Consider the following 65,000-nt stretch of genomic DNA (forward strand, 5'->3'; position numbering starts at 1 on the left):
AAACACTATTTTGGTTAAAGTACATGTACCAACTCAACTCAACTCAACTCACCTCAAATTTTTATTGGCTTCAATTTTCATAGAAGAATTGTCTTGCGCTTGGGAGAAAGTAAGAGTATACCATATAAAAACAGCATTCATATCACATTTCATGTATCACACACAGTAATCACTAGTATAAGCCTACAATTATCACATTTGTACCTGTATCATACATGCAAATAAATAGTATCACATTTCACGTATCACACACAATTATACATTCATAACATACAGCAAGCTTCCATCCCCGTCCCCGCTGCCCGCCCCCCCCTCTTCCCACCATACTCTGTACCTCCGCACGTGGCGTCGACTCCATACAAATGGACATCATCAGTCCATTAGCTAAAATGCACAATGACTAGTAGTGGGTACATGATACTTAATACGTGCTCAACTAGACCTGCTAACTAAAATAATAACAGAACAAAAACAAGGACTGGGCACAACATTTACACGTGTGTGACCTACTTACATCAAGTGCCGTGATCTATAAATAACAATGATTGCGTTTAAAGTAAAACATGAATAATGCCGATGTTTGCTAACAATGTAGAACATAATACTAAGATAAGAATGTATGTGCTTTCATAATATGATTATTTTATAAAACACAGTGGAAATTTGGAAAATAAATTTTTATACGAAACTGCGCACATCGAGTCGAGCTCTGTGGCGTGTGTGTTCGGAGGCAGGAGACCACATGGCTGTGGATATTAATGTTCGGTGGATTAAAAAGGATACCCCGCTTCGGCAGGGCAGAAGGAGGTACAAGACGGTGTGCTGTATTGCTGTGTGTGAGTGTGCTGTGGCAGACCTTCTGTGTTATGTGCATGTTCTATTCTAGTCTGTCCGTAGGCTTCATCTGAGGGCCTATTGTGTACAAGGGAGGTCACTTCCGCCTTATAAACAACACATGTGGAGACCCACAGAAATACCATAGCATCGTAATGAAAGAGGGCAAAAATACTGATACAGCAAGGTAAGACGGTCTAGGACATTATTTTCTAGGACTGACTAAGCAAAGGAACAACATCATGATCTTCATAAGCAAATGATAGTGAGAACAAAACAGAATTCTTACTCTTCTGACTGCTCCCAGTGATTGACATTCAAAACAGACTGTTCTATTCTAAATAGTTGTAAAAAAACTTCATAAGAATAATATTAAACATACATACTTGATTTGTTTAAACATAATTCTAGTGTAAAAGTATACTTTATAAGTTGTGGAGATAATTTTAAAACATTAAGATTAAGATAAAAACACAACAATAACATGACAACATTAGTGTACAATGCATTCCTAGCTAGCTCTGAGAAAACTCCATTGTACATTTTTCAGTTTCACATGCATGCACTAAGTGGTATCATTGAGAACTGAGATGGCGGATGGAATAAACGACTTCCGCATGCGAAGGTTCTACACTTTGCAGCTCTGTATCTACGCCTAGATGGCATGAGTGCAAACTGATCATGCAGGGGGTGCGATTCATCTTCAACGACCTTTCGTGCTTTTGTGGCTGTTCTCTTATGCACCAGTTCATCCAAGCTTGGGAACTGAACCCCAACCACCTTTTCTGCCTGTCTGATCACCTCTTGCCAGATGGCTCTTGTCCTCTACAGTAGCCCCATAGTACCATACCATGAGGTTGAAGGTCAAAAACACTTTCAATGCTGGCTCTGTAGAACATTGCCAGTATTTCAGGGCAGACCTTGAAACTGCTTGAGTTTCCTCAGAAAGTACAATCTTGAATTGCACTTGCTAACTACCTTGGCTATGTGTTTTGACCACGAGAGATCTGAACTGATGATGCAGCCCAAGTATTTGTACTCTTGTACTTGTTCTACCTTCTTCTCCCCTATCACTAGTGGCTCTGTTTCCTTTTCCCCTCTCCTAAAGTCTGTGATCATCTCTTTTGTTTTGCCCACATTGAGGTCTAGGCTGTTCTGGTCACACCACTCTACTAGTTTGTCCACCTCCTGTTTGTACACTGTGTCATCATCATTCTGTATCAGGCCTACCAGAGCTGAGTCATCAGCAAACTTCGAAAGTTTGCCATTGGTGGCTCTACAGTCGTTGGTGTACAGGGTGAAGATTGTCGGAGACAAACAGCAGCCTTGTGGACTCCCTGTACTGATCTCGAGGCTGTCTGAGATGACCCCGTCTACTGCCACGTACTGAGATCGACCCACCAGGAAGTCGATAATCCACTTGATGATCTGCGGACTGACTGACAGTGGGCTAGGTAATATTTCATGGTGGGGCTGATTTTTCAGAGAAATCAGAAAACATGGTTCGCTGTTGTTCTTTTTTGTCAAATTAAGCTATAGGGCCTCAGAGATTCCAACATTAGTTAGTATATGTGGATTTGTTAGCCAGGTATTATGTTGGTGTGTGACAGTTCAGAGAACCATGATGTAATTTCCTGTTTGGTCTGTTTGTCATAAATGTATTTGAGCCTCAGAGATTCCAAACTCGTTTGGTGGGGGTACTGGGTGCCAGGATTTGAGTTTGACACAGAAAACACAATTGTTTGAAGTACTTTGGGCCAGATTTTAATCAATTTCTTTGGTTTGTATTTCAGACTCCCAAAATCTGGTGACAACTTCAGAAGTATGGGATATTAAACACCTTTTACAGGCTGAACAGTGAAGGAGTTGTTAACTCCTGCAAGGAGCAGGCAAGTTCAAGGCTTATGTGTAATTCTCAGTAATCTGACAAATAAGGCTGTGTTCACATATCCTGTTTTTTATGCACAGGAATATGCCTCCCAGGAGGGCAGCGTCAAGGCGGGTAGCCGAAGTGACCCGAGCCGCTGCAGGTCGGCCGAGGGCCAGCAACCAGACAGCCTCGCAGCGACAATCCGGTGGGTTTGAGTCAGCCACAGCAGGAGGGGAAGAAAGCGCCACTGCTTTGGCCGCGGTATTGGCAGAACTACGCAGGCTGGGGGAGCGGCAAGAGACCTGCCAAGTGGCCATTGTCTCGCTCCAGAAAGACAACCAATGTCTGCAAGAAGCTGTTTCGGGTGATCGTGAGGCCATCGCCTCAACATCGGGATCGATGACAACCGGTACCAGCAATTCTACCCTGTCTGGCTCGGTTGCCAACCTGGTCAACACAATCACAGGTGAGGCGGCCACCCAATTGGTGCCTGTTGTTTTGTTCGTCGAGGATAAAGTTAAACGCAGGATCTGGGGCCCGGGGCGTCAATCCACAATGACAACTGAAAAGTTTCAAATGGAAGCGTGTCAATGTTAATTGTAATTCAATCTGACAATGATCTCTTTCCTGCGTTCATGCGGTTGCAAACAGACCAGAATTGGTTCTGTTCTGTTCACATAGTACTTTGAGTTCACTTACATGCAAGGGTGATGCACAGTATTCCTATGGAGAGAACTTCATCTTTAAGTGTACTTCGATTAACTGAAGATATTCAATTGTTTACTTCAATGTGGGAGGTGTGCAATGTGTAAATACTCATCAACTCAGTCAGTAAGATTTATGTGCAGGTGTATGATGCAGAGCTGTCAGCCCCTATGAAGCTTCATGTGTAGCAATCTTGAATTTATAGTGTAGCAAATGGTGTTTATCTTTAAGTATTGCATCATCTTATAATCCACTGCACCTACATGTTTATATGTCAAGACACAAATGTTGCAATAACTGTGTTCAGACAAGAAAACAGCAGCAGGAACAAATGAACATTGTAGAGTGTCTGTATAACGAAGTAGCATTTTCTGTTTTACAAGTAGCATGCTACATCGAAAGCGTAATAGTCTGCAGCTCTAATTGGGCCACTAATGCGGCATGGTGCTTTTGGATTCCACAAGTTATTTTGCATGTTGTTTTTAAGGCAAATATGTCAGAAGCTCCTAAAGAACTTTAGTGGGTAAGCCTGTGACATTGTTGTCCACATAGAGAATACTATATGGTTTCCTATGAAATACCAGTTTTACACAAGTTGTGCTTTTAAATATTAAACTGCGAACAATATTTCAAAACACTAGTGTAAAACTGGTATCAAACAGGAAGCCATGTAGTATTCTGTTTATCCTACATACAGGGTTCGTACAGGTCATGGAAAGTCATGGAATTTGATTTTAATTTTCCAGGCCTGGAAAGTCATGGAATTTCAATTCAAGTCATGGAATTTAACATAAATAGAAAGAAAAAAAATTAACCTTTAGCACGCCAGCTTTCTTTCGAGTTGTTTCTTGACAACAAAAAGTATGCGGAATTGGAACGAATTACCAAGGAAGATCTTCGCAATGAACTGTGTATCGCGGTGAAAAAAATGACAGTTCGTCAAGTCACAGTGTTAGTGACGGTTATGAAACGGAATTTACGAAAGTGCAGATGGATACAAACAGTGGCTGGTCCAGTTTAGTGAAATGACAGGACCAGCAAACATTACCGATAATCTGACTGCGTAGCAAATGCTTGACTTGCTTGTCAAAGAGACACTGCGTAGAAACTGACTCAAATTCAGTGCAAAGCAAGCCAGTGTCAAAACTGGCAGTGACAAGATGTAAAAAGTTTGCGTGTTCGAAAATGGCGACCTGTGGATCTAGTCATGGAAAATGTTATTGAGGCTCATGGAAAAGTCATGGAATTTTGTTTCTAAAAACCAGTGGGGACCCTGTACATACTGTTGCATGTTCATTGCTGTAAATGTCCCTTTGTCGAAGCGCCCAGATTGAAGAAGCTTAAAAATTGAACCTGGATCTCTCCGAATGCCTCGTGTAATCTTTTATGTCAAAGCAAGGAAATGTCACTGGTGTGGTGTTTACGTTCTTAAAATTCTTCCGAGTGTTCAAAGAAGGACGCTTGTTTCGGTATTGGAGGCAGTGAAAAATCAGGTCCTTGTCAGACAAGACCTCTTTACACATGCAATGTAGAGTGAATGGTATTGTTATGACATGAGTGGTATGTCACGTTAGTGTAATAAGTTGTATTCTTACACGCTCCACAAAGGCACAGAGTACGGGGAGCCATCCAGCGGGTTGATCCTGGTGGAGTAGCTGTCAGAGCTTTGGCGTTGAGGCCCACGAGACGTCGTCTGTACCAAGTATCAGGACCAAACGCTCTCTGGCATCTAGACGGATACCACAAGTTGATATCGTGAGTACAGCTACAAATACATACACTGGGCACAAAAAAAATCCTTTTTCAAAATTTGGTGAATGTTGAGTGTGTCCGGTGGTGGGGAGGATGTTGGGGGTTGTGCCAGTTTGAACATGGAATTTGAGTGGATTGATACAGGTGGCATAAGGAATTCTCTTAAACATTATTTTATGACGCTGGAATCTTTCTTTTAAGACCTACATAACCCTGAGATAATAAGGTCTTATAATGGGGGTAAACTTACAGAGGTTATGAGCAGAATATCTTAGAGAACAGCATACCTGCCAATTGCTACGATTTTGGCGCAGCATGCTCCGATTTTGCAGGAATTGCTACGCTGCTACTCTAAGCCCTGAGCTGCTACGCTAAAAAAAAAAAAAAAAATGACAAGCGTGCAAAATGTTCACTTATTGCTTGACAATCAACAATGAACATTGCATAACTAGTCGAGTACCGATGGCTGGGAACCACTCCGTTATGACTCGATATTGTCCACGTGACTTGCTTAGCAAATCGTGAATTTTATTGCAAGCATTCGCATTTCCGGTGACTCTATGCGCCAATTGTGAATTTGATTAGAATATGCAATGCACTTGTTAAGTTGTAAGCTGTGCACAGTGACGGTGTTAGAAGTGGAAACTGGAGGGAGACAGGATAAAAACGGGGAAACGTAAGGGTGGTGAAGATTATGGTGCAAGTTCCACGCCGATGCGGGCAAATCATTTTCAACGATTTTTGCCGAAGAATTCGACAGACTTTGCGTGTATAGGTAATAATACCTGCTATTCCGACTTGGTTGTGTGACAGACGTTTTCTTCCACACGAGATTACGTTGATTGTCTAAATCTACTTTTTGACGGAAGTGACCGAACAACTGTGAATGACGTCTCGTTATATGGGAATGACGTCACAGTCATCGTCACAGTCTGTATCTTTTGAAGCATCGCATTCTTCATGACGTCTTTCTGTGTCTGCATCCGCAAAATGTTTGTTCATTCCGGAATCTTTGTCATCTATGTTCAGAACTCTGTCCTTATAGTGTCAGACAAACAGGCCTCCTAAGCGAACCACTTTCCAAGGGAAGTTAAATTCGCGTATGGAAACAGTACTGTCGTCTAGGGTGCCGTTTTCAGTATTCTGAGCGTTGAAGAATCTGTAAAGAGAAGAAACGATAACAGCAGGAGAAATAAAAGTCGTGTGTGCATTTTATGTTTTTTTTGAGTGACGATTTTGAGTTTGAATCCGTTCTTGCCATGCTCCTAAAGCGTGTAACATACAATCTTGCATACGTTTGCTTTAGTAGTGGCAAAGAAGGAAAGCGTGTGACATTGAACTATGTTTAGACGGTTGTAATGTCGTAGAGCTCTCAGAATCTTACAAACGTTTTTGATGGCATTTTAAATGCGGGCTTGCGATTCAAATTTAAGATTATGCGAGTGCTACGCTTATAAACACCAATTGCAACTCTGACATTGGGTGAAAGTTCCAAAATGCTACTCTTTGGGCTTCACAGGGGTTGGCAGCTATGAAACAGGGTCTTGAAAATGTCTTGTTTGGGATCGTAAAAGGAAGGGCGTCTTCTAAGGGGTAGGTGGGTAACGAAGGTGAGTCGTGTGCAAGTATTTGCTTTTCTTTTCTTTTTATTTTGTCATTTTCTGGATATGTAATGAAAGACTGGTCCATTGATGATTTCCCCACGGAATACAAAACATATTCTGGTTATACCTTACCATTTCTACTGGGTGGTTATTTAAATTTGGTTGCTTGGTGGTTTTTTGACTCACATGCGAAGCAAAAGTGAGTCTATGTACTCACCCGAGTCGTCCGTCCGTCCGTCCGTCCGTCCGTCCGGAAAACTTTAACGTTGGATATTTCTTGGACACTATTCAGTCTATCAGTACCAAATTTGGCAAGATGGTGTATGATGACAAGGCCCCCAAAAAACATACATAGCATCTTGACCTTGCTTCAAGGTCAAGGTCGCAGGGGCCATAAATGTTGCCTAAAAAACAGCTATTTTTCATATTTTTCCCATTTTCTCTGAAGTTTTTGAGATTCAATACCTCACCTATATATGATATATAGGACAAAGTAAGACCCATCTTTTGATACCAGTTTGGTTTACCTTGCTTCAGGTCAAGGTCACAGGAGCTCTTCAAAGTTGGATTGTATACATATTTTGAAGTGACCTTGACCCTGAACTATGGAAGATAACTGTTTCAAACTTAAAAATTATGTGGGGCACATGTTATGCTTTCATCATGAGACACATTCGGTCACATATGATCAAGGTCAAGGTCACTTTGACCCTTATGAAATGTGACCAAAATAAGGTAGTGAACCACTAAAAGTGACCATATCTCATGGTAGAAAGAGCCAATAAGCACCATTGTACTTCCTATGTCTTGAATTAACAGCTTTGTGTTGCATGACCTTGGATGACCTTGACCTTGGGTCAAGGTCACATGTATTTTGGTAGGAAAAATGTGTAAAGCATGTGAGTCGTATGGGCTTTGCCCTTCTTGTTAAACAATAAACACCCCTTCAAGTTAACAGAGAAATAAGCAGAGGGGGGAATACTTTTCGGTGAATACCAAGCTACCTAGTCCTAACAAATAACCACCCAGCAACCAGTCTGAATCCTCGATAGCTCATAGGTTGAGAAACCACACTGTGTGGTCACTGCTTGGTGACTGAAAAGTTCTGAATGCTCAAATATTCGAAAGAGGAAAGAGCTCATACATACTGCATTTACACTATTCATTTCAGGTTTCAACACACAGAATCCAATATAAGATCCATAAGTTTGGTTGTTTTCTAAATCAAAATCTACGTTGTACCAGACACAAGGTCTCAAGGCAAGTAACTCTCATATTTTGTGTAGAAAATAGAGTTGTTCCCATTTTGCATTTGTACAAATAACAAGAAGAGCAAACGCTCGATCGAGTCACTTTCGCAGTTCTGAATATTATATGAGGCATCAGATGGACAGGAAAAAATTGCTATTCACAACACAATGAGTCACGTTCACATAAAATTTGAGCCCGGTCACTTTTATAGTTTCTGAGAAAAGCCCAACGTTAAGTTGTGTGTTGCCGAACAGAAAAGGCTAGTTATCTCCCTTGTTTTTCTGATAACGTTCGTAAAAGGCTACAGATGTAAATACTTTGATGTAAAGAATAATCCTACAAAGTTTCAATCACATCCGATGAACTTTGTCAAAGATATAAAATGTCTAATTTTTCCTTTGACGCTGACCTGTGACCTTGAAAAAGGTCAACGGTCAACGAAACCATCGTTAAAGTGTAGAGGTCATTGGAGGTCACGACTAAACAAAATATGAGCCCGATCGCTTTGATAGTTTCCGAGAAAAGTCCAACGTTAAGGTGGTGTCTACGGACGGCCGGCCGACGGCCGGCCGGACAGACTAACACTGACCGATTACATAGAGTCACTTTTTCTCAAGTGACTCAAAAAGACAGTAATCTGTAGGTCAATTATATTTCACTTCATAAATAGAACTTTTTTTCCCGAGATACTTAAACATGAAAAGAACGCAAAAATATTTGCCTTATCGTCTTAGCAGAACAACTATGTACTTTATTTTATTCGAAATTAAATTAACTGCTATAAAGAGTTTGCAGAATTGGCTATTTTCACAGAACTCTTCAACCATGGATTAATCACATGCTTGTGCAGGTAGACTGGCTGAGTGAATAATACTTGATCAAAATAATTATGTGTGCTGTGGGCAGGCTGTCTGTCTGTCCAAGGACAAAAAATGTAACGTTGAGCTGTTATCTCAGAAGTTTATACAGCTAGACCTCTGAAACTTTGCACACTTTTAGGGTTTGATGATTTCACGAAGTGACCCCAGTTTCGTTGACCCTCATCAAATTTTGGGGTCACAGCGGGGTCATGTTCGTTTAATAAAAACTTAACGTTGATGTTATCTCAGATGTGTTTTTAGCTAGAGCTTTAATAGTACGCACACTTCTAGGTTTTGATAATCTACCAACTTGACATAAGATTGTGGGCGGGGATGTAGCTCAGTCGGTAGCGCGCTAGATTTGTATCCAGTTGCCTGCTGTCAGCGTGAGTTCGTCCCCACGTTCGGCGGGAGATTTATTTCTCGGAGTCAACTTTGTGTGCAGACTCTCCTCGGTGTCCGAACACCCCCGTGTGTACACACAAGCACAAGACCAAGTGCGCACGAAAAAGATCCTGTAATCCATGTCAGAGTTCGGTGGGTTATAGAAACAAGAAAATACCCAGCATGCTTCCTCCGAAAGCGGCGTATGGCTGCCTAAATGGTGGGGTAAAAACGGTCATACACGTAAAATTCCACTCGTGCAAACCACGAGTGCATAAGAAGAAGAAGACGACATAAGGTTGATTGACCTTCGTCACAGCCCACTTCGTCAACATCACGGGCCAAAGAATCTAGACACAGCCATCGTCGAACGCTGAAGAAGAAGAAGATTGACCTTCGTCAAGTTTTGGGGTCACAGGGGGTCATGTTCGAATCAAAATATCTTAACATTGATGTTATCTCAGGTGTTTTTGAAGCTTGAGCTTTGAAACTTTGAACACTTGAAGGATTTGATCATCTACCTACGTGACCCTAGTTTGGTTGATCCCTGTCACATTTTGGGGTCACAGTGGGGTCAAGTTTGTAAAAGCTTTACATTGCGGTTTTCTCAGTTATTTTTATTAAATTTCACTGAATTGTATGTGTTATTAACCAGCTGACATTACCAAAATTTTGCTTATTTTTATCAAATTTTAGAGTCCCAGCAGTTAGTGGAATCCTCCTTTTAAGACCTACAAGACCCTTAAGGCTTATGGACATGACGAAGAAAAGTCATATAAAGCAATTGCTTTTCTTGATTTATTTCTTTGCAAAATTGAAGAAAGGTGGATTAAATGGGTTACACACCTTTTCTCAATGATATATATTAAAAATAATGGTCTTGATTCTCGGTCATGAAAAAGCACTTTGACCATTACTTTTTAATATTTACTGAGCATGTTACCTGTACTTATTTCCCAATAACTCTTTAATCAGAATTTGTGTGGTGAAATCACATATGGAAACGGATCTCTGTTTGTTATATTGCAGGTGGAAAATGGTGATTCATGGGGCAATCGATGGCTTTAGCCGGGCCACTACCTTCCTCCATGCCACCGAAACAACAGGTCAGAGACCGTTCGGGATCTGTTTTTGGGTGGAACCCAACGCTTTGGACTCCGCATGGACCATGGTGGCGAGAATCTGGATGTCGTCGCCCTCATGAATGAACACAGGGGAGAAGGGAGAGGCAGTGCGATGCAAGGCCGCAGTGACCATAACCAAAGGATCGAGCGTCTCTGGCTCGACGTCTGGAAAGATGTGGTGAACCCTTACCATGACCTGTTTACTGCAATGAGAACACCACAGGCAGAAGGTGGTCTGGGGATACTGAACATGGACAATCCCATTCACTTGTGGGCCCTCCACTATGTTTTTCTGCCCAGGCTGAACCGGTCCCTACAGTGGATTGTGGAACAGAAGAACCACCAACCCCTGAGGACAGAGCGCAACAGAACTCCCCTGCAGCTCTTCTTCAGGGGGATGCTGGAGAGACGAGCCAGCACATCCACAGCAGTACAGGACTTCTGGAAAGGGAGAAGCCTTCAATCGATAATCGAGGACCATCCTTTGCCAGACAGTCGTTAGGATGTGCCTGCCACGGCTTGCCCCCTCTCTGAGGAACAGCTCGTGCAACTAACGGAGCGCATTGACCCTCGGAGTGGGCCACCCACCAATCAACATGGTCAGATGTTGTTCTCCAGTTCGTTGCCAACATGCTCGAGTAAAAAAAAAGTTAGCTTGTGGACACCCCAAACCTGAAGTGTATAGCAGACCTGTGAACCCATACGATTTTGCCATATTTTGTACGCTTGATTGTCCAGACTACAAGCAGATTGGTCAGTGGAATCACAAGAAAAATTCATTGTCTACTTTTATTTACAAGCGCATTCCAAAGCCGATCCAGTGTTTTGACACGTGATTACTGCTTTTGTCAATGAAAGAAGCATTCGTTTTAAATTGTAAACTTATTAGGCTACTTGCCCTATCCGCTCCAGCCACGTAATCGTGCAATAAATCTGCAATATCTTGCATGGCGTTGGGAGGTGTGCCTCAATTTGCGGGTTTGCTTTGAGACCTCAGAGTAAGGATGTGTCTGGGTGCAGACACTTCGCCTTCAAAAAAGTTAATTTGCACTGAGCAGCATTGGGCTGCAACAATGAAAGCCTCAAAAACAATCATAAAGTTTGTTCAAAGTACCAAGCATGGTAGAAGGTATAAGCAACTGTTTTTTTCAAATTGGTTTAAATCTGCGCTCTAATTCTAAACCAATCTTTGTAAAGTGGAAAGTCATTCAAATAAAGCGAAATTATGTCCGCTGTGTATTTTATTATTTTTAAACACAGGTACTGCACCACGAAAACAATATTGCTAAAAAAAAAAAAAAAAAAAATATGTACACTTTGTGAAAGAAAGTTGTAAAGAAAGTTTTACACAATGATTTGCCATTAGGTTACCTGTTTAATTGCACCAAACAGACATGGGATTCTTCCGTAAAATTACGGAATTCCGTAAATTTTTAGGCTCCAGGGATCATTCTTGAGATTCGTGCAAATCCGCTGAGAAAATGTTGGGATATATGTAGGTAAAGACCCAAGTTTTTCGGCCGGTCCGCTGATCGCGACGCTCCATTCCATACTATTCTTGAACGGTTGGTTCCTAAAACGGTCAGACTGTTGCTGGTCGATCCGTATGGGAACGCGCTCTGTGTCTTTGTCTCCTACAGTCACCGTTTCAACGTAGCTATCGGGGATTCAGTATAAGCTAAAGCATACCGTATGAGAATGATTCGGCGCCATTTTTACATCGCTTCGAGCCACTTGCCAAAATGATGAGGAAGCTAAAGCGAGACGAAACCGTTCTATCCCGGGAAATTGACCAGCAGAAGTACAAGAAAAATCTCTGGAGATTCGACTGGCTCGATGAAGTTGTATCATTGAGCTGGAAATACGAGAAAGGCCAGAAGACACAAGACGTGAAACTGAAAGTTGGCGATGCTTTTGCTAAAATCAACTTGCCGGGAAAAGCTTAGTGCACTTTGTGCAACGATGTTAATGTTATCAACTACGGTTCGAATGGAAAGACTGCCCTCAAAAGCCACTTGAAAAGCAACAAGCACCTGACTATCCTGAAAACCCAGTCGTGTAATCAGTCACTGGAGTCGTTTGGCACCGACAAGGTAAGAACATTGAAACCACACCGTCACACGCCACCCCCCCCCCCCCCCCCCCCCCCGCCTCTCTCTCTCTCTCTCTCTCTCTCCTCCTTATTTTGAGTCTTAGCGTAAAATTAATTTGAGAAACATGGGAAGGAAGAGAAAGGGGGGGGGGGGGTGGGGGGGGGGGGGGGGCTATGATTAAGCTGAAATATGCATTTCAGGGCCATTTTTGTGTGTCTAAAATACTAAAAACCTTCAGCTTCTGGGGGCGAAGCCCCCAGACCCCGACCAGGGGCGTTGCCCCTGGACCCTACTGGGGGCCTTCTGCGGCCCCCAGACCCCCACTTTTTTTCCCCTTAATTATCACTTTTTCTGAATCCCATGTCTGACCAAATTTCTTTTGATGTATCTATAGTATAGATTTATAAGGTTGAAAATTGCTGAAAGTTTTTAAAACAGACTATTGTTTTTGAAAAAGACCTTAGTGTATTTTTAGGTTTATTGATGCTAGATATATTTATATATATATATATATATATATATATATATATATATATATGGCTTGCCCAATCCAACGTATAAAGGAACTCATTGTTATTCAGCCATTAACCTTCGCCGGCACTCGTTATCGACTACACACGGACGCATTCGTGGGGCCGTGCAGACCCATGCTTCTCAAAGAAGGAAAAATGTGCATATCCTTTCGTGGGGCCGTGCAGACCCATGCTTCTCAAAGAAAGAAAAATATGCATATCCTTCCGTGGCACTCGTGGGTCCGTGCGGACACAGAAGGGTGTTTGATGCAAATATCTCTTAAACGAGTTGGAATTTTTTAATGAGCTTTTAGAAATGCCTCAGACACCTAAAAAGCTATCATCTCCTAAAAGCTCATTAAATTTCAGTGATAATTAATTAATTAATTAATGGTCAAATTTAGACTGCACACGGTATTTGGTAAAATATTATGGGTCTGCATGGCCCCACGAGTGCCACGGAAGGGTTTGCACAATTGTCCTTCTTTGAGAAGTATGGGTCCGCATGGACCCACGAGTGCCTCGGAAGGGTATACACGCTTTTCCTTCTTTGAGAAGTATGGGTCCGCACGTCCCCATGAATGCTTCCGTGTGTAGTCTAAATTTGACCATTAATTAATTAATTAATTAATTAATTATCACTGAAATTTAATGAGCTTTTAGGAGATGAAAGCTTTGTAGGTGTCTGAGGCATTTCTAAAAGCTCATTAAAAAATTCCAACTCGTTTAAGAGATATTTGAGACAATGACAAAAGGTGACGTTTTCATGTCAGTATGTCCCAAATGACATCACCAGTACATTTTTCATTCTATCTAATCTGTTTTCGTTCTATTTTTTCTAATAACATGCGTTAACAATTGATTGCCAACTGGAATGGAAGAGCACAAAAAGTGTAACTTGATATGTAGTTTCTCTAGAGGGAAAAACATCTTCCACTTTCATGTCAGTGTGTCCCATGCAACATACATTTGCCAAACAGCTATGTGTTAGTAGATTATTTGTTAGTGGTATAGAAAATACTGATCAACAATCAAAGTCAGTTTTCACATTCATTTTCTACCTATTTCTTATTTGTTTATTCTTTTGGCAATGGTGAAATGTCAGCAATCGTGTGTCATTCGGGACAGTAGACATGACACCTGACCTTTTGTCACTGTCTCATTTGCAATCAAACACCCTTCTGGGTCCGCACGGACCCACGAGTGCCTCGGAAGGGTATACACGCTTTTCCTTCTTTGAGAAGTATGGGTCCGCACGTCCCCACAAATGCTTCCGTGTGTAGTCTAAATTTGACCATTAATTAATTAATTATCACTGAAATTTAATGAGCTTTTAGGAGATGATAGCTTGTTAGGTGTCTGAGGCATTTCTAAAAGCTCATTAAAAAATTCCAACTCGTTTAAAAGATATTTGCAATCAAACACCCTTCTGGGTCCGCACGGACCCACGAGTGCCGGCGAAGGTTAAAGACATTTTCCGAATTACAATGGTTTAATAGCCAACTTGCACAATACCCCTTTTGAACAGCTCTCTGGTGCGAAAGATAAGGAAGGTTCACTTCCCTACGGGCAAACGTTTTGCTCTCACAAGCACTGGTGTTCTCTGGCTTGTGTAAAAAAACCAAAATAAAATCTCAATCGCCTTACTTTTGTATACAGGACATGCTTGGGTACTTTGAACGAACTAAAGGATTATTCTTGCGGCTATTATTGCCGCAGCCAATAAACCTTTAACGACTTTGTGTGTGTCGGTGTGTGAATGCTCTGATTTGTTTTGCTATTGTGTATTGCCGTGAGCTCTGGCGAGAAGGGGTGATTAATTTATGTTCATTATTATTAGGCCAAAAAAAAAAATTGTCTGTTTAGGGTAACATGACCAAAAAAAGTAGGGTCGGTAGGTAGGTAAAGTTTTTTTTTTTTTTTTTTGTTTTTTTTGTGTAAATGCTATGTTGGCTGAACATTCACTTCTTATATTTGATGAATACATGTTTCAAAACTAACGTATAAATAAAACAGAGAGAAAGGGAGAGAAAGAAACGCCAAATGTCTCTTTTTAGCATTTTTACCTCTTTTTTTTTTTTTTTTTTTTTGAAATCAAAAAAAAGTTTTTGGGTCGGCGCCAAATCGATAGGGTCGGTCGGGTTACCCTAAACAGACAATTTTTTTTTTTTGGCCTTATGTCTCCCTGTGTTTTCACAGCTGTACAGAACAGTGAAAGGGATACTCGTTCAAACTTTGGTATGATGCCATGAGCGCCATAGTTTAACTAGAGTCAAATCAGTTATTTTTCTTTTTATATTCAATGGTGCCTCATTCACCCATATTCATCAGAACATAAGCTTTTTGCAACGTTCATTGAAGGTCAAGGTCCCTTTAAGTTATCTATCAAACCTCATAGTGGTGTTTATTGTTTATGGTTAGTGTTTTCCCCTGGAGCAATTTTTTGATTAGTGCTTTTGTGAACAAGAAACAATTAACAAGTGGCTCTATCCCATCTCCCCCCCCCCCCCCCCCCCCCCCCCCCCCCCTTCCACGTGGCGATATAACCTTCGTGGTTGAAAACACCAAATAAAGAAAGAAAGTGTTTTAAACATTTTCAGTTCTCCATTTAGTTTGGTGAAGTAGTGTAGAGCATTTTTTGAACATCAATAATCATGTATGAATTTATTGCATGTTTGTTGCTAGAATATTAATCATTCTTCTGCTGAAGAACTTTGTGCCTGATGAAAGTAAACATTGTGGTCAGTCGCATAGGTACCCCCCGCGGGTTTGGGGGAAGAATTTACCCGATGCTCCCCAGCATGTCGTAAGAGGCGACTAACTGATTCTGTTTCTCCTTTTACCCTTGTTAAGTGTTTCTTGTGCAGAATATAGTCAATTTTTGTAAAGATTTTACTCAAGCAGTATGTAAGAAATGTTATGTCCTTTGTACTGGAAACTTGCATTCTCCCAGTAAGGTAATATATTGTACTACGTTGCAAGCCCCTGGAGCAAATTTTTGATTAAGTGCTTTTGTGAACAAGAAACAATTGACAAGTGGCTCTATCCCATCTCCCCCCTTCCCCCGTCGCGATATAACCTTCGTGGTTGAAAACAATGTTAAACACCAAATAAAGAAAGAATAGGCACCCCCTAAAATCAAAGGTGAGTTTTAGATACTAAAATGTGCCAACAATTTTAACAGCACACCCGAGTCCCCTTTTTACTTTAGTTGCAAGATCAGTACATGTTCTATCACGGAATTTTGTTTTGTTTTTGTAATTATGTGTATTTAGAGATTTTTCAAACCAAACTATTAATCTTTGAGCTCAGATGTCCTACTTTTTGACGTATTGGTATGTTTATTCAAGGTAAGCTAGACGAATCATTTGTATCAGGAAACTAAAATAAATGAAATTCTGATTTTATGTGAAAAATTGAATCAGTATCACAACAATTTCAAAAATTATTCATATTATGTGCTGGTTAATGACTATTAAATTTGCAAGCCAAAGCTCTGTTTGCATTCTGAATTTTGCATGTAAATGTCCCATTTCAAAGATCACCTATATATTTAGGTGTGTGTGTAGTCTTTTTAAGAACATCAATTATATACATTTATTGGATCTTGATTGCTTGAATGTGTATGACACATAATTCTTGTGTATGAATAAATGTGTATGACAAGTTTGAATATTGGATAATACAAATTGTTTGTATGGATTTTGATTCCTGTATGGTGAGGCAATGAACATGTGCGAGTGAGATGTCTATGATGGACAGCAAAATGTAGTTATGGATTCATGGCTGCTAGTCTCATTTCCAGTCATATTAAAAAAAACAAGTTGTTTTTACAAAAACACAAAACACAACTCAAGTTGTCTGCCACAAATACAATTAATTTTAATCAAACAAGTGTCATGCAGAAAATCCACTTTAAATAAGGAAAATCATCACAAAATGGAATGCATACTTTATGTTTATCACATCACAAGACACACTGGTAATACTTGGCAGGTGAGAGTTAACCCATCACACAATGGAATGAATATTTTTATCACATCATTAGACTGGTATTACTTGGCAGTTGAGAGTTAACCTATCACAAAATGGAATGAATACTTAATTTTTATCCCATCATAAGACTGGTAATACTTGGCAGTTGCGAGTTCATCCATCACAAAGTGGAATGAATACTTTAATTTTATCACATCATAAAGAATACATCGGTTCTACTTGGCAGGTGACAGCTGAACAGTTAGCAAAACAGTCACTATTTAATACTGGTTACAGAGACGAGGAATTGAGGCTGAAATTTATAAACTAAACAAGAAAGCTGAAATTGTGTGAGCCGTTTGTTCGTTCATGGGCTGAAACTCCCACGGCTTTTACGTGTATGACCATTTTTACCCCGCCATTTAGGCAGCCATACGCCGCTTTCGGAGGAAGCATGCTGGGTATTTTCGTGTTTCTATAACCCACCGAACTCTGACATGGATTACAGGATCTTTTTCGTGCGCACTTGGTCTTGTGCTTGCGTGTACACACGGGGGTGTTCGGACACCGAGGAGAGTCTGCACACAAAGTTGACAGCAATAATAAATCTCTCGCCGAACGTGGGGACGAACTCGCGCTGACAGCGGCCAACAGGACTGAGCTACATTCCCGCCCTTGTGTGAGCAGTGACCTTCACTACAGAGGAGTGTAAAACTATAAAAGGAAAAGCAGTAGACAACGCCAGTTTTGGTTAATTTGGTAAAACATAAAAACAGACTATCGTTACACAGGGCACGAATATCACATTATCATAACTGTTACAAACGCTTTTGAGTTTATTAATTTGTATACCATTATGAGACAGTATAACAAAGTTGTTAGCGTGCAATTGATTTGTTTGTATCCGGTTTATGGTGTATATTGCCAAGTTTTGTATGGGACACTGTAACGCTAGTCCGAGTGCTTTTGATATTTTGCTGGCAACGTGTTATTCGTGTAGTAGGGGGGTTGAACCATTTATTCTGTACATTAGGTAACTGATACCTGATATGATGTGAAGTGCTTAGTTTACTTGATCAATAGTCGAGAGAAATACAATGCTTTACATGTTTTCCATGGACAGCGTTACACGGAACACGAAAAGCAGGCAACATAATGACAAACAGTGGTGCAAAAAAACAAATAAGAACAGAACACACTCTTGAAACACAACGGCAATTTAAATAATGCAAAACACAAACATCAAATCTTCGAAAGTCTCTCTCTTGCATTTAATAGCAAGTAAGAAATGATGTACGGTACAGGCACCCAAAATAAAGCTTATTTTACTGAGAAAAAAAACCCACACACACCTTGTCTTAATAATTTTAAGATTTCAAAGTTCAACGTTAAACACCCCCCCCCCCCCCTGCAAAAAGCAAAGAAAACAATCAAAACAAAAACAAGGTATGTAAAGGAGTATAGGAAACCGGTTAAATCAGGGTCATGTTTTTTTTTTCCTTTGCAGCATGACCTCAAATAATTCAGTTTGAATACATTTGTGAATTCTCTTCAAAATTGCAGAACAAACATTTTTTCGCAGGGTGTGTACAGAAAGAAACACCAACACCTACGGCTACCAAGCAAAAATAATGCGAAACACAAACATCAAATCTTCGAAAGTCTCTCTCTTGCATTTAATAGCAAGTAAGAAATGATGTACGGTACAGGCACCTAAAATAAAGCTTATTTTACGGAGGGAAAAAACCACACACACCTTGTCTTAATAATTTTAAGATTTCAAAGTTCAACGTTAACACCCCCCCCCCCCCCCCCCCAGGGTGTGTACAGATAGAAACACCAACAGCTACGGCTACCAAGCAGAAACTAAACGCACCATTGAAGGAAAGTTTTTACAATAAATAAAATCCACCCCCTTCAAGAACAGCCTGGGACAGCTTCTGCCTCAGTTCTTGACGTGTCGGGCAGACACCTGCATTCTGAGGGCACAAGTTGACACTCTGGGGAGTGGCTTTTCGGGTGTGTCCACAAACACCACGGTCAGAGGACTCTGGTACCCTCCTGGTACTGTGGACCGGCTCCCAGACATGAAAAACATGAAATCTGAGATGGTGGTTTCTCCGCACTTTCCATCTGAAACAAGACAAAAAAAGAAATTCTGAAATAAAGGAAACATCATCCCGCTTTCTTTATAAGCATACAAGTACCAGGACTCAAAAGAGAGGGAATTATTGCATGCTTGTGTTCATTTGTAGAAGCGTAGAAATGTTAAGCATGCTTTGCGACACAGAATGAAATGCTATTTTGAAAGCGTAACTTTTCTTGAGACTTTTTTTGAGCTGCTTGACGTTCAGTTTGATATGTGAAGGCAAACGAGATTCATTTTCCCAAATCTTTGGAGCTTTCAGGGGTAAAACCATGTGTTTATCATTTGCTGCTTTACATACAAGTTATTCTCCTGGGCCGTTTCCCATTTTGTGACATGTATTTTCAGTCCTTAAAACATGTATTAAATGGCAACTTGAATGTATACTCTCCCAAAAAAGAAACTTGACACAGGTAAACATTGATGTTTTTCAAATATATAATATATGTTAGAGGAAAGCACCAAAATTCTGTTTGAAGTTTGTCGGTTACATTGTTGCTAACAACTAACCCATAAAAAGAACATAATTGAACCAAGACTTTACTGGGTGGTCGCCCTTTTATTGAATTGCAAAAATTCTCGTCTGCACAAAAATCATGTGCATGGAGAGTATCGAGAGTATACATATTTTCTTTAGTAATAATTTTTTTTCCAGTAATACTCCAGGTTGTTAATGATGCAGACTTGCAACAAAACAACATAGAATATATATATATTATTTTCTTGGTAGTGTTAGCAGTATTCAAATTCATGTCACAACTTCCGGTTTCCATGTTATGAAGGTGCTTTACTTTAAAACCTTTGTATATTTACTGAACACTAAGACAAACAAAATGTGCAAGTATTTGTTATTCTATCTCTGCAGGCCAAGGATATTTATGAAACTAGTATTTGTGAATGAAATTAATTTGTACAGCTTAAATGTCTCAAGTTAAATTTAATAAAAAGTCTACTTTATAACATGGTTTTCCCTGGTACACAGCTCTGGAGATTAAAGCTGTGGTCTATTTATGACTTTCCTGGGCTACGAGGTTGAAAAATAGGGATACAATCATGTACAGAATTCTGTACAGCAAACGCTACCCGAAACCCCACCTATACGGCGTGTATGACCTTGAGAGCTTCAGTCAACGCTTGAATTTTTCAGGGATAACAGCCGGTTTGCTCTCTCAAGACTGATCATATTTTATCTTCAAGAGAGATCAAGGGGAAAAAATAAACGCCCCGGCGAAGATTCGAACTCTCGACTTCGTGTCTCATGTCCTAACCACTAGGCTACTGCGCCAATTGAGAAAATGAAGGAAAAACATTGATATGAATTCATGTTATGTTATTCTTGAAGCAGCATGATTTATATCTCTATCCGCCCATTGTTCAGAAGTTTGTTTGTTTGTTTGTTTGTTTGCTTAACGCCCAGCCGACCACGAAGGGCCATATCAGGGCGGAGCTGCTTTGACATATAACGTGCGCCACACACAAGACAGAAGTCGCAGCACAGGCTTCATGTCTCACCCAGTCACATTATTCTGACACCGGACCAACCAGTCCTAGCATTAACCCCATAATGCCAGACGCCAGGCGGAGCAACCACTAGATTGCCAATTTTAAAGTCTTAGGTATGACCCGGCCGGGGTTCGAACCCACGACCTCCCGATCACGGGGCGGACGCCTTACCACTAGGCCAACCGTGCCGGTTGTTCAGAAGTGAATACATGTATAACTATTTCTTAGATGTCTGGTTTCAACTGGCTTTGGAGAGATTCAATTACTGTTCTTGTCATTTTCTTGCATGTTGTAAATAGAGATATCGCAGCTATTTGCATGGCGCGAATGTCGTGTAGCATGACGGTGTAAACATGTACTGCGATTCTGTAAAACATGTTTGCAAATAAAGGCAAATTTTAATGTCAATTTTTACGTTTTTGCAACGCATAAATGATAATTCAAGCGTAGAATGATATAAAATTATCAATTTTTTATCTTTGACAATACTGGTGAAGTGGCCTAGCGGTTAAGACATCGGCCCCGACATTTCGAGGCCCCGATGCCTTGAGTTCGAATCCCTGCCAAGTCGTTTATTTTTTCTGCTCGATCCTTCTTGACAACAAATATGCTCAGCTCTGCGAGAGCAAACCAGATGTTACCACTGCAAAATTCAAGCGTTGACTGAAGCTCTCAAGGTCATACACGCCGTATAGGTGGGGTTTCGGGTAGTGTTTGCTGTACAGAAATCTGTACATGATTTTGTCCCTATTTTTCAACCTCGTAGCCCCGGAAAGTCATAAATAGACCACAGCTTTAACCCATATCAATCAAGGTTTGTTATGAGCCAAACGGCTTTCCATATGAGATTATATACGTACCACTGCCGCCGCCACCAAATAATCATAATATACACTTTACAACGGATTACACACACACACACACACAGATAACAAGGTAATCTTGAACTTTAGCGTGACGAAAATGCACCGAAAATGGTGTACGTTGTCAACCATGGGACATCATCTACACGAAAGAGTTGTCTCCCTTGTCTGGTCACACGGATAATTCCTTCTTTGATGGGTCAAATGCATTCGTACAGTTCATCATCGGAGTTCATTCCGTAACTTCAAAGGGATCTAAAATGACTTGTTATGATTACAAGTACAGGTTCTACAAATTTGGAGACTTAAATGCCTCTGAATTAAGAGCTATGAATTTAACACGCTAAAGTTCAAGATTACCGATAACACGATATAGCAGCTAGTCTCTCGCACCGAATTCCAATATTTTGCATCTTTGGTCAAAAACGCGTACAGGCCTCCCTTCAAGTTCAACTTCTGGATGTGGATGCCCCACTGACTCGGTGTAGATCGTCACAAGAACCGAATTCGTCTGATAAAACAATTAACTTACCCTGCTGTGCGAGCCTGGGCAACAGCGTTAATTAAAACTGCACTCGCAAACCTTCCAAAACATCAGGGACATTTGCCACCCCCGCCATCTTGAGCTGTTCAGTCTGTCAAAAGGCGGCAAAGCGAGGCGATGAAGACGCGTATAAGCTTAGTGTTTTTCATGTGGATTCCCAGTCCAAGTTTTTAAGTCGCTTAACCACGTGACTAATAACTGATTAATACAGGTGTATTTATTATTAAATACAGGTGTATTTAATTTTAAATACAGGTGTATTTATTTTTAAATACAGGTGTAATTATTTTTAAATACAGGTGTATTTATTTTTAAATACAGGTGTATTTATTATTAAATACAGGTGTATTTATTTTTAAATACAGGTGTATTTATTTTTAAATACAGGTGTATTTATCATTAATTACACCTGTATTTTATAATAAATACAGGTGTATTTAATAATAAATGCACCTGTATTTAATAATAAATACACCTGTATTTAAAAATAAATACACCTGTATTTAATAATAATTACACCTGTATTTAAAAATAAATACACCTGTAATTTATAATAAATACACCTGTATTTAATAAAAAAAATACACCTGTAATTAATAAAAAAAAATACACCTGTAATTAATAATGATACTTATTGTATACGTTTAAGAAATAAATACAGCTGTATTTATCATTAAATACAGGTGTATTTATTTTAAATTACAGCTGTAATAGTTATGAGCCAAACGGCTTTCCATACCTGCGTGCGTGCCGCCGGCGTGAGCGTGGGTTCGTCTGTGTCCGCGGTTTTTTCTTTAAGTGTATGATTGCGTGCTAACCAACACGAGACATTTGTTTGAGAAGAACATGTCGGTTTTGGGGTGACTGCAAGGGGTGGAGGTTGGGGGTGGAGGGGGGTTGTGGGTGGGTGGGTGGGGGGGTTGTTGGGGAGGGGGGGTGAGATAAGGGGATCATGTGTGTGTGCGTGGGGGGTATAGGGGATGGGGGGGGGGGGGGGGACAAGCCAGCTTATCTCTCGCTTTGTGATTTTCCTTCGATTTCACTGTTACCTTCACACGCCATGTACTCCGACTGAAGGGATCGAGTTATTCCACCGTTATCATGTGTGTAATGCCCCCAAAATGCGACGACTGAAACACAATCGCTTTTTCACACTTCCTCAATCCTAAAGATCTTCGGGTCGGAGATATCAGGCAGCGGCAAAGCTCATTTCAGCAAATCACTTGTATTAACTGAGTTGACACCGGGCAGGCCTATTCGGCAGTGAAACGAGTATTTGACTCACCAGTGCACAAGGAAATAAGAAGATAGCAAATCAATGTTCATCCTTTTGGTTCTATAAACTGTCACGGTAGTTTCATCGGTAATACATAGTATATATAGTATACACATACACCGGATGAAATGGGACGACACACATTCAGTTTCTGCTTCCTGTTGGCATGCTTTGGTAAGTATGTAAAAAGGAACAACAAACGATCCTTGTGTTTGTTTTTTTTAAACTGTACATACAGTGTGTCATTTGGATTTCTTTTGGCCAAGCGAGTGGGCTGGTAGGTTACTACTTGCATTTGTGTGTGTGTGTGTATGTGTGTGTGTGTATGTGTGTGTGTGTGTGTGTGTGTGCTTCGTTGGTGCATCATATCAAAATACTTGTTTACAATTTGATAATTCTGTCTAATATAATTATTTTGCAGTGCATTATATCTGATACATAATTCATCCGGCTTCAGTACAGGATAACATAGAGAAATCAAGACAAGAATAATAATAATAATAATAATAATAATAATAATAATAATAATAATAATAATAATAATAATAATAATAATAATAATAATAATAAATGAGCATTTATATAGTGTAACATCATAACTTTACAATTATGCTCTTTGCGCTTGACACATTTAAAATTTAAAACACAATTATACAAGCATTTACATCTACATTCATAGTCAACAATGCTTAATTAAAAGCATACACCATCAAACATACATTACACAAAATTCTTCCACTAACTAAGTAATAAAAACATGAATGTGTGTGTGTGTGTGTGTGTGTGTGTGTGTGTGTGTGTGTGTGTTTGTGTGTGTGTTTGTGTGTGTGTGTGTGTGTGTGTGTGTGTGTGTGTGTGTGTGTGTGTGTGTGTGTGTGTGTGTGTGTGTATGCATTTGGGTGAGCACTTAGTATTATTTTGTAGTTAAATATGTTGAATGTCCTCAATATGTTGATCCTTGAATTATTTAATGTTGATCCTTGAATTATTTAAAGATGTAAAGCGCAACTAAAAAAGCACCCAATAAAATGGTCATGATAGCAAGAATACCACATAGGATACAAACTATAAGCTGGTGTATGTTCTAGCCAAATCACAATTAATTATAAATGTATTCATCGACATGAACAATAGCCGGTATGTTTCGCTGTGAAAGTTAAACTGTGCCATGACCGATGACCTCTGTTGTAGAGAATGCCTCGTTCAGCAAATCTGATCACATACATAATTTCTAACAAAATGTTTTTCTAAAGGGGAAATAATCAATGGAAACCACGCAGTTTATCATGTGATCGTAGTTTTGGTGCTTATCTCATCAGGTTTGGGGAGGGGTACACAGCCGGTGTTTTCTTTCCTTTTCCTTGTCAATGGTTTGCTTGATAACTTGCAATATTTGCTGCTTAGGTGTGTTCACATTTCCTTCCTTCTCCTATACCAAACTCTGTGTGTGTGTGTGTGTGTGTGTGTGTGTGTGTGTGTGTGTGTGTGTGTGCTTGTGTGTGTGTGAGTGTGTGTGTGTGTGTGTGTGTGTGTGTGTGTGTGTGTGTGTGTGTGTGTGTGTGTGTGTGTGAGTGTGTGTGTGTGCGTGCGTCCGTGTGCGTGCGTGCGTGCGTGCGTGCGTGCGTGCATGCGTGCGTGCGTGCTTGTGTGTGTGTCTCGAGTTAATACAATGTTAACCCCACTGGCAATATGGGGGTTGTGTCGAGACTTAATACAATGTTATCTGCAATGGCAATTTCGTAAAAAAAAGATTTTTGATATTACTCATTGGCTTTACTGTGACATTGGTCATCGACTTTATTTTCTTCTTGACACTTTGTAGCGTATACAGTGAAGGAAAACAGCTATACAGCGAAACAAAAACAAGCGTTACGACTACTTGAAAGTGCTTTGACGGGTTCCTGCTGCTAAATTTGTAAGTGCATTGTGTTGAAGTTTACTCAAAAGATGTGCTGAGAGCTCTTACAGTACGTAGTAGCCTACACTCGAACTAGGAATGCCCTCCTTCGGCAACGGCAGTAACTAAATGGGAAGGTGCAAGGTGGGTTTTTTTCAGATCAAGATATCCAAGTAAGAAAGCGAAGTAACGGCTCTAAGTATAGACAACAGCTAGTAAGCGTGAGTTATGCGAGCCAGTCTCCTGGCACTTGATTAAATAAGAAACTTTGAAATAATTGTATCCTGTTTTAACATCAGGTGCAGACATATGTTAAGATGTACAGTGGTCGAATTATAATCACATTACAATAAGAACAGTGCAAACTGAAAGTTGCAAAAAGAAACCAAAAGTCATCTTTATTCTCAGTACACGTGTACGTGAAGATTCAACGTTTTGGCCAAGCTTTAAATTGAAGATTTATCGTTGACACACGCATCATTTAACTACATTAGTTCAGCTAAAAAAAAAAGTTTAAAAAAATCAGCTTTAACGGCAACCTGATTGTAAATATGTGCATGTATATCCTATCAGAAGGCGGCTTTTCAGCGAAATAAAGCCTGGACGGATCTTTGATTTGTGTTATGATTGCTTACACTGGAAAAAAGTTATCTTATAAAAGTGAAACTGAATGGTTAAGGAAATATAAATCTAACTAATCAAGGAAGCTATATTGTGAAGTGGAATAATAATTATGGAACGTTGAAATGCACATTTTAGATCGCAGTTTTATAGTTTACTACCTGAATCATACTTCGTGTGTGTGTGTGTGTGTGTGTGTGTGTGTGTGTGTGTGTGTGTGTGTGTGTGTGTTAGTCAGTGTGAGTTCGTGTGTGTGTGTGTGTGTGTGTGTGTTTGTAGGCTTACATGCGTGCGTGAGTGAGCGTGTGTGTGTGCGTGCGTGCGTGCGTGTTGCGTGTGCGTTTATTTTGACTACTGTTTATAAATATGTCTCTGTGTCTAGGCGGATCTGTATAATATTTTAGGGCTGGGGAGTTAAGTGGATAACGCTCGCGCCTGGTAAATAAAGCATTTGAATCTTATACCTTAATGAGCGCAAGACCTATTTCAATATTTAGAGAGCAACTGTATGAACAACAACAACAACAACAACAACAACAACAACAACAACAACAACAACAACAACAACAACAACAACAACAACAACAACAACAGACACACCTACAACTGAGGTGAGACCTATGCACCACACGCAGGTGTGCTGAAGTTGAGCTAAATGAATATCTTATAGCCTAGTCCATTTTACTGTTGTAATCCAACAGTAATATGAGTTCGTACACCCATGCAATGTGTTTTTCAGAATCACTCACGTTGCGTGTCGCTATCCTGCCAACGGCCGTTGTGTTCTTGGCGTCATTTCAGCCTACGTCATCATCTACCGTACCGACAGAAATCAGTACTCCGTCATCGGACATTACGTCATCGCAGGCAACATACGCCCCAGCCACATCCTCGAATGCTAACCCCTTTCCTCCTCTGACAGGGGATACCAGCAGTTCTTCGCTGTCACAGCAAAGCACTTATTCCGAGAGTACCAGTAACCCAACGTCAAAGGAAGCTAGTAACCCGACTTCAAAGACTACTGGTAACCTGACTTCAGAGACAACCAGTAACCCGACGTCAGAGACAACTAGCAGCCCGACGTCAGAGACCACTAGTAACCCGACGTCAGAGACAACTAGTAACCCGACGTCAGAGACAACTAGTAACCCGACGTCAGAGACAACTAGTAACCCAACATCAGAGACAACTTATAACCCGACGTCTGAGACAACTAGTAACCCGACATCAGAGACAACTAGTAACCCGACATCAGAGACCTCAGCCCAGACGTCAGCACAGCAGACACTGACAGACAGCAGCCCGATTTCGACGACGCAGCTAGCCGTTGCAAACAGCAGCAGTAGTAGCCCGACATCAGCGGACCAAACAACCTACGTGGGCACCTCCGCTGTGAACAACCCGACTACAGCATTTGTTGATAGCCAAAGTAGGCAGACGTCAACAATACAGACGGCATTTGCGGACACTACTGGTAATCTAAAGTCGACAACACAGTCAACATCTTTGAACACAAGCAATAACTCCGCAACAACAAGACAGTCAACATCTTTGAACACAAGCAATAACTCCGCAACAACAAGACAGTCGATTTCTTCAGACACCGCCTCTCACCCGACACCAAGTACACAGACACCACCCGCACAAATCACTGGGGTGCCGACGTGGATAGGAGAAGTAACTAACTCTGGAAGCACTGGCAATGTGACGCCAGTGGAACAGACATCTCCAGCTACAAGCACAGCAAGTTCCGTATCATTGAAGCAGACCAACCTCACTGAGTATAACAGTACTTCAGCACCATCAACAGGATCTCAATCTTCACCAAGCTCCGCGTTGACACTTTCAACAGCTACGACAGCCACCAGTTCTGCAAGTCAGACAGCGTTGACTTCATCCGTCTCAAGCCAGTCCATGACAATTTTGCAGACATCCTCAACAGAAGCTCTTCGGACAACACAACAGCCTGTGTCGATATCCACACCTGACTCCGACTCAACAGCAGGTACAATGTCATCCACAGGTGTTACATCAAGGGCCTCAACTTCTAGGACCTCAACGTCAACAACAGACAACCCAACTAATGTCACCTCCACGCCCAGACCGCAGATGACTGCCAGTACCTCAACGACGACAAAATCAACCTCAAGAACGACCATGGGATCCTCAACAGTTAAGTCGACACAAGATCCCGGAGGCATCACCGATACTACTCCTGGTATGTCCAGTACTAGACCCACTGCTGTTACGACACAGCCCACTAAAACATCTTCCCGGTCAACACAGTCCAGCTCAACAACGACATCGGCCACATCACCGACGAGCACAAGCACACCTGCGACTACTACAACTCTCGCCGCTACCTCGACATTTACCACTACCATCGCAACGTTGGGAACCACCTTATTGCCGTCAAGTACACCACCAACCACAACAATGGTGCCAGATACTACGAGCCTAATTTCCACTACCCTGGGATCCAGAACGGAAAACGATTTGGTTGAAGGTAAGAACACTCTGACGGTTGGGTACAGCAATAGCGTTAAATGAGGCATTTTTTTTTCTTCTTCTAACGTGTTTCTTCAAGATTTGCCAGTCGTGTTGCATTGCACTTCACTTGAACTGACTGAGTCAACAGTCAAGTGACTTGCAAGACGACTGGCAACTCCAGATAATGACACGGCTTTAAAGCACGAGCTACCTTTATGGTCGTGTTCCCAAGGAACAAGAAAGTTACCACGTGCAGAACTCTCAGCACGAAACATATCACTAAAATAAAACTTTTCCATAATCATGCGAAATCTTAGAGCTTGAAGTCATCGCATGCTTGTAAAACGTACATGTATCATAGTCACTGATAAGTTCCTTTTGACGTTTCCGCGCCTGGTAAATTTCTTGTTATATGGTAACACGGCAACAAGGGAGGTCGAGTTTTAAAGAACGGCTTAAAACAAATGTTTTACATTTGAATACATGCGTCATTGCCATGATGTTTGATTCTAAAGCTTTTGTAGCTCGTCCACAACCCTGGCAGTAGTGCTGCTAATTCTGAATCGAGTCAATGTTTGACTGGCATTATAATCGATGTTTTCATTTTTGGCTCAACGCTTTTTCATTAAGTACCTGCTTGGATTTCAAATCTTTGTTTTTTAATCACCCTTTACCGAAAGTACTTACGTTCTGAAACATGGGTGAGTGTGCGTGGTGCGTGCGTGCGTGCGTGCGTGCGTGTGTGTGCTCCATGTTTGAACACACTTGTTACACATTATATATTCGTTCCGAACAGATCTGAAGCGTGATAAGCAAAAGCTAACACTGGCTGTTGGAGTTGTGGCCGGAGTTCTCGCCCTTGTCATTCTTCTTGCTGTGATTACTCTACTTGTCAAACGGTGAGTTATCTGTCCAATTTGTTGCCCTGATGATTTGGGAAGATTTAGTTTGGTATGAAGAATAGCAAGTAAATACAGGAAAAAGAAAACAAAAAACAAAAACAACAACAACAACAACAACAAACAACAACAACAACAACAACAACAACAACAACAACAACAACAACAACAACAAGAGAAAAACGGGATCTCGAAAATGGAAGACACCTCTAAAAGTGTTCTGGATTTTCCTGTGCTTTTGACCTTCATAGTTGAGAGACCCGTTCTTGGCGCAGGATAAAGATGCTACGATGCCGTATCAGTGTAACAAACTTTTTTTTTTTTTTTAAAGCAGCCCTAGATCCAAGAATTTGGAAGTTACCAAAAATGGCCGACCAGATGGCTGAAGGGCAAAGACGAAATTATTGGTGTGGTCTGGGTGGCCGAGTGGTGAACGCACTTGCTTCGGAAGCGAGAGGTTGCGAGTTCGACCCTGGGTCAGGGCGTTAGCAATTTTCTCCCCCCTTTCCTAACCTTGGTGGTGGGTTCAAGTGCTAGACTTTCGGATGAGACGAAAAACCGAGGTCCCTTCGTGTACACTACATTGGGGTGTGCACGTTAAAGGTCCCACGATTGACAAAAGGGTCTTTCCTGGCAAAATTGTATAGGCATAGATAAAAATGTCCACCAAATACCCGTGTGACTTGGAATAAAGGCCGTGAAAGGTGAATGCTCGCCCTGATAGGCTTGAGATTTGCTGGCCGATGTGAATGCGTGATATGTTGTGTAAAAATTCCATCTTACACGGCAAAAATTAATATGTAAAGCGCTTAGAGAACGTCAAGCGCTATATAAATCTCCCCATACAATACAATACAAATTAATTTTAAAAAAAACTCGCCGTTGGCTCGTACAAAAGTGTCGTGATGTTTGTACAAGACGGTATTCTTCTTGTTGATTCCCGTAGTCCAGATAGTATGTATCTATTCTTGTGTGTCTGCAGGCGTCGACGCCCTCGCCAACCTCGAAGTCTCGAATTTGACGCCGAATTGCAGGCACACCCGGTAAGACTGGACTTTACTTTGGTAGTCTACAGAGTCATATAATCTGTTGTGCATTATAGAATCAGAATATTTTGTAATGCAAGTGTCTCTTGGGCAACCAGTCCACCATACAGTTTCCACAGTTCACTTTTGAATCGGATGTAACCCAGATCTATATATTATGTCATTCATAATCAACTTCTTTCAATTAATTTTATCAGCATGTAAACGTTATCTATGATCGTTTTATTGTACAATTATTCATGCACTACATACCCCATGGTAAGACCTGCAAAAGTACACACTATGTTGGCATTTTACTACTGTTACGAAGTTTCACATTTCTGCAAGTGGCCGCCGTACTTTCGAATCCGGCAAAGACACATTTTCATTTTGATATCACCAATCAATCAACTATTCGGCAATTTATGCAATTTTCAACCTTTTTGTATTCTTATTAGGGTTTTGTTCGACTATTGGATTATCAGAAAGCCAGCTGCCATTATACCAACCCCAAAAGGCTGGGAAACAGTATTTTGATATTCAACTTATTCACCAGTCTGGCATTTACGAACACAAGAAATATTTCTCACGAAACAGGTCCAGCGAGCACGCACCTACTTCCGACCTCGGTCTGATTTGGATTTGCTGGAGTCGGAAAGGTCGTCACGTGACAGTACCATGGACGACGCGCAGACCAATGGGAACGGTCGTAACAAAGGGAGAGAGAATCCGATGGCATTCCCAATGTCATCATTCCGGGCCGAAGCAGCCAGGCCTTTCACAGATGACATGTTCCAAGAGGTACCTCTGCGGGGAGGAGAGAACGAAGGGGCTGGATACCCAGCTTCGTAACTTCGTGAGCCACTGATGTGAGTCTGTGCACGCAGAACATCTATCTAGTGCCTGGTCGTTTTGAAGGGTACAGAATTTAATGGGTTCAAAGTCAGTGTCGTTAAAACGACCTAAGCTATGACAATTGCCTGTTATGTTGGAGTGATTTCTTTGTGTGTGTGTGTGTGTGTGTGTGTGTGTGTGTGTGTGTGTGTGTGTGTGTGTGTGTGTGTGTGTGTGTGTGTGTGTGTGTGTGAACAATAATTGTTGATTGTTGTTAAACTGCAGAGTCCCATATGGGCCTAAATTCAATAACATTTTTACACCTTGAAGGGATGGTAATGGGGGGGGGGGGGGGGGAGGGGGTGTCATTGGGGTCATTTGTGGGATGGAATGGGGAGGATGGGCTCAGTCCGACTCAGTGTGGACCCGATCCGATTCGCAGTTTGACCTTGCACACTCTCGTGTCCGCAAAACATTAATTTTTGGGGCGGGGACGTAGCTCAGTTGGTAGCGCGCTGGCTTTGTAGCCAGTTGGTCGCTATCAGCGTGGGTTCGATCCCCACGTTCGGCGAGAGATTTATTTCTCGGAGTCAACTTTGTGCAGACTCTCCAGGGCCGGACCCAGGGGGGGGTTCCAGGGGTTCCGGAACCCCACCCCTGGAAAAAGCATGTACCTTGCTTTGACTTTTACTAGTTTTAGCACCAAAACAATGCTGCTCTTAACACTCAAAACAAGGCCCAGAATGCACCAGATTGCACAGATTTTAACCGTTTTTCAAAAATTTTCCGGGGGAGCATGCCCCCGGACCCCCCTAGTTCGCGCGCCTGTGGCTTCGCCACTTCGCTGATTTGCCCCCTCCCCCCCCCCCCAAAAAAAAAGGAGGAACCCCCCCCCCCCTTACAACTCAATTGGTCCGGCCCTGCTCTCTTCGGTGTCCGAACACCCCCGTGTGCACACATGCGCACGAAAAAGATCCCACGTTCACAGCGAAAGTCTCAGGGCTTGGAAAACACGAAGACACGCATGCATCATCTCTCGTCTCTGATTATCATGATCGTATTTCGATACTTTGACGAGACAACCCCAATGCTGGTGTGTCGAAGAAGACAGCCACAGCGGGCTTGTTCGAATCAAAGTATCACACCATATCTTCAGCGTATTACCAATACCTGTCCCAATATAGACCAGTTGGTCTAAGAGGACGTTAAACCCTAATAGTCAGTCACATTAATTTTGTGCTTCAGTTATTATTTGAGGCATAAAGCAGCATATAGGCACGTTTACCCGAAGCCAACAAGTTCTGTAATTTCATGGTAAACTTAATATGCAAGGCTGCAAGACTAGACTCCAAAATCAAATCTTTTCGTCAACGGCAATTCTTGTTTTAAGTCACCTTATTGTGGAAGAAGATTTACGTCATAGATTAATGTCAAATCTAACGCTTTTCACAACGAATATTTATTAGTTTTAACAATTAGACATGAAGTGGTCAATGTCTGACTCGTGCCCGCCGTGTGATTTCAAAACAAATGGTTTTCTGTTTCTGAGACCCACTGAAAAGACGAATTTTACACAGTTTGCCCATGTGCAAAAAGAATTAAAGTAATTAGTTAAGATAATACATCTCAGACCTTGTGTTTGAGGAAATAAAATTCTTGCTGGAAAATAATCGACACAAGGAAGCTAATCTTTTGATTTGAAATCGGCGTATGCTGCCTGAATGGCGGGGTTAAAACGGTCATACAAGTAAAAACCCACTCATGCAAAAACATGAGTGAGTGAACGTGGGAGTTCCAGCCCACGAACAAAGAAGAAGAAGAAGATCTGAACGAATTTAATCTGAAACAATTGGAGAACATGTATACTTTATTTTTTCTGGTGTACTGAAATCTCCGTTAATCGGTCCAATTGCTGAAATATTGCAATATCCATGACTACGTATTTGTAAATCCAAAAACAAAGAGACTGCCAAGTTTCAAGTTCATTCGTTTGGGACTTTCCCAACAAGCGGCCGAACATTCCATCAAGCTAAGTTCTTGTTACTAATTGCTTGTCTGTGCACTTGAAAGACCGTTGGGTCGATAAATTTGTGACTGTAACGTATTGTTTTGTCAACGTTCCAACAACTTACCTTTCTTGTTTTTTGATTCATGACTGTTTGTGTTCAGCTCAGAGCTCATTACCTCGTCATTAATGAAAGGGAGGGGTGGAGAAGGGCTATGTCATGGGCGGTGAGCCGAGACAGTTAATGACAATGAACAAACATTTGAGATGGGGAATTATTTATGTAACTTTTCCGGGTGCAACACGCAATCTTGTCTCCGTGCACACGGTCAAGAAAGAGATGAGGAAGTATTGGGCACCCACACTTCCTTAAAAGTTATCAAAAACATGATCTGCTTGTTTATTTGTGCTATCAGATCACCGAGGTTTTCCTTGAACAGCTTAACAACATCGGTTATTGCTGAAAAATCACTAGCATAAATATGCAGAACACGAATTATTTGTTAATCGCAGAAACCAAAACACACTGTCATGAAATTTGCTTAAATTGTTTTTGTGTCACCTTTCGTTTTGATTTTTGGTGTTGATGTTTGGTGTCTGTCTGTGTGTGTGTGTGTGTGTGTGTGTGTGTGTGTGTGTGTGTGTGTGTGTGTGTGTGTGTGTGTGTGTGTGTGTGTGTGTTGTTGTGCTTGGGGGTGATGAGGGGGGGGGGGTGCATTTGGTGTTCCTATTTCGGTGCATGTTATGCGTAATTGTCAGTGCGTTTTTCGCTCAAGTTTTTGTCTGTGATTCATGCTTATGTTTCGTTTTGATTTTTGGTGTTGATGTTTGGTGTGTGTGTGTGTGTGTGTGTGTGTGTGTGTGTGTGTGTGTGTGTGTGTGTGTGTGCCGGTGTGTGTGTGTGTGTGTGTGTGTTGTTGTTGTGCTTGGGGGTGATGAGGGGGGGGGGGGGTGCATTTGGTGTTCCTATATCGGTGCATGTTATGCGTAATTGTCAGTGCGTTTTACGCTCAAGTTTTTGTCTGTGATTCATGCTTATGTTCCGGATTGTCGGCGTTTTCGTCTGTAAATTGATTAAGAAAATGCTGTGGTGTCTAGCTTTCTAAATCCTTGTATTACCACACCACACGAATTGACTGTGATTCAAACACCCATTTGTTCAATGTGAGCTGTTTACATCGACAAAATCATCACTTGTAAATAAGGAAATTCTTGTGCAATCTTTTTCTGTGATTTCTGTGATTTTATAAGACAGTATAGGAACTTCTGAAATAATGCCACTTCTTAGCTGTTTGCTAAATTTTCTTCAATAATATATATCTTCTTGTATATAATCAGTGTGATGTTTTTCGCAACATCCTAAAATATCATTGCCTACAATGTTTATTGTGTTCTGTAACATTCTTGTTTCTACTTACTATTACGTTATTTCCACAATCACTTGAAAACGTTTAACATGTTACTACTTTATAGCTGGGTTTTTTAAATGTCATATTTAATATTCTTGTTTTATTCACTGTGATGTTTTTTCCACAATCCTAAAAATGTCACCACCTGAGCTGTTCTGCTTCATTTTCCTCATTAACGGTGTTATATTTGTGCTTTTATTCTCTTTGATGTTATTTCCGGAATTCTAAACTGCCACGGCCTTGCCTGTTTACTTTAGTTTCCGTCACTTTGGTGCAACCTCTGGTATTTCTAATTGTAATGCAGTTGATCGTATGCAATTTGTTTTGTTGTATCCGGAACATGACTTTATGCGCCTAAGCGATCGCTTCTCAACTAGTCGAGACAATGTATTGAAAACTTCCTTGTAAGTTTGTTCATGTACAGAGAAAAAGGCTATTTTTGTCTTTTCTTTTTGTTATGTTGTTATTTGATTTGTTTACACACTGTGTGTATGAGATGTGATAAACAATAGTTTAAACAAACATTCCTTCATTTGCGAACGCTTATGTAAGCCACCAAAGATCTGTTCATGCTTTTACATTGGGAGGAGAGTATCCTTCCACTTGAACAAATACCGAAAATCAATATCCTGACTGCTGGCTGTGGTGAGTTGGACGTAAAGGCACAGTGCAGCTCACAGCCTTCGTTTTGCGTTTTTGTTGCAGCTGAGTGCATTTACAGTTCAAAAATCCTCCTATGGTAGTAAAACAAACCCAAAACTACCCAACGACGACATCTGTGAAGCTCGACAGTTTCTTGTTCACGCGAGTGCATAAATTAACCTAGTTATTACGTGGTGTTTGGTCGGAGTTCGATTCAACTGAGTGATTCCGGCCTCGATTTTGTTTTACACAAACTCATGATGACATCTGACATAGTTTGCTTAGTGACGTGTCGTTTTGTGCATGATGTGGTGATCTAGCCTACCTGATCTAAATTTAGATCCAAAAATAGGTCAAGACCAGCCGGGTCCGAGTACGAAATTAACTCGTAAAAAAAATCGCAGTTCTTGACTCTTTGGGTGCAAGTCAATGAAACTTGGTAATTCTTCTAACGGATGGGCTGCCTGAGGTATGACTAAAAGCCCCAGGGGCTCCGTGCACCTGGATTTGACAAGTTCAGTACCTAAGTTTTGATTCTTCTTCTTCTGCGTTCGATGGTTTGTTTTTTTAAATTTGGACCTCCTTGAGGCTGGAGGCCCGGCGCCGTCCTACCCTGGCTGCGGGACACCAGGACGACACCACATCGATCCAAAGATAATTGTACGGCCATATTATCGTGGAAGCGTAGACAGCCGATTTTCTCCCCACGCCAAGTTGGCTGCTGTCTTCCGTCTTCGGTGGTTGAGGTTCTTACTCAGGGTTGCCTCCTCCCCAAGAGTAGCTGCCTTGCTGGGCTGTCGAGTCCACTCTACCCGGGTTTGTTGTCGAAGTTTTCCTTCTTGTAGCCTTTGCCTTTCCCAAGGCGCACACAAGGCAGTGCGGGTTTTGAAATCGGAGTTGTCATTCTCCTAGATGAGCGACCATCCAAGGTTGACGAGCCCCATCTGCCCGAAGCAGCTGGTTTTAAGGCGCCAGGGACCCGCCTGCATCCCTTCTCCTGTTAGTCGAAGACAGGGCCCGCCACGTGAAGGCCAGGAGCTGGATTTGACTGTCAGAGGTGTTTGGAGACACGAAGCCATATGGAGCATTTCTTGGGAAGTAGGCGCTTATCTCTACTTCCACCCCGGCATAACAGTCCTTGGGCCCCTTAAGTATTGATGAAATGATTCCTTAAAAGTTCGTTGCGAAATTATTTCATCATATTTTCCGTATTATGCACAGAGAGCACCCAGATTGTTCATTTTTGGTACGTCACCAAGTTGAGGGATGGTCTTATCCCACGAAAAGACGGGCGCTGTGGCCAAGTGGATAAGACATCGGCCTCCTAATCGGAACCGGCACGGTTGGCCTAGTGGTAAGGCGTCCGCCCCGTGATCGGGAGGTCGTGGGTTGGCCTAGTGGTAAGGCGTCCGCCCCGTGATCGGGAGGTCGTGGGTTGGCCTTGTGGTAAGGCGTCCGCCGCGTGATCGGGAGGTCGTGGGTTGGCCTTGTGGTAAGGCGTCCGCCCCGTGATCGGGAAGTCGTGGGTTGGCCTAGTGGTAAGGCGTCCGCCCCGTGATCGGGAGGTCGTGGGTTCGAACCCCGGCCGGGTCATACCTAAGACTTTAAAATTGGCAATCTAGTGGCTGCTCCGCCTGGCGTCTGGCATTATGGGGTTAGTGCTAGGACTGGTTGGTCCGGTGTCAGAATAATGTGACTGGGTGAGACATGAAGCCTGTGCTGCGACTTCTGTCTTGTGTGTGGCGCACGTTAGCCTATATGTCAAAGCAGCACCGCCCTGATATGGCCCTTCGTGGTCGGCTGGGCGTTAAGCAAACAAACAAACAAACCTAATCGGAAGGTCGTGAGTTCAAGTCCCGGCCGCGGCCGCCTGGTGGGTTAAGGGTGGAGATTTGTCCGATCTCTCAGGTCAACTAATGTGCAAACCTGCTAGTGCCTTATCCCCCTTCGTGTGTACACGCAAGCACACGACCAAGTGCGCACGGAAAAGATCATGGAATCCATGTCAGAGTTCGGTGGGTTATATAAACACGAAAATACCCAGCATGCTTCCCCCGAAAGCGGCGTATGGCTGCCTAAATGGCCGGGTAAAAACGGCCATACACGTACAAGCCGTGGTAGTTTCAATCCACGAAAGAACAATCCCACGTAATGGCCTGGCAAGATTTGAGAAGGTGAGTCGAACAGTTGACACGGAAAAGAGTGTGCATTTAAAGTCTGGACAGTTTTCTTTATTTGGTGTTTAACGTCGTTTTCAACCACGAAGGTTATATCGCGACGGGGAAACTGAGGGGAGAGAGGGGATAGAGCCACTTGTCAATTGTTTCTTGTTCACAAAAGCACTAATCAAAACTTTGCTCCAGGGGCTTGCAACGTAGTACAAGATGTAACCGTGTGCCGAAACACTACGATCACCTCGGGAAGCGAAGTGCAATCAAACAGGATTGAAAATGTTAGGGCTAATTTCTTAGCCCACTGGACTTAACATTTCTTACATACTGCTTGACTAAAATCTTTACAAAAATTGACTATATTCTATACAAGAAACACTTAACAAGGGTAAAAGGAGAAACAGAATCCGTTAGTCGCCTCTTACGAAATGCTGGGGAGCATCGGGTAAATTCTTCCCCCTAACCCGCGGGGGGTAGAGTCTGGACAGACCTCTGGCGGCTGACACGATCTGTTCAATTAAAACGAAGGTCCTTTTAACAGATGTTGCATGCATGAGTTAAGCTTAATCCAAAGATGTTGTCGATGTTTGTATCGGCTGCGGATATTTACAATGTAGAAAAACGTATTTAAATAAAGAAGTTTTCAGTAGTTGTATACAGTTTGAGTGCTGTGTCTGCCAGTCCTAAATACTCCCCCTGGATTTCCTGTCAATCTACTAGTGTTTCTGTCTGTTCTTATTGGGTACAATGACACAAAACAGCAACACATTCAGATCCGTTGAAAGATATCTTCGTCATGCTGTGCGGCAAAGTCGTGAGGGTGACTTCGTAACTTAAGACGGCAATAAAGTTAAAGAACTTGTTATTTGTATTATCTTTATTTATTTTTTTTATTAATAAGGAAATACCCGAGAATTCAATTTGTTTTGTCGGCATTTTGCCAAGCCCGAGGAAAGATGAGGCTTCCAATGAAAAAAAAAAGATAATTAACAAAGGAAGTAAAGGACTTCGGAACCCTAACGTAAGCCTTCCCGCCTAAAATACACCGATACTGTTGGAAACAGTGTGTCTTTGAATCATTACCACACCCGATATACTCGATGGTTTTTTGTGTGTGTTGTTGTTGTTGCTGCTGCTGGTGGTGGTTGTGGTGGTGGTGGTGGTTTTTATTTAGTGTCAGTGCAAACCTCTTTATGAGACAAAAATGCCACCAATACTTATGTTTGACACGATCTAGCCTTCAGTAACAATTATTGAAACGAACCAAGCGAATGGCATGTTTATAGATACGCTGACAAATTGGGAGTTGTTTCGTGTAAGACATTACAAGCTCTACTATGTAAAAGTGATTCACAGTAAGTCACATATATACAAACACAAGGAGTGCATAAAACATATTTTTTATACATACAAACTTGCGATCAATACTCAGTCCACACTGAAGAAGGAGACCAACTTGGAGCAAACATCTTTATTGTACTGTGAAGATGTGTGTGTGTGTGTGCTGGCCGAAAGTGGACAACACGTCGAATTGTACCGTCAAGACTAATATCTATAGATGAAACCTTTCATGTAAAGGAGTTCATCTTACAACGTTATACCTTATTACACCCATACTGATAACAGTACAAGGACAAAGAAGCTAGTGCAAACTATATGATTAAAACTGAAATATCTTGTGTAACAGCTCCAAACACTCTCGTCCAATGTACACGACACCATGCCATTCATTGTTGCCTAAATTCCTTCAAAAGAATAGAACACCCCTTTCAAGACCTGCAAAAATATAAGACAAGTAGGTCTTATTAAGGAGGCAATCTTAAAACGGATGTTAACTTACCGAGGTTATAAGAAAAAAATCTGGAAAGAAACATGGAATTAAAAGAGGGTAGACTTATAATTATTGGTTTTTTTTTACTGTATTTGTGACAATCGTGTCATCTTCGACAATTGCACGGCACAGTAAACTGCAATGAAAGGCAAAATCTGCGGTTAATATCAATAATAATGAGTGGTTCCTGCAACGTAACGAATCCAGATCCAGATCCAGATTGCTTGATGCAAGCACGTCGTGGGTGTTTATAAGATGAATGTATTATTCACAAAATAATCCCCCCCCCCCCCCCCCTGTATACAAAAAAAAGAAAGAAAAAAAAAGAAAATTCATTCTGAACAAATACAACTTGTTGTCAAAAAGATCTGGCAATTAGTCCCAAAACAGTTAATAGAGTTATAATAACAGACACCAACATTGCTCAAACTATGAGGTGTCAATTGCGCAGAGGCATTTTAGAACATGCGTTCAAGTAAGTAAAATAAGAAACACACAAACAAACGGAAAAAATGACAACAGAAAAAACTCACAGGAACAGACAGAATAACTGATATGGTGAGAAGCAATTGAAACGTGAAACAAAACATTCAAGGAATGATTCAAGATTATAGCAAGGAACTAACAACAGAAGGACTTTTAAACAAATCACAGTATCTGAACTATGAACATCGCCACACCAACTCATACGCTAAGTTCAGTTCTCAAAACAAAATACAACATCAGTACAGCTCCAACCTGTGCTACTGTCTTCTACGTGTCTTCTGTTCATCCACATTCAGTTTTTTTTAGTCCCAATTAGGCTGTGCAAATGCTCATTCAGGTACAGAAAATGATAAACAGCCTACAGGAAGTGAACAATAAAAATCAGACTTAAAAAGACATCAAGGAAAAATATCGTATATACAGAATTATCGTAAGGTTTAAGACTTTATGTTCACATTAATAGTTTTTGTTGTTGTTGACCACAAATCTTTTCGCATTTCTTATGCGAGGAACGAGTGGATCTTCATTGTGGCAGAACCTGCTTTTCTCTTACAAGATGGTGGCGCCTCTTATTAAATCAAGCGTCTTATAACTTAAACAGTTCTTTTTATCATATATATATATATGAAAAACAAAACCACGGACTTTAAGGATAAGATATCATTGATGGTGTCTTGATATACCATTATATTCCCTTTATAAAAATCAACCAAACTTGATTGAATTGAAAACTAAGGTCATCAACCTTCGAAAACAATAGGGTTGTACTATAACAGACACAAACTGGCGATAAAGTCAGCGAGGAAATAACTCCATTATGCAAGAAACGACACAGGAAGTTATTAAAGAGGAACGTAATTCACTCTTAGGCCCCCCCAAAAAAAAATAGTCTGTTTACGGTATCTCGACCGACCCTATTTTTTCGCGCGACCCTAGACTTTTTTTTGGCATTTGGGAAATAAAAAGAAAAAAAGTCTTTGTTTTTGGGCAAAATAACTTAACAATATGGGGTTTTTTGAAGAAAAAAAAAATCCCGACCTACCGACCCTATTTTTTGGGCCTATGTTACCGTAAACAGACTATTTTTGTTGTTGTTGGCCTTACCCAGAAATGTTTCCTGCTTATAAGTTATACAACACGAGTGAATGGTACATACTCTTTTGTAAACCATTGTCTCTTTTGATTGTTGACATTTGAATTGAGGTCTGGTCTACGATTTGCTAGCAAAGACACAGAGCTCTTGTTTTGTGGCAATACATGTTTGCTAATGTGCTTATGATTACCAAGGTTTAGACTCATACTCTTTCTACTCATTCGAAGTTTGACGATACAGTGAAATACAGGCCTGGTTAAGTAAGTACAGAGAAGAAAAATCACCACGGACATTCAAGAGTAAAAAATCACGTGAAAGACAGATCATTGCCAAACCTCCCCGAGACTTTCGCTCCCATGACATGTACAAAGTATTTAAAGCCTTGTGAACCATTCCATTAGAAAAGATAAATGCTTGATAGTTTGATGAAAACTGTATATTTGCAAGCATACCTGTTCGCGTATACAACACAAGCAATTCAAATAACAACAAATGTGGCTAATGAACATTGCTCGCAAAGTAAAGACTCATGGATATTTACGTGCAATTACAGAGAGAGAGAGAGAGAGAGAGAGAGAGAGAGAGAGAGAGAGAGAGAGAGAGAGAGAGAGAGAGAGAGAGAGAGAGAGAGAGAGAGAGAGAGAGAGAGAGAGAGAGAGAGAGGGGGGGGGGAGTGGAGGGTGTATTCTGAATAAGCACAGCCAGCCAAAGCAACGTTCTAATGCTCAATCGTTTATGTAGCATAAAGGTTGTGTCCAACTCCTCTGCATCATAATTGTATAATAATATTGCAGCATTTTTAACAGAAACAAAGAAACTTACGATTATGTAAAGGGGAACAATTACTGCAGAATATCATAGGAAAGAAAGGAATGAGATCGCAGACAAATCCTGCACGGTTATCGTTCCTATTAAAACAAGTGGTATGTTAAATATATAATATACACTTGTTCGCGGTCTTGATTGTTTTCCTGTCCAGCTTTGGCGCCAGCTAGGATGACAAAACGACAGAATTTGATGATGAAAGATGACAGTACAAGAACGAAAAATATACCATCAGCAAGTATATACATGCACACAATACATATCACTGAGCAGATATAATTATGTTGAATCACAGAAAAATTGGAGCAGTTGACCACTGGGAGGTTAAAAAAAAATAACAATAAAAAGAAAGAAGATGAGCATTGAGCAGATGATGAAAACTAAACACATTTCCACAAGTCCTTTGATCATTTAGTGGCAGAATTAAACGCAACACGTCCTAAAGTTTATTATGATGACAGTGTCACATACGTCTAAATACCTGTCACTGTTAACGATGTTTTCAATGGGATTCCATTTCATTTGAGAACGACGGACATTTTCAAACTCATGTAGACAAGACTGACCATTGACCTGTCTTTGCTTTGGGTTCAATGAGTCTGAAAATCATTCACACGATGAAAAGTACTTCATGGTGAACATCAGACTGTTAAAGCACGCGAAAACATTTTGGATGGGTCATGCTTAAGTATGGTGCTTGCTAGGTCAAGATTTGTACAGTACACAGCACCATGCCTATCACTTGTGTATATCTTATGATTGTCCGAGCTTCCACAGTAGAGAAGACAGACTCATTCACGAACTCTACAGTTTACTGTACACAGATCGTTAAATCTTCACACCGGACCAAAGATGTTTAACAAGCCACATTCTCAAAGAGAAAACTATTTCCACTGCTTGAGCTGGATCATACAAGAACGATGCTCGCGTTTCCTCCTGCGGTTGGGAAATCAGTAGAGTTCTCCATACAGCTGCTACCTGACCACAACAGTAACTGGTGCCCCGTTTCCTAATTCTGCAAACGTCGCATCCCCGTCACTTTCCCGGACGTCCCCGAAACATTTCCGAGGGTAGAAGTTGACAGGATATAGCCACAGCCACAAGAGTATGACTGACGCGTGAAATCAAGTTGTCAAGACCTTATGGGAAGTGATACCGCTGATGTCTTCTTTCGCTCGTTCTGTGGCTCCTTACTCGACGCCTTCAAGTGTTAATCAGTTGATGTCTCAGGAACTAACCCCAGAAGGTAGCATCCCAAAGGCGCACATCTTACCCAATAAAAGGAATTGGTAAAACCTATTATTATCATCTATTTGGCCATCTTGAGTTCTCAGATATCGAGCACTATATGGGCCTTCTATTGTGGGCTAGGGACAAAAACTGCTTAAAGTTACCGAGCTGCTATCTGATCGGATATCCCGGTCCCTCTGGTCGGCTTTTTCTTTTTGTTTCTAAGAAATACTAAGAGAAGTCAGTGGTCCCGCCCACCTGAAAAGAGAAGTCTGGTCGTCAACACTTTTAACATGCCCAGAAAAGTCAGACATTCTTGTTTCTTCCTGCGGAGTGTGGTTCTCCACAGTATAACCTATTAAGATTATTTCAGGATGAGAAAACACTTTTGCGCTTCACAAGTGTAACCGACGTTGAAACCCCAGCCGTTTTCAACCTTACATGAAAACAGAGATCCCCGTCTCTTCCTGTAGACAGCATGGTGGTACACAATAAAACCTATTTCGGTTATCTTAGGAGAGAGAGAAAACACGTTTGCCCCCACACAAGTGAAACCAACGCTGGAACTCTAAGTCGTTTTCAACCTGAACGTCTCTTCCTGCAGACATCGTGGTGCCACAAAATACGCCATATCTTTTTGGGTTCTAAAAATAGCATTGACCCGAGCAAAAGCAAACGACCATAGAGCTCTAGTCGTTTTCAACCTGACCAGAAAACTGAGAGATGCCCGTCTCTTCCTGCAAGCACTGAGGTTCTTCACGGGACGTACCAAAAGTATCCACCTCCAGTGGCCCCGCCTTGCCTTCATCAGACACCTGACGCTTTATATGCGCGGCGTCGCTCACCACGATAGACGGCCCGATGTTGAAGTAGTTGTAGGGCGCCAGCAGGAGGTTGTAGCTGTTGGTGGTGGTGGTGGGGCCGGGGACATCCTCCGTGCTGGGAACCACCGTCCCTCCAAGCGTGGCCCACACCACCAGATCCTCGTCCACGATGGTGTTGTTGTCGTCGTGGTAGCGGGCGAAGTCCAGCACGGGGTCCCAGGGGTCGCCGCCAGCGTAGATGGAGGAGCTGGCGTCCTCGATGTCCTTGTACTTGGTGACTGTCAGGGGCAGCTGGGCCCAGCTGGCTGCACGTGCCACTGCTGCTTCTTTCAGGACAAAGTCTGTCGGGTTCTTGTGGATCAGGCGGTAGCCGCGTCTCGCTTTGTACCTGTGGACGGGATAAACTGTATAAGTCTTTATCATGACGAATCTAAGCATATTGCTGATGGTGAAAGATGAAAGTGCGCTTTGCACCTGTCGACAGATCTCGCATGGTGAATCTGAGGAATCATGAGGAATCTAAATGTAAGGTGTTGAATGGTGAAGGACGATAGTGTGCCAAAAATAATGCATTGATGATTAGTACAGAAGACTGCATGGTTGGTATTGATGGGTAATGATTCATTCAGTCGCAACTACCTAAGGCATTGGCTCATTCTCGATTGCTTTAGGCATCTACAGGCAATGAGAGTCATTCTAAGGCGAATGTTTGGCGAACCATACATATTATGTAAACTGTGACTTTCATCTTTATAACGCGAAGCTTTCATTTAAGACTATTTCCAACCAACTTGAAACAGCCAAGAATGTTTGTATTCATTGCACATTTACTATCTATCACCATCAAGCCTGTACTGACTGGAACGCAGAAGAGTTAGACATACCAGTCACACATATCTATCAAAGCAGACTTACTAGCTACGCCTGCGTATCTGAATTATCCCAAGATTTAGTGTAAATGAGCGTAAGCGAAATACTACGAGTTGGCAACTATGGACTTACTTGTTGAAGAGCTTGTGGTTGTAGAAAACGTGGTGCAGACGTGGGCTGGACTCCTGCTTCCACAAAGCCTCTCTCTCCGTCTTGACCACCGTTGACCGGTACCTCATCTTAGTGGTGTTCTGGTCAGGGAACCAGAAGCTGGGCACCTGCTCCGCCTGGAACTGCAGAGTCTTGTACCTGTTGGAGCTGCCCGCAATGTCCAGATCCACCTTGTAGTGGAAAAGCTCCTGATACGCGTTGCCAACCAGCTCGTCGTGAACTTCGTGTCCAAAGGATCGTTCCCTAGGCAACGAGAAGGTGGTCTGAAGGTAGCCCGTTGTGCTGACTTTGATCTCTAAAGTCCCGTCCAGATGGAAGACGTAATCGAAGACGTAGTCTTTGTTCCAGATGACGGCGATGGTTCGCAGGACCAAACTGTAAGCCACCATGCCGCCATAGTAGCGGAAGTCGTCAGAGTCGTGTGACGTAGTGTAGTGACGTCGGAGCGGGGTGGCGGTGTTCTGCTCGAAGATACAGATGGAATGTTTGTAGCGGCGCGGAGAGACGGTGTCCACGAAGTGAAAGGTGTCGAGGAAATGAGCGGTGGTGGGACAGTCCACCCCGGGTACCAGTTCGTGGGAGGAAGCCCCGATGAAGAAGGACGAGCCGTAGAACGTGAGGGTGCCCATCTCCGGGCTGTGGCCAGAGTAGAACACGCCCAGCTCTTGTAGGCCCACCTCGTAGGCGATACGACCGTCCTGCACACATTTACAAATCAGTACAAAACTAAAACTCTATGTTACGACCCCTCAGTATAACAACCGAATGTTCTTTGACTTTACATTTTCAAAGTCGTTAAACAGAGCTACCACTGTATATACCGCATAAATTTAACATTTAACAGATACATAAAACAAAGTGACAACAATTAGAAGAGGGTGCTCATTTTCGCGACAACTTATTAAACACAACAAGGGAGACCTAGAGAATGAGAGTTTTAGCTGACAGAGAAAGCTGTACACACGGTGTGTTTTTCCCACAAGAATATCCCATGCTACATGTACTGCTAAACGGCCCAGCGCTCACTGAAAAAAACACCCACTTGTACACGGCCCGCCTTTCTTCCCGTGCCAAGTTTGGAGTAGATCTGTATTGCCGACATGTGTGTTATACCGCACATATTAACAGTTAACTGATAAAAGAGTATAACGAATTTTATTCAAATGAAAAGCTCACTTCGACTGGCGTACAGGGGCGATAACAAGTGGCTGACTAGCCCCCAAACCAGCTCGGTAGCTTGTCAAACATCCGATTGACCGACCGACCAACCAGCTTGCCAACAAACCTACGAAGAAACCAACCAACCAAATTCTACCCCCCCGCCCCCTCCCCCAAATGTCACTAGCATACCTGGAAGTTGACATCGAAGAGCTGCAGACCAGTGGCACATCGGGAGCGAAAGTTGAAGCTCCAACCAAAGTAGGTGACGAACTGACCATCCACTGTGAAACGGCGACCCTCGGGTTCCACCAGTCTCGGACCTCGCCCTGGCGCGTCGAACCTTTCGGGACCTCGTCTCTCGTAGGAGGAGAACCCCCGGTCATACGCGTCCATGAAGAGTCGGAGCTTCCTCAGAGAGTCATCCTGTATAAGGAAGATCGAAGAGTATGTTTCCCGTTGGAGTATAAGACATAGGACACAAGAATTTACTATAGCGATGAACAAACGCACTAGGTTTGAGTAAGCATGCACCTATTTATTACATCGAAGCAAAGTAAAAACATAATTCAGTTCTTTTGCTCACAACACGCATACAACGAACGCACGAACATAGGCTACATTCACACACACACACACACACACACACACACACACACACACACATACACACACACACACACACACACACACACACACACACACACTGACAAACACACACACACACACACACACACACACAGATTGCAAATACACCACATCGTGTGCATAATGTCCATAATGTTTAACTTTGCATTGAAAAATACACCAGGATTGGAATAAAACGAAATGTGCACAAATGGTAAAGTAGCTGTTTAGTGCCCGCAATCTGTCTGATAGTATAATTGTCGGAAAATTCAACCTCTGTTACCGATTTACCCATCTATTGTACCTTACTATTTTGTTTTTATCATTCTGAGAATTCGACAAGAAAAAAATGTTACCTCGTATCGTTCTATAAGGTCTTCAACTTCGTAGAACATCTGTCCATTGTAGACTATGCGCGTCACTCGCCAATCAGTGACGTCAGTGCTGGAATGATCCACCTGCAGAGCGAAGCCGAGGGGGTGGAGGGGGGCCCCTTCCACCTGACGGTACCCCCACATCCATGATCGTCTGTCCCCGCTCTCGAAGCCCCTGTAAGATGTATGTTGCAATGACGTCAATGATTTCCATCAGTTAGGTTTTTCGTCAATTTAAAAGGTCCTTCTTCTAATATCTACAACAACAAAGTTTCTTGGGCATGGTAGGGATGTCACGTATTGATGACATCAAACGGTCTAGAGAATAGAAGTATACGTACTTGATCTCTCTCTCTCTCTCTCTCTCTCTCTCTCTCTCTCTCTCTCTCTCTCTCTCTCACACACACACACACACACACACACACACACACACACACACACACTCACACATACACACACTAACACACACACACGCACGCACGTCCTCTGGCATCATGTTCACAAATAAAATGGATGTGGTATTTTGACTATAATTATGTGAGCTTGTGACTGAGCGACAGTTACGGTACACATGTATTTTTGCGCATCCGTTTGAACTCGTGAACTCGTGGTACCTCTGTGCTATCGAGGATTTAAACCTGTACTATCGGGGATCCACTAAGGTTTCCGAGACTGTGTTTTGTCTGTATTGAAATGGTCTGGCAGAAGAGCCGATCCTTTAATTTGCATAGGTAAAATGATCGCTTTTCGGTACCCGACACCCCTCTGAGTTGAATTTGTTTTAACCTTGTGACGTAGGCACGCGGGGTGTTGTGGGTTGGGGCATTTACTTTTCGCTGGTGCTTCGAATAGAACAGACGTGTCCAGTGAGCGGTCGCGTGGCAGGTTTGCTACGAGCAGAAAGGGAACAGTAATGTGACTTTGTTGAGACGGGTATGTGATTTATGTGCTATTCTTTTTATATAATGGGTAAAACAGCGTTAAAGTATGCGGGTTGTGACCTGCTTTGGGAGGATTTATTTGAATGTTCAAGTAGATTGTTTTGTGAGTTGAATGTTCGGGAAAACTTTTGTTTATTGAATGTTTTAGAAAACCGTTTGAGTGTTTGAGAGAACTGTATTGTAGGCATGTTACTTGGAATGAATGATGTGTTTTGTTGGTGTTAAAGGATTTAGTTTGTGGTGGTTGAAATTGTTGAGTTGTTTATGTATGCTTATGACGTGCATTCTGTGATTTACAGAATGGCGAAATGTGCGACGGGGTTTTGTTAGAGGGGTTCAGTTAGATTTCAGTTGGATTTTAGTAGACGGGGTTCAGTAGACGGGGTTTCAGTTAGGTTCAGTAGACGGGGTTTCAGTTAGGTTCAGTAGACGGGGTCGGTTTCAGTTAAGTTCAGGAGACGAGGTTTTAATTAGGTTTTGTTAGATTGGTTTTTTGTGGGATTTTTTTTAGGTTGTTTTTTTAGACTTCGTTTGTTTAGATTAGAGTTTTTTGATTTTTAGACTATAGTTCTAGAGTGAGGATCTGGAGTATAGTTCTAGAGTATAGTTCTGGAGTATAGTTCTAGAGTGAGGATCTAGAGTATAGTTTTGGAGTATAGTTCTAGAGTGAGGATTTAGAGTATTGTTTTGGTTTGTTTTAGTTTTAGAGAGTAGAACACATTGGAAGTTTTGTATTGAAGGTAAACCCCTGTTTTCCCACACATTTCCCCTCACCATCATATGGAAATAAAAGAACCTGGTAATTTAACCTGTGTCAGTTTGTTTTGAGTGTTTGAGTTTGGAGAGAAAGGGGCACTCGGTTACATTTGGTCCCGCGAGCAGGGTAGGTTACATTTGGCACTCGGTTACATATACTTCGTATTACGCGGAAAAAACACCGTAGCAACAGCGTAACAAAAAAAAGTGCTGCTTCAAAAAATCACCATTTCTATCTCTTGATTCCCTCGCAGCAGCTAACTAGATTAAACCAGGGGCATGCACGAAATATGCCGCTGTAATCAATAAATCACGCACTTCTTTTCTCCCCTTGAGATAAACTGTTTACCTTGGAGGCAGGTCCACAAACATCAGGCAGTCCGGCCCATGATCGCAGTCGTGATAGCTCAGCTGGTAACTCTCGCTCAGCAACGTTTGCAAGTCACGTGTCACGAGCTTTAGCAAGGCCCGCAACTCTCGTCGCTCCACCGAGTCCACAGGACGGCTGAATGGCAGAAAAATTACGGTTATTGATTATTCCATGCAGGCCGAAAAAATAAAATTGCAAACAGCAAAATGAGCAAAGATTATGGTGAGTCAACAGGGCATCAGATTCGGGGTGAAATCGCGTTCCCGCTGGGCCTCCATCTGTAGGCCTACTTAGAGTGGACACTTCTCTTCAGCCGTTTTAGCTTGTGCAAAAGGCACATGAAAAATCTGTTGTGTGTTCCGTGTTTGACACTTGTTTCTCATTCACGTCTACGCGACTCATAGGGCTAACGCTTTTTCCAGTTTTTTGTACCCTACCCTAAAGTCGCACCCCCTGTCCCCACTATTCACAAATATCTGTGTGTGTGTGTACGTGTGTGTGTGTCTGTGTGTGTGTATGTGTCACGGTGTGTGTGTGTGTGTGTGTGTGTGTGTGTGTGTGTGTGTGTGTGTGTGTATGTATGTGTGTGTGTATGTACACCTTTCACGAGCTCGCATAAATGCTTCGGTCATTATTGTACAGTTTACTTTCAGTTTTCTTTCATGTAAGAGGATACGGTCTCTACCCCCCCCCCCCCTCACCCCCACCCCACCCTATATCCCCCACCAACACCCCCCGCCCCCCAAACGAATTGTTTGTAACCTACCAATGCTCTAAAACTGACACAACTCTTAACGCTTTTATTGTTGTTCTTTGGCCATTTACGTTGAATGACTTGTTATACATTGACATTGATAGTTTTATTCTTCTTCTTCTTCGTCGTTCGCTAGATAGTTTTATTATAAGAACCTTTTTTTTTTAATTCCTATTAACTCGATGTTCTTTAACTATGTTTGTAAATTGTTAGAGGATCTTTTAGTAGAAGTGTTTAACTGTCGAAGCTGCTTTTACCTAAGAGACCGACTGTATATTGTGCTGTTGTACTTGTCAGACTTGATTGTACCAAGTCCTTCACATGTTGTAATGCGCTTAGAGCCAAATATTTTTGTTTTTTGTAAGGGATAGGCGCAATATAAATACACTTTATTATTATTATTATTATTATGAGCCACTATCTCTGACACTATTTTCTGTGCGACCTTTACCACTGTTCACATAATGAACACATTTTAGGATTCTTCCGGAAATCTGGAACCACGCATCAAGAATTCCACGAGTTTCCTACACTGCTCGCATCATGAACAAAATCCTAGGATTCTTCTGAGATTCCGGAAGCCCGCATCAAGAATTCCTGGGGTGGTGTGCACGAAAGAGTACCCATGCAACTAGGTGGGAACCAAACACTTAACTGGATTGGATTGGTTGAAATCTCAAACAAGTCTCGAATTAGGCTATTAGCCACGCCTGTGCACGTGAAATTACACAACTTGGTGGAACCAAGGCACTGGGTCTGATAGTTTGACATTTTTGACAAATCTGAATTGGGGCGGGGATGTAGCTCAGTCGGCAGCGCGCTGAATTTGTATCCAGTTGGCCGCTGTCAGCGTGAGTTCGTTCCCACGTTCGGCGAGATATTTATTTCTCAGAGTCAACTTTGTGTGCAGACTCTCCTCGGTGTCCGAACACCCCTCGTGTGTACACGCAAGCACAAGACCAAGTGCGCACGAAAAAGATCCTGTAATCCATGTCAGAGTTCGGTGGGTTATAGAAACACGAAAATACCCAGCATGCTTCCTCCGAAAGCGGCGTATGGCTGCCTAAATGGCGGGGTAAAAACGGTCATACACGTAAAAGCCGTGGGAGTTTCAGCCCATGAACGAACAAACAAACAAACAAATCTGAATTTGAACAAATCCTACACAGGGCTAGGTTCCCACCCAGTTAAGCACTCTCTCGTGCAAACTCCACCCTTGGAGTTTCCGGCGTCTTACCTTGCAAAGGGTACGGGGGTACGCCTGTAGGCGGGGTTGGTGACGGCCCTGTGGTAGGAGGGTGTCGGCAGTGGTCCCACGATGTGCTCTTCCACCCGGGGTGGATCCAGGTCCCCCCTGTACAACACTGCTATGGCCGCCCGTCCTGGCTTCCGCTTCCCCCCGTCTGCGTACCCCAGTACTGCTGTTTTCAGTGGTACCTGAAGTGATGAGCCTGAGTTTCATACCTCTGCCTATGGCGACGGTTTTTTGCACTCTCTATTGTGTGCATTTCGGGATGTAAATGCTTGTATAACTGTGTTTTAATTTTAAATGTGTCAAGCGCAAAGAGCATAATTGTAAAGTTATGATGTTGCGCTATATAAATGCTCATTTATTATTATTATTATTATTCCCTGTATCGAAGCAGACTGTGAAAGTGGTTGTACGCAAGTTTGCTGTATGGCATTTTTTCTCTCAAAAGGCTCAACATTAAGCGGCTTCTACTGCAACCATGGAGATTGCGTTACACGGCCAAGAATGTGTCTAAGTCAAAAGATTGGATCTACATTAATGTGTGCTTCTTCACTGTTTTTTTTTTTTTTTCATTTGTACCGACCCGGCCAGTTTTGTGGCTGTGTTTTTACACCCCCGGTATAGGGGTGTGTATAGGTTTCACTCGATGTGTTTGTTTGTTTGTGTGTTTGTTTGTGTGTTTGTTTGTGTTCGCAAGTAGATCTCAAGAATGAACGGACCGATCGTCACCAAACTTGGTGAACAGGTTCTATACATTCCTGAGACGGTCCTTACAAAAATTGGGACCAGTCAAACACACGGTTAGGGAGTTATTGGTGGATTTTGGTTTTTTGGGGGATCAACTACGGCATAACTCTTCCTTATCTTCTCCATGTTTTCAGCGTTTACCTCCCTTCCTTCGTATGGTGCACTTACTATTATGAGGGGGCATCTTCGGATATTCCCGGCGTTCTGTTACTATTTTTAGAAGGTCACCGCAGTGTCCAGAACGTAAATTGGACCCGTAAATTATCCTCACTGTAAAAGTGCAAAGGTCGAATCAATTTATAGCCACGCGAAAAATACACTGTCATCTATCTCTCTATACGGCTTCTCTGTGTTTGTGTGTGTGTGTGTGTCTCTCTCTATGTGGGCAACACCTATGGATTGCTCAGTTCTGTTTGTGATGTGGTCTGGCGGCTTTTGTGTAATTGTATGTACTGGCCTTCCTTTGAGAAGCCAGAACAGTTCAAAAGGGCTTAGAGATAAGCTCTAAATTGCTCAATCCTGAGCAGTGAGAATGGTTATTTCCCTTTGACCAACGGGGGTGTTTTTCCTATCGGAGGAATTTCTTGTTTGTTTTGTTTTGCAAGCGTGTTGTGTGTAACTTTTTGCAAATGGTTCTTAGGGATACCTACGATAAACCTCTTTTTTTTGTTCAAATTACTGACATGAACACGGTATGCTTTTGTGTCATACTAAAGTTCTTAGAATCACTACTACAACATCGTTACTGAATTTTCTATGGAGTCTTCCCTTCGGGCTTCACCCTCCCCCAGCAACCTTTTTGAAAACCATCTTCGCTTGCATCGGTTCGTTGCACACCTCAAAACATACTGCATAAACTTACAGTGAAATACCACCTGTAGTAAATCAAGCAGGTGTAGGCAATTTAAACCGCCGCTTCCAATGCACCAGATTCAGACCTTGATTTGTTGTTACGCCCCCTTCTTCCTCTCCCATTCCTCAGTCATAGCTTTGTGTCTGTCTGTTTGTCTGTCTGTCTCTCTCTTTCTCCCCCCTCCCACACATACACATAAACACGCACGCACGCACGCGCACACACACACACACACACACACACACAATCTTCTCATCCTCACATCCTACAACTGTTACCTGTAAGTCAATCATGAAAATGTAACTGCTGTTCACGGCAGCCTCGTCAGCCGGTGTCAGCCCCAGTTTTTGGTCCCTCATCAAATAATCCCGGACAGCCCTCATTTCTGAAGGAGTGAGGTCATTGAAAAGACCCGGACTGTCCAGGTCCCTCCCTCTGCTTTTGAGGCCAGGTTCGCAGTACGGAGGTGCGTAGCGCATGGCGACGAGCACTGCGATGGTGATGACGAGAGAGATGATGACGACGGCGATGATTACGATGAAGATGACGACGATGGGTCTTCGCCGCGGCTGGTAAGCCGTCACTTCGATGCTGCAAGGTTTTGCCGACCCCATGGTCTGAAATTGTGTGAAAAATGGGTCACGTATTAGAATCAAGGAACACTAGTAGCCTACATCTAAGTGGTAGCTAAACACTCTTGGAAAATACCCTGAAAATAGCCAACAAAACTCGTATTAGCCGTTGTGCTGTACACGCACTTCTATAGCTTTGTAAATTCATGTATCTGACACATGGGTGGCGCCTACTTTTTGTGATTTGCGTCGTTAAACAAGTCCTGTTTAGCGTAGAAATGTGGCTAAAATATTTCCGGCACCCCCAAAAAGGCAATTTGTACGGAAACTTTGGCAATGTGCGCGAGACCTTGCTTATTTTTTATTTTATTTTATGCAATTTATATCGCGCACGCGCACAACTAAGAACAAATGATGCGGTGACTTTAAGAAATTCACTCAATGCACAGAGGTGCGTTAACCTGAGTGATGTATATTTTTCTCACCGCCGGGATGCACGAAACGTAGACAGACTCACCTAGCCCGTACGCTAACCTTGAAACAACAAAAAGACACAACATCTGTTTCCTATGGGATCAAAAGAAGGCTCGACTTCAATTCACGAAATTGAGAATAATGGAACAGACTGTCATAAACTTGCCAAGCCTTTTGCAGCGTTAGCTAGCATATCGACCTACAAACACGTTCAAGCCTTAGTAGTTCATATCGACGAAAAACTTGCTCGCATCTTAATAGGCTAGCGGATATTGAACTGTCAGTAATGTCGTCTGTGCCCGGAAGAGACACTTAGCCCAACCCAAATAATGCTAAGACCAAATTTTACATTTCCACACATTAAAGAAGCATTTAGTTGTCCTTGTTGTAAATGTTACACAGTAGAAAGAACTCAGTTCAAATCGTGAATTTTCCGCACTTGGGAATTTATACATTACATGATATTTGTTCACGCTCATTACGAATCCCTCGCGACTTTCTTTCTCCTGTTGCAGCTGCGCTGATGAGGTGTTGCATCTGCGCTGATGAGGTCTCGGCAAGCGTCGATTCCCTTCCGGGCCCCACCAATCGGTAATCAAAGTCTCTCGGGATTCCCAACGTGAGTTTAAAATAATTGTTCAAAACAAAACAACACGATAAGAAACGAAACATGCTGTATACGCTATGTATGGATTCAAAGAAATGAATATCATGAAAGAGGAGGATTGTTTTTGTTTCAAATTGAATTTCGTACAACCCTGCATACACGCATGTAAGCGTACAAGTGGGTGTTGTCGCCATAGAGTTTGTCTTAAAACTGATCCTCAAACTCCAACTAAATGACGTCACATGCTGCTCGTAATTTCATGACCTCAATTTATGAGGTTTCATACTAGCACCAAAGAGGTCAGCCTATTATTGATCAAGATCGATGTGACGTCACAAAGACAATCATGCATATATATATGCTTGCCGACTGCCAATGTCGGAAATAGACGTCTGTGCTCTCGTGGGTGAATACTGGCATGAACGGTAACTCAGGAAAGCGTGACAGTAATAGTAGCATATTTATCTGCAGACAAGCTGAATCGAATATGACCCTATCTGCCTTCATGCCAAGCAAAGATTATTATGTGTAAATTTGCTTCGAAACCACCTGGGACTTCAGAATATAAACCAAGAAAGCGAAGTGTCTGGGCCAAACAAAACAAATAGTGGTCGCAAGCCTTTGCCGTTAGGGTAAATGTATGTGGTCTGGTAATGCCATTTCAACAATTACGTCTGTAGCGTAGTCTCTCTTTGCGTCTGCACTGAATTCTCTTTAAAAACATTTTTGAATTTTAATGTCTCATTTGCGATAATAAACGTTTTATATTTCTATATGTTTAACAGAAATAATGATAAGGCAACGAGTTGTAGGAGGTCTCCGTATCAACAGCCTGAAAAAAGACTATAATCCAGAAGTTAAATCGAAGTTTGTATTTATTTGTTTGTCATTGCAGTTTTACCTAGCTGAGTGTTACAAATGGTATAGATAATTTGTTTTGCAGACGGAATTGTGGCGTAGGAGCATTAAGATGTTATCAGTCTGCACGTTTTTCTGTCCTTTTTGTATCTTTTCATTTTTTAAACCTGACTCATATTCAGGTAGTTTAGGATAAGCTGGATTTTACGGGGCACACCCTTCCTCGCAGTTCCTGGCTTATACATTCAGACGCGAATCTCAGAGGAGAAATAATCAACACCCCCAAACAAAGTAGAGTAACATTCGCAGTTTGGCAACCTTTCAACCAGGGAAAAAGTCGGTTGGTCGCAAGTGAATACTTATTCATTCGCAAGCACAGTTGTAAGCTCGTGGTTCGCATTGTAGCATTCGGGTCCGTCATAACGAGTTTTGCGGGAAGCCGGTACCGGCAAAATTGCTGGCGCAGAACAGACAGAATTGATGCTTGTTCCCCACAGGCGCCAGACACGGAGAGAGTAAGTTCTAGTTATGTTCAACCGTGTCGTGGCCTACGCATATCCTTGGCATTCGATGTCATTAATCCAACAAATAAGGGCCAAAAAAAGTGCCCCTTATTTACAGTTTTTGGACCATAAAAATAAGCCCCAAAATTTGTGGGGCACATTTCCAGTTTGGGGACCACAAAATGAAGGCCAAAACAAAATGTGGGGCACAAAATGTGCGCTATAAAAATAAAGGCAAATAAAAGTAGTCCTTGTAAATATGAAGCAAGTTTTTGTACGCACATGACTACACAGAACAGTTGCACTGTCCGCTAACTGAAGTACTTCCGAGTCTTCAATACCCTGGCACCATGTGAATAACACCAAGTGATTCATGACATATCGTGCCAGAAGACTCACGATCTTGGTAGGTGTTTGAATTCCACCTTATTTCGTTAGTGCTTTGAAGAAAAGATTCCGCCATTAACACTGTCTCGGGCGAGTGTCGCTTACCGGAATCAAGTTCTAATGTCGAATGGTTTTAATAGACCAGCCAGAAGAGTTTATGCTGCATTTGGTTTCAATCGTTGCAACGACGTGTGTCAGTTACTGACTGAGACAGGGAAATACATGATTTCAGATCATTATTGGTCCATCCAGCGAAGACCATACACCTCTTTGAACATGAAGCTACCCCAAAGAGAGATATATATATAGACTCTCTGTGAGCTACTCTCACGGGGAGCCTGTGCTTTTCCCCATCCCTCACTCCCTGACATGTACTTCTTACGCCTCTGTTTACCCTTTGCTGAAGACAGCTGTAAGTCGATCTACAGAACTTTGTGAGATGTGGGGGATCTGAATTCTGTGTTCTGAGTCAGCACCAGAGGCAGTTTGCACCGTATACCCCAGGGCCGGACCCGGGGGGGGGGGGGGGGGTTCCAGGGGTTCCGGAACCCCACCCCTGGAAACAGCATGTACCTTGCTTTGAGTGGTTTTTTTTATTTTTATTTTTTTACTAAATAAATTTTGTGTGTGTCTCTAACAAATTTTATTCAATGTGAAATCCGATGAGAAAAAGGTAACCCCCCCCCCCCCCCACTATGCTGCTCTTAACCCTCAAAACAAGGCCAACAAGAATGCACCAGATTGCACAGATTTTAACCGTTTTTCAAAAATTTTCCGGGGGAACATGCCCCCGGACCCCTCTAGTTCGCGCGCCTGCTTTGCAGGCGCGCGCTTGTGGCTTCGCCACTTCGCTGATTTGCCCCCCTAAAAAAGGAGGAACCCCCCCCCCCCCTTACAACTCATTTGGTCCGGCCCTGTACCCTGCTTGTCTTGGAACGTACTTTATCGGTCAGTTGTGGGCGAGATGATGAGCTGTCCACGCTAAGAGCGGAGCAGTCATTGCGTGTGAGTGGTAGGACTGACATGCTATACATACATGTATTATGTTCTGTTTCCTGCGTGGGGGAGCAATGGGGAATCATTACTAATTTGCTTTTTCACAGCTGTTGTCGGGAACATTAAACCGCCCCAGGTGGTGCACTAAGAAGCCGTTGGACTCTTATAATATTGGATTTGTCATTACTGGTCTGAATTTGAGTCTGGTGCAAACACCGACATGCAGACAGACGACACAATCGTAAGACAGACACTCAGGTGCGACAAACAGACGAGAAAACACACACACACACACACACACACACACACACACACACACACACACACACACACACACACACACACACACTCTCTCTCTCTTTCTCTCTCTCTCTCTCTCTCTCTCTCTCTCTCTCTCTCTCTCACCTTTGTCAGAAGATAGGTTCAGTTTCAAATGTCGACTGCTGCTCTCAGATTGATCAAATGCGCCCACGTGACGTCATAGGTCTTTCTCCGTCACAATGATCAGATCGTACCTAGTCGGTCAATCACATCCTTTTCAGTCGTAACGTAACGTACGTGGGAGATGAGGTTCACAAAGATAACCATAAAAGATGCTGCTCAATACGTCATACTTCGAGATGTGCCAGCAGATGTAATGACGTCACAAGCACATGACGACACAAAGCTGACACGTCACTGAGCACCCACACGGCATCAAGATGCATACAGATTATTCTTCCTTGTTCATGTTTGACCAAACTTCTTTCACACTACGCCCTCTCACATTGACGTGTGTAGATGAATCCTCAGTCTTCGTTTGTGAGCAAACTTCACTAACTGACACACTAGACAGCCTGTCACAGATATGCACGTAGATGATTCTTCGGAGTTCGTTTTTGACCAAACTTGGTTATGCCAGCATTCAAGCTGTTGCGTCCACTCCGGGATAGAACTTCTGGTACATCCATTGGTTATTTATTCTCCTATCGATCGGTAATCCCCTCGGAGCCTGTTCTGAACATGTCTCCAAGCTTGCCGTGCCAAAATTAATGCTTGGCCTCGTAATTCTGGTCCTGCGTGTATTATTGTGCATTTCTGTTATATTCTGTTCCCTCTGCGTTGTGAGAAGTTCGTGACCTGGAAAAGAAAAGGAGAGAGTTGAATTAAAACTGAGCTGGATGTGAGTTGGTAAGTAAAATACAATCTGATGCAAAGTGAAAAACGTTTATAATTTAGGCTGCAACCATCAGCTGCTGTACAACTTATGTCAAAAGACAACACGTGACTTGCACTTTAGTAAACAAATTCCATAAAAGAACGAGAGAAGGCGAGAGAGAGAGAGAGAGAGAGACTGAGAGGGAGAGAGAGAGAGAGAGAGAGAGAGAGAGAGAGAGACCGAGAGAGAGAGACAGAGACAGACCGGCAGATACAAACAGAGAGAGACAGAGAACAGAGATAGAATCGGAGAGCGAGAGAGAGAGAGAGAGAGAGAGAGAGAGAGAGAGAGAGAGAGAGAGAGAGAGAGAGAGAGAGAGAGAGACAGACAGACAGACAGACAGACAGAACGAAACAACATAATCAGCAAAGTCAACAAACAACTTCAGTGCACACACTGTTGCACGCAAGACTGGCATCTCGTTCTGACACTGTGAGTGTGACGCACACTTCTCATCATCAAAGCTGGCTTCTCTGCATACACAAGTGAGCCCTTTGACTGGAACGGAACACTCCCCTCGGTTCTGGGATGACTCTTGAACAATGCTTATCTCTCTTGTATCACACACCAAAGTGCGCAACAACCACTCATGCAGGAAACTGTCCCAAGTTCAGATGGAGTGAGTAGGATAGAGGCACTTGAATGACTAGTGCAGTGAGCCGAATGCATGTATGTATGTAGACCTTTGTACGCCGCTGTTTTCTGCCGGGCCATCATAATTGTTGCCTTACTATTAACAGCGTAAGCAAAATCTCGAACCTAATGGGGCACAGGCGATAAATACTACACAACACAGAATAACTCGCACGTGGCATACTTACAACGTCAGTAGTAATAGTGCTGCTGACCCAATAAGAGATTGTTGATGGTAGTAGATGCTCTCAAGTGCCGATTGCGCCTCGAAGATATAATGAAAGCCGACAGGGCCTACGATCTCGAAACACTCAGAGCACTTCGTCAGCGCTAACTTTCAACCCTTTACCCTCTGAATGAAACAGCTTCAGCAGTTCCGTCTGAGCTTCAGCCGCAGTTTGTGTATACAATAGAAGCACCAGTTTGAATGGGTTTTCCAGCGCCGCCGCAAAAAGCACACACAGACACAACTAGTGAAGCAACACGCAGCACAATGCTGCTAAAATGCACCGCCAGCCTTGCACGGACCTACGACACCCGACAACAAAGCCTCCTAACACACGCGGCCACAGACACAGAAAAACTGAACAGGCAAACAAAAACAAGCCAGCGGCGCCGTATTTCACCACAACTACACCAGCAACAGCAGCGGCCGGTCTCAGTTGTAATGATGCAGCACGAGAATGAGTGGGGTGATTCTGAGACTGAGAGAGAGAGAGAGAGAATGTAAACCGCGCTGGTCTGATTTCACCCAGAACAGTCCTGACTTGAGTTTCCACAGCGGTGCTGCAGGGAGTGGGTGTGGCAGCGAAGTGTGCAATAGAACCCCCCGCCAAAATACGAAAAACTGAACAGCCCTGAAAAAAGGATGTAAATGTCCAAAGGTTATGATCAGACAATCTAAACACAAGGCCTTAGAGCATCGTGAAAGTCTTATAAGGAAGAGGAGCAGGGTGGTGGTGGTGGTGGGGGGGGGGGGGGCGGGGGGTGGGGGGTGGGGGGGGGGGGGGGCGGTGTCTTAAAAGGAGGGTTCCACAGTACCGCCACCATCACCGCACACATCACACATACTCAGCCTTCCAAGGCCGACGCCCGGCTGCCGCGCCGCTGGCCTGCAGACTTCTGTGGTCGTAATCCGTCGATAAAAACTGACAACTTGGCTTGGGCCTTCACTGACGCTGAAGGGGTCTATGTCGACCAAAATTGTGACCCTCCACCACGAAATGAGTCGCACGTCACCTCGCTCGGTTCTGCGCTAGGCTAATAGAAGTCCGAGGGGTGTCTGGTAACAGTGTGAGGGTCACCTTAGTCACAGGCTTATAACTCAAAAAGTTTTCGCTCTTTTCTAAAACGGTTTTCACCACTGGATAGAGCATAAAAAACTCCTTAGGAAAATGTAAAAATATGAAAATCATGAAAAGGTGACATGCGACTCATACCGTGGAGGAGGGTCACAATTGGGTGGATTCCCTGTAGGTGCTTTTCCTGTAGACGTTTTCCCGGCTGTAGGAAAGCACGATAACGCTCAATCTCGCGACAAGCGCGTGACTGCCATTAACTGATTTTAATTACCTTAGCGTTCCCTTCCAAAAAGGCGGTTCGACAGGAGAATCTTATCGAATTCCTGAATGCGTGTGCGGCATTCAGCCAATCGCATTGAATTTCTAAGCGGAAATACCACAAAAAAATCGAAAACATCAAACTCTACCGATGTCCCTAAGCATCACGTGACTTTCAGCGAGATCGGCGAAACGCTACAGGAAATCTCTTCTTCTTCTTGATCGCTCAGACAGGGACTCCGGAACTTCTGATGAAGTTTGCAGTAGGCCTACAGTGAAGACTCCGCAGGGTGCCGAAGAGTCTACTGAACTGGTGTGTCCGCAGGCCATGTTTCGCTCGTAGTTTCTGGTGGATTGGACAGTGTTGGAGGAGGTGTGCTACAGGAAATACACAGTGGATTTCCTGTGTACAGGGAAAACGCATCCAGGAAATGCACTAACCGTTAGGGGAATATTTGGTCGACATGGACCCCTTCTGCTTCACTGACTGACTTGCTCAGCGTGAAACTTCAACTGGGTTACTCAGCTTGCAACTCTTTGCTCATCTGTCGAGATCGCCGCGTAAATCTGCGCCGAATCTCTTGCGAACCCATTTATCCAGAGATACACAAGCGGCCCTGAGCGGCACATGGAGATGTCAGCAGTGACGCTCGGTGCTGGTGTGGTGAAGGTTTGTTATCAAGCTTGTACCCATCCCTGCTGTTGATAAACCGCTGTCATTGATTAATGGGTTGACGTTCACCTTCGGAGAGCGTTACTCAAGTCTTTACTGCTGCCGGATCACTGTTTCAACTCCCAAACTGGCATCAGTCCGTGCTACCCCCCCCCCCCCCCCCCCCACCTCTTCGCGCACCGGGCACATACATTCTATCTCTCCCCAAGTGATCAGTCTCCCAGTCCCCCCACCACAACACACCATGAAACACACACACACACACACACACTGGCACACACACACACACACACACACACACACACTGACACACACACACACCGTTTGAACACACACACATACACACACACACACCGTTTGAACACACACACACACACACACACACACACACACACACACACACCGTTTGAACTCAGTGACACACACACACACACACACACACTCGGACACACCACACACACACTCACTGACACACCACACACACACACACACACACACAACTCTATCTCACCTGTGGTGATCACTGAGTCTTTATAACCCCCCCCCCACTCCCCCCCCCCTCCCACACACTCTTACTCTCACAGTCTATCTCTCTACTCGTGATCAATGTACACCGGCCTTCCCCTCTCACCCCCTTTTCCCACAAATATACTAGATAGTACTCTCCGCTTGTGATCTGTCTCTGCTTCTGGGGCGGGGACGTAGCTCAGTTGGTAGCGCGCTGGCTTTGTAGCCAGTTGGTCGTTATCAGCGTGGGTTCGATCCCCACTGACGTTCGACGAGAGATTTATTTCTCGGAGTCAACTTTGTGCAGACTCTCTTCGGTGTCCGAACACCCCCGTGTGCACACATGCGCACGAAAAAGATCCCACGTTCACAGCGAAAGTCTCAGGGCTTGGAAAACACGAAGACACGCATGATCGTATTTCGATACTTTGACGAGACAAACCCAATGCTGGTGTGTCGAAGAAGACAGCCACAGCGGGCTTGTTCGAATCAAAGTATCACACCATATCTTCAACGTATTACCAATACCTGTCCCAATATAGACCAGTTGGTCTAAGAGGACGTTAAACCCCAATAGTCAGTCAGTCTCTGCTTCTTCTCCACCCTTCAATTCTCTCCACTTCATCTCCCACGGACCGACAAGGTAGGCCTACTGGACCCCTGCCTCTGCCAAAACCCATTTAAACACTCGTTACATGCCCAATTAATGTGTTACCTAATCATTCCTGTCAGTTCGTCTCTCAGTTTGGGAAGGTCAGCTCCGAGTCAAGCCAACCCAAGAATAAACAAGACAATTAAAGAAAAATACCGCTCATGCGACTCACCTTCATCATAAATAATAGTAATAAGAAACAAATCAAGTTAATATCTGCTGTTCTCGAAAGGCATCGAAGAATGACAATTCCTACATGTGTTTTCCGACCTGAACCAGGATCAGCCCGACTTCAGTCAAGTCCAGAAGTCACCAAACCCTAAAAACATGAGAATTTTCAAATATATATATATAGCTCCCGAAACATTCAAGAAAATGTTAATGTTATTTCACTCACCCAAACTTGACTCCACAGTGACCTTGAAACTTTTTTGAGGTTGGTCAACGAGATCTATGCTATGTTTGGAGGTCATCAAACTGTGAGAGCATGTTTCAAATGTTGAGGAAAATGCTTATTCTGAATGTTCGTCGACTTTTTCATGGCTACTTAACGTTTTGTCAGATTGATTTTTGGGAAACCTTTATTTTGCCGGAGGTCACGTGACCGGCCCTCTAAACGAAATCCGGCTTTGATTCGAAAAGTGTGCCAGAGAGCCAAGTTAAGTGTCTTTAATAAAATCGAAAGTTTGAATGAAATGACACGGTAATGAATGTTTAAGTTGGGGTACGAAAATGGGTGCAATAATTAAGTTTACATCGGTTGGTCTTGGTGAAAACGTCAGGGTAGGATCATCATTTATGGCGGAGTAAGCTGGTCAGTTGCCAACGAAATCATTCGAGTCATTTGTCAGTCACCCCTCCCCCTCGCTACCCCCCCCCCCCCCCATTTGTCAGTCACCCCTCCCCCTCGCTACACCCACCCCCCCACACACACACACACTCCTCTCAGGCTCTCTATCTCTGCTTTTGTGAGTCATGGCCGATGGGCTGCTCCTCAATAAAGGCACAGTCCTTTCCATGAAAACGGCAGTCATTTATGCTGGATATCTCACAGCTGGCCAGGCTTTTACGTGGGGTAGGACCATCCCTCCACTAGAACACATACCCCACTGAAAACTGCAACACGGTGGCCTAGTGGTTAGGCGTCCGCCCAGTGATCGGGAGGTCGTGGGTTCGAACCCCGGCCGGGTCATACCTAAGACTTTAACTTCGACATTGGCAATCTAGTGTCTGGGATTATGGGGTTAGTGCTAGGACTGGTTGGTCCGGTGTCAGAATAATGTGACTGGGTGAGACATGAAGCCTGTGCTGCGACTTCTGTCTTGTGTGTGGCGCACGTTATATGTCAAAGCAGCACCGCCCTGATATGGCCCTTCGTGGTCGGCTGGGCGTTAAGCAAACAAACAAACAAACAAACAAACAAACAAACAAACCCCACTGTAAACATCAATTGCTCTGACTCCTCCTTGCGCACAGTTTGATTTGTATTTAATTTAAATTAAAGCCTGGCGAGAATCGAAGTGAGATGCTTTGTCGAATCGTTCACACGAGAAGGACTGTGGCTTTGAACGTGCGCGAGTGTCCTGGTGTGACCGCACGGTCACGACCTTGTTTTTAATTAAACGTTATCCGGCGCTATCCGGGCCTTTCTGTGCAACCAGATTCACTGGTGAGTGTGTGTGTGTGTGTGTGTAGTGTGTGTGTGTGTGTAGTGTGTGTGTGTGTGTGTGTGTGTGAGTGTGTGTGTTTGTGTGTGTGTGGTGTGTGTGTGTGTGTGCATGTCACGTGTGTGTGTGAGTGTGTGTGTGTATGCCTTGTGTGTGTGTGTGGCATGTGTGTGTGTGTGTGTGTGTGTGTATACGGTATGTGTTTGTTTGTGTGTTTGTCACAGTGTATGTGTGTAAATGTGTGTGTGTGTATGTGTGTGTGATTATGGGGGGTCCGGACGGAGTGGGTTGGCCGGCAGTGTTGAGTGTGTGTGGATGGTTCAAGTTGAGTGTGTGTCAGTGTGGATGTGCGTGTGTGCGTGTACGTGCATGTTTGTGTATCCGGGAGCCCCGGCGTGACTGTACATGATAGTGTGCATTACTAGGTCTTGTACAGGTGGGTATGCGCAGTGGCCCGCAAGCTTACAAGAGCTCATGATACGACGTTATAATGTAAAGACTCAACAAACCCATGCAACTGTTATTACGATTTTTGTTCAATGATATGTCTGTCTCCGTCTGTCTGTACATGTCTCTCTGCGTGTCTCCGCCTGTTTACCCCCACCCCTACCCTCTCTCTCTCCCTCCCTCCCTCTCTCTCTCTCTCTCTCTCTCTCTCTCTCTCTCTCTCTCTCTTTCTCGCTACCCCATCTCTTTAGATCTCAGTCTCTCCGTGCTGCATGTCACACTCAAGGTTAAACTCCACTGAATATCTTTCAGTTTTTTTGTCTTCTTCATTTTACTGAGTTGCTTAAAAAGTTCGCCCCATTGTAAAATATTTAACACGTGCAACGTCAACTCTTTCAGTGCCGAAGACGTTCAGTAGACTGATGTAGCCACAATGGATTTAATACTACATCATTGCAAAATATTTAACACGTGCAACGACGACGCTTTCAGTGCCGAAGACGTTCAGTAGACTGATGTAGCCACAATGGATTTAATACTACATCATTGCAAAATATTTAACACGTGCAACGACGACGCTTTCAGTGCCGAAGAACGTCCAGTAAACTGCTGAATAGCCACAATGGATTTAATACTGCATCATCTTGACAGACTTGACTTTCATGGCCGTGTCTTCGCCGTGCCAGGTGGGCAGCCACAGGTGTCTGTTCTGCCAGAACTCGTAGGTGTCGTTGGGGCCGTGGGACCATGGCCGCTTGTAGGGAGAGTTGATGAAGCCGTCCCAGAAGAAACTGCCTCCCACAGCCACGTTCAGGA

At 42.9% G+C, this 65,000-nt stretch overlaps 4 protein-coding genes and 1 long non-coding RNA gene across 6 annotated transcripts in view; 3 read left to right on the forward strand and 2 right to left on the reverse strand.

Moving 5' to 3' along the window:
• Positions 1-1,897: 1,897 nt before the first annotated feature.
• LOC138964495 (uncharacterized) lies at positions 1,898-12,551 on the forward strand. Of its 2 annotated transcripts, XR_011455123.1 has the most exons (4): positions 1,898-2,288; positions 2,803-3,170; positions 5,018-5,164; positions 10,290-12,551. XR_011455123.1 is itself a non-coding variant. In XM_070336470.1 (3 exons), the coding sequence occupies exons 2-3, from the start codon at positions 2,807-2,809 to the stop codon at positions 5,062-5,064; spliced, it is 411 nt and encodes a 136-aa protein (XP_070192571.1). In that variant the 5' UTR covers positions 1,898-2,288; positions 2,803-2,806; the 3' UTR covers positions 5,065-6,056. The 2 variants fall into 2 exon arrangements, 1 of the variants encoding a protein (XP_070192571.1); XM_070336470.1 differs by lacking the exon at positions 10,290-12,551 and having other exon boundaries at positions 5,018-6,056.
• Positions 12,552-25,292: 12,741 nt separating this feature from the next.
• On the forward strand, positions 25,293-31,388 carry LOC138965562 (uncharacterized). Its single transcript, XM_070337747.1, has 5 exons — positions 25,293-25,314; positions 26,554-28,320; positions 29,101-29,203; positions 30,186-30,246; positions 30,826-31,388. The coding sequence occupies exons 1-5, from the start codon at positions 25,293-25,295 to the stop codon at positions 31,078-31,080; spliced, it is 2,208 nt and encodes a 735-aa protein (XP_070193848.1). The 3' UTR covers positions 31,081-31,388.
• A 4,882-nt stretch (positions 31,389-36,270) lies between these two features.
• LOC138964497 (uncharacterized) lies at positions 36,271-39,415 on the forward strand. Its single transcript, XR_011455124.1, has 2 exons — positions 36,271-36,499; positions 36,684-39,415. It is a non-coding gene; the product is annotated as an uncharacterized lncRNA (long non-coding RNA).
• A 1,952-nt stretch (positions 39,416-41,367) lies between these two features.
• Positions 41,368-59,396, reverse strand: LOC138964502 (diamine oxidase [copper-containing]-like). The gene is made up of 9 exons (XM_070336477.1): positions 58,868-59,396; positions 57,254-57,967; positions 52,730-53,068; positions 50,837-51,036; positions 48,825-48,980; positions 46,761-46,953; positions 45,970-46,203; positions 44,581-45,317; positions 41,368-43,966 (listed from the first exon to the last, which is right to left on the reverse strand). The coding sequence occupies exons 3-9, from the start codon at positions 53,063-53,065 to the stop codon at positions 43,444-43,446; spliced, it is 2,379 nt and encodes a 792-aa protein (XP_070192578.1). The 5' UTR covers positions 53,066-53,068; positions 57,254-57,967; positions 58,868-59,396; the 3' UTR covers positions 41,368-43,443.
• Positions 59,397-64,490: 5,094 nt separating this feature from the next.
• LOC138964498 (beta-1,3-glucan-binding protein-like) overlaps positions 64,491-65,000 on the reverse strand; it is a 10,855-nt gene continuing 10,345 nt past the window's right edge. The window contains exon 12 of the mRNA XM_070336471.1: positions 64,491-65,000. This exon is cut by the window's right edge and continues 10 nt beyond it. Within this exon, the coding sequence (XP_070192572.1) occupies positions 64,813-65,000 (188 nt within the window). The 3' untranslated portion in view covers positions 64,491-64,812.

This window comes from Littorina saxatilis, linkage group LG4 (assembly GCF_037325665.1).
Source record: "Littorina saxatilis isolate snail1 linkage group LG4, US_GU_Lsax_2.0, whole genome shotgun sequence".
In the NCBI taxonomy this organism is placed as follows: domain Eukaryota; kingdom Metazoa; phylum Mollusca; class Gastropoda; order Littorinimorpha; family Littorinidae; genus Littorina; species Littorina saxatilis.

What these genes read in the sequence shown, in the direction of transcription:
- LOC138964495 (XM_070336470.1), top strand. Translation starts at nt 2,807, where the DNA reads ATGCCTCCCAGGAGGGCAGCGTCAAGGCGGGTAGCCGAAGTGACCCGA. An exon ending in CCTGGTCAACACAATCACAG is followed by an intron (nt 3,171 to 5,017) that starts GTGAGGCGGCCA and finishes CGCTCCACAAAG; the next exon opens with GCACAGAGTACGGGGAGCCA.
- LOC138965562 (XM_070337747.1), top strand. Translation starts at nt 25,293, where the DNA reads ATGCCCTCCTTCGGCAACGGCA. An exon ending in GCCCTCCTTCGGCAACGGCA is followed by an intron (nt 25,315 to 26,553) that starts GTAACTAAATGG and finishes TGTGTTTTTCAG; the next exon opens with AATCACTCACGTTGCGTGTC. An exon ending in CCGAATTGCAGGCACACCCG is followed by an intron (nt 30,247 to 30,825) that starts GTAAGACTGGAC and finishes CTCACGAAACAG; the next exon opens with GTCCAGCGAGCACGCACCTA.
- LOC138964502 (XM_070336477.1), bottom strand. Translation starts at nt 53,065, where the DNA reads ATGGGGTCGGCAAAACCTTGCAGCATCGAAGTGACGGCTTACCAGCCG. An exon ending in ACCCCCGTACCCTTTGCAAG is followed by an intron (nt 48,981 to 50,836) that starts GTAAGACGCCGG and finishes TCTGCCATTCAG; the next exon opens with CCGTCCTGTGGACTCGGTGG. An exon ending in TCTTCGATGTCAACTTCCAG is followed by an intron (nt 45,318 to 45,969) that starts GTATGCTAGTGA and finishes AAATGTGTGCAG; the next exon opens with GACGGTCGTATCGCCTACGA.